We start from the raw sequence: 60,922 nt of genomic DNA on the forward strand, positions 1-60,922 counted from the left end.
GGGTGAACACAGTCCCTTCCAGAGGCTGTTGCAGTAACAATCTCTGGAACTCAATGAATGGTCTATTGTAGTGATATTCAATTTACGGCCTGCGGACCAAATCTGGCTCTTGATAGGGCACCATCTGGCCCTAAAACCATTTTCTAGTTCTCAGTAAAAATAAAATCTTTTGTATTGGTGAATCCAAATTAAGCCTTTAACCTTTTGTGCTGGAGTTTGTAAACAGATGTTTGGAGATAGTTTTGCAGTTGTTGAATGCGTATCAGTGTGACTTTAATTCATCAATCCTCTCAGTTTTCAGATTCTTCATTCAACGTGGAGGCATGTGAGAAAAAGAAAGTTTTCTTCAAGAATCCAGGGCAACAGTGGGTGAGTTATCAAAATACAAATGGTCATTTGGGGGATGAAGTTTGCTTTCAGTGGAAAGCATTATGACATACATAAACATACACAATACACCGCTGAGTTGGAGGTTTGGCTGGGCCTTGTTTGTTTAGTCGTTACACCAATAGGAACAGGATTATCAAGCATCTCAAATTACATTAAGGACATGTGCCAAAGGGCTTGCCCCTGATACCACCACTTTGCAGGTATCCTTACCAACCAGTCACAGTTTGTGCACTTACCACATATGAACATGTCTATTTGAGTTTGATGGACACAAAGCAAGCTTGGTCGCTGCAGCAATGGACAAAGATCTGTATTAACTCAGTCATTTATATTCTGTAAGAATTATCAGTTATTAGAGTCTGACTCCCTCTGGTGTTCACAGTGTGCCCCTGCTCCTCAGACAAACCATTCACTCTGTGGACGACATCTTAGTATTTACATACACCTTGAAAAGCTAAATGGAAAAGAGTAAAGGCAATAGGGAGTTACACACACACACTCACACAAGATGAATAGATAACTTAAAATCAGAGAACTGAAATCAAAATAGATAAATAAGTAAACAGAAGAATGTGGTACACGAAATAAAAGCAATCATGTCATCATACTCATATTTGTGGAGCCTAAAGTGATATATAGTGACGTATGTAATATAATAAAATATATTATATTAAACTTTTTTTTTTTTTTTTAAAAAAAGGAATCATCATTATCCACATTATAATCAGTACTAACTTTATCATCAGCAAGATTTAAGATCAGCACTGTGAAAAAAATTGGATCAGTCATTTTAATCTTGACTGTTGTGCAGAGGACAGAAAAAGTTCCTCCTACTCTCTTGTGTTTTTCTTTTTTTTTCCAAAATTGTTTGTAGTTTCAGTAGTTAACTACACACACAAAGCAATTTACCTACTGAAGTCATTATGCAAATATGCTACAAAATGTACTTAATTAATTAGAAATCTTGCGTACCACCATGAACCATAAACCATAACCCAGGGATACTCAACTTGCGTTGCATGGGGCCCCTTATACAAAATGACAGGAGGTCAGGAGCCAGTTGCAGCAGCCCCATTTAAATGTGTCTTGAGTTTTAGGATGTTCCTAGGATTTCAGGTTGGTTCTAAGATTGTGGGACATTCACAGGAATTTAGGACATTTCCAAGGTTTTAGGATATTGCTCCAATTTTAGGAAGTTTGTGGATTTTAGGACATGTCAAGGATTTTAGAACAAGTCTAGGATTTTAGGACATTTCTAGGACTGTAGAGATGTCCTGTCCAAGCCCCCAATGTCCAACACTGGCATTCTTTTTTTTTTTTTTTTTAAATTAAATATACAAGCAAGCTCTATTTTGATACTGTTTTATGCATTCTGGCACCTTAAGCATTTTTAAACTTCTGGTTTACTATTTACATGTAGTTTACTGGCTACAAGGCTTATTATGACAATAAATACAAATCAGACTGTGTATGAACTAAACACAGTGGTGTGAGTCGTAAGTATGTTTAAATATGACCAAGCTCTAAATGTTGAATTAACTTAAACTGAAACATATTAGTCCTAGCATCTCTCAGTTCTCTACCAATGCTATCGCTTTAACGGGACGGGCGGTGACGTTGGGACGGGGACACGGAGCAGAGAGCTGCCGCAGCTGGACCGACTCCCGCCCGGGACCAGAACACCGCCGGCCTACAGACCGACCGTCTGTTATCACCGTCAATCTGACACTTCAGCTCCCCAATCCGCCATGAGAGACTACTCCGCCACTCCGAGCAACGGAGGCGCCTGCATGCCGTGCTGCCAAGTTTGCGTCTTCGCCTTTACCGCATTTCTCATCGTTGCAGAGAGGACGGCGCGTGAGTCTTACCTGGGACACACATGAGCGCGCGCGCACACACACACTTAACCGACCTTACATGCCCCGATCACAAATAACGAAAACGTGTGTATCGTCATTAACGGTGTGATGGATGATTGTATGGTAGCGGCATGTGCGCATCCCTGCTGTGTGTTTTTTTGACTTTATTGGCGTGCGCGTGCATGTGGGTGCGTGCTACAGTGATGTGTGTCAAGGCTACAGCGGCTGGATGAGAGATGCTCGCATATTGTGGATGGGATATAGGGTTTGGGATTATTATGTGGTCTAAAATCTACAGCAATCTAACATACAAAGTTGGACATTTGTTTGGACTTGAGCGGCTGTCTGTCGCTGTGCTGTCATGAATAATAGAGTCAGAGTCTGCAGTCAGCACCAGTGCGCCTCTTTCCTATTTTTATACGCTGCATGTTATGAAATCCTGTATGCAGCAAAACTGCAGACTCATTCCAGAGTTTTATATAGTTCGTCTTTTAAACAGCTGTGTCATTACAGGGAGGTCTGTCCTGAAGAAAAACAAAGCGGAGCCATGTTGTCATATTTCAGCGCCCTTTTTTTTGGAGGTGCATGAATGGACGAGGGGATGGGCGTACCCCATTATGGGGCCTAGTCTGCCCGGGCAGCCCGCCCGCTCGGCAGCTGAAACGGTTCAGATTACATGTGTGAAGGGAGGGAGGCAGAGCTGCAGAGCTCAGTCCAGCAAGTGTGTGAAGAGGGGTCTGTGTGAGTGAGGAGAGGAAGCAGCACTCATGTTGTCAACTGCATGGGCGGATTTTGAGACACTGGGTCCCTGGGCACAGACATGCAAAAGGCACCACTGCCTCTCCTACATGAAAGCAAGACACACAGACTCTGTGGTGGTTTTCCCTCTGTTTGTTGTTGTTTTGCATCTGTCTTAAGTTGCATCGTTTGTGATTTTGTGTCTCTTTGAGGTCATTTTTTTTGTCTCTCTGTGGTTGATTTGTGCATTTTTGTAGTTGTTTTGGGTCTGTTTGCAATTCCTTTGCATCTCTTTGTGGTCTTTCTGTGCCTCTTTGTGGACATTTTGAGTTTCACCCTGGTAGGTATTTGTGGATGAGGGCCCCTGACAATTTTGGCCCCTGGGCACTGTGCCCTGTAGGTCTGTTCAGTAACCCATGCATTGATGGGATGCAGGAGGTCATAAAAAAAGTGTGGGCACTCACAAAATGCAAAATGCTCTTTGTTCTGGCCGACTGATCAAATGCTGTTGGCCTGATGTAAACACTTCTATTATAAGCACTGCAGCATGAGCAGCATTGTACAAAATACTGCCAGTCTGCTGTTTACACTGGGCTACACACACAGTTATAGTCATGAGTTACAATATGAAGAGATGCTGGCCTCACCTTGCTGGCCACCAAGCGTATCCAGCGACTACAAGTCTGTGTGTATGCATAGTTCGAATTACGGGGGAGCTAAGGGGAGCCCGGCTCCCCTCCTGTAATACATCCATGTGCCACACATTTTATGCATGTGACATGTTTTAGGAGTGGTGTGCACTGGAAAATGGGGTTCCCCTGAGAGCCACCGTGTAAATCGAACCCTGTGCGTATGTGTGTGTTACGAAGAAACTGACGTCATGGCAGTGTCGCATGGCGTCGCTACGATGACCAGCTACAACGAGGCAATACTATCTTCTAATGGAAACCGACTCCCAGAAAAGTACCCAATACCAAAAGCGAGTAGAGTAGAGTAGAGTAGAGCCGGTACCCTGTAGTGGAAATGCGCCATTAGAGATGCAACAGTGACACTGCTAATGTGATGTATGAAGTTGATTTGTTTCATGGTCTTGCAATTTTGTGTGCAGATAAAAATTTTCCAAACATGCACAATGTGATTTATCTGTTTATCTCTATATTTTCATAATTCAAACCGTATTATGCTTTTCTGTTGCATCAGCAGCCACAGACTCAGCTGACAGCAACAGCTTACATCCACTGGCACATTATGAGACAGCGGTTCCCTGGGCACAGATATGAAAAAGTCCCCACCACCTCCCCTACACAGGAGCGAGACACCGACTTTGTGGTGGTTTTGTGTCTTTTTGGTCTTTATGAATCTTTTTTGTAGTTTTCGGATTCTTTTAGGCAATTTTATATCTCTGTTGGGTAACTTTGTGTAGTTTTTGGCCATTTTGTGTTTCTTGTGGTTAATGTGTGTCTAATTGAGAGCATTTTGGCTCTTTGAGGTAATTTTTATGTCTTTTTCAGTCATTATGTGTCACTTGGTATTCATTTTGTACCTCCTTATTGTTGTTGTTGGTCTCTTTGTGGTTGTTTTATTTAAGATTAAGGCAATTTTGGTTCTATTTTAGTTGTTTTGTGTCCCTTTGAGGCCATTTCGTGTCTTTTTTGGTCATTTTGTGTCTCTTTGTAGTCATATTATGTTTCTCTGCTGTGGTTTTGCACCTGCTTGTGGTCTTTTTGTGTCACTTTGTAGTAATTTGGTGTCTCCTTGTGGTAGTTTTCAGTCTCTTCCTGGTCAGTACTTGTTAATTTCAGTAACATCTTGCAGTTGAAGGCCAGAAGGGCCCTAGTCATTCTGGGCCCCTATGCCTGTGCCTGGTTGGCCCATTCAGTAATCCATTTATGCTTCCTTACTGATTACAAATAAAAGAACCACACAGTGTATCTGTTCCATTATAATGAATTTTAACCACTGCTCTGAGTGCTTTTATGAATCAGTATTGTGGCACTCCAGTCTAGTCTGGTCAATGTAAGCATTTGTTTGTGATTTTAGACTGACTATACATGAATGTTTCCCCTTCTTTCCCCAGTGATCTATTGCTTTGTGTACTATCTGTGGGTGGGTCACAACTACTGCTATGCCTATCTTGCTGGCTTCACTGCACTGTTCCTGCTGCCAGGTGAGACAATAACAACATATCAGCCTTAATTTACATTAGATTAGATATAGAAATGTTTCATTTATATTTGTTCTGTGTTTCCCAGGTTGGGCTCCTCAGTGGCTCAGTTATCTGTGGTACCTGTCAGATGGACGCATCCGCAGGAAGTCTCTCACCTGGACACACATACTGCACCTGGGGATCTTCAAAAGGTGAGCCAACCTTGCATATGCGCATCTCTTTGTGTGTGTGAATGACGCCAGTGTCAAATCGAAAACTTGTTGAACAGGGACAGTTCACAGTAAAAGTCAGACAAATTGAGCATTTGTTTGTTTGATGATTATGATGAAAATGGTGTTTATGTGTACTATGATGGCATTTCCTTTGTCTCTCTTGTTTCTTTCTCTATCAATTTATCCTTCGCATTGCCTCCCCTCCCTCCACCTCTGACCTCCGCAGGCTGTGGGAGTGCATGTGTCTGCCGGATGAGGATGTGTACGGTGAGATCATGCAGCAGGCTGATGTATCTGCCTTGCGTCTGTTCGAGGCGTTGGTGGTCACCCTCCCTGAGACGCTGCTGCAGACCTATGTGCTCATCTGCACTGATATAGGAATCAAATCTCCAGGTATGGAGAGACTGGAAATGTGAAAAGCATGTATGCAAAGTGGCATGTATAGTGTTGTGTGTGTGTTAGTGACAGTATGTACAGCGCGTGTTGAAACATTTAAATGTAAATGAATCATATCTGAAATAAACTGTGGCCCTGTAGACCATGGCTGCAGACAACTCCATGAGAGATCTACATAACATAATGATACGAAAATGCTGGCTAAAGGGTTATAACTTAAATATGAAATGAAAGGGGTTGCTCATAGAAATTAAACCTTACCACCTGAGTCTGTAGCTCCCCTTGGCTTTACACAGCTTTTTAGATGGTTTCAGCTGCTCGAACAGCAACTTTAATGTTTTGGTTCACTCTCACTGCTGGCATAGTGTCCTCTTCACTACTGACCCATTAGTGCGATGCTGGAAAATGTATTATTTAATCATGAGAGAGCTGGGTCTTCTAATGGCCTGTATTATCTTGCTGTAGAACAACTCAAGACTTTAAGTTGACTGTGAGTTGTGCTTTCAGCATAGACAGATCAAATATAAAAGTATAGTGTAATTTAAAAGATAAAAGATCAAATAATGTTGATGTTCACCAACTCTGCAGTTCCATTCAGTTAATATCAGTGTCTCTGATCATTATTTTAGTTTAACAGTCCACAAGTTTATTGTTTTTGTTCAGTCTGACTGCTCTTATAACTGTAAAGTTAACAACTAGCTGATGAACACAGTACCAGAAATTTCCCTCAGGAGATGAAGAGAGGTGGCCAGAAACACGACTCCAAATGAATGCTACTGTTGCTCTCTGTCTACTTGATGTGAGCAACAACTCTATTTGGTAATAATATGTTAAATATTATGTTTTCAGATAGTTCTGCTGCCCCCAAGTGGCCCAAAATAAAACAATAAGTGCTTTTTTAAATTTAGTCAATTTATCTACCATCTATGTCCAGTGTGCACGTGCAGACTTATATCTTTTGTAAGAAGTATTACAGTGTATAAGAGTGTTAGCATTTCTTCTCTATCTGTCTTCTCCCTCCCCCGTCCAGCCTCAGTGTGTTTTGTGGTGTGTTTGTTATCTCTGGCCTGGGCCTTGGTCCTCTACGCCAGAGCCTGTTCACTCATCAGACCAGGACACCTACAGATGACCCCCGCTGCCATTCTCTGTAGACTTCTGTGGAGGGTAGGCGAATTTCACCACTTAACTGCCAGAATAAATATAGCATCGCATGTTTCTGCAAACCGTGGATATGTTACATTTGTTTGTTTCATGTGTAGCAGATAAGTTGAAAATTAACATATCAGTAATCAATTTTAAGTTGTGACCACTCAGCGGTTAATAAATGACTAGGTAGTGCACAAAAAAAACTTGGTTAGAGTTACGAAAACATCATGTTTTGGCTAAATATCCTTCCTCTGTAGCTACAAATACATCTGGACATTTCCAGAACTGTGGTTACAAAATACACACTTTTGTTAGGTGTCACACAACCCATCTCCTCTCCTCAGGCATATTTATATGCCTGTGTTTGGCTTTGTTTGCGTGACAGCTATATTTTCTCTGTCTGCAGGTCAGTATGTTGGGATCTCGATTTGCTGTTCTCATGCTCTTCACACGCATCTTCAAGCAATGGATCCTGGGAGTCATGGGTAAGTCCTGACTTTTTTATCCTGACAACAGTCAGACACATTTTCTACATTTTCTTAGTGAGAACATCCTGTTATAGTTCACCTCCTCCAGTCTAGTGTGTTTATGTATTAAGGTTGAATATTAAATTGGTTTTGTGTGTGTGTGTGTGTGTGTGTGTGTGTGTGTGTGTGTGTGTGTGCGTGTGCGTGCGTGCATGTCTGTGTCTGTGTGTTTGTGTGCGTGCATCAGGTGTGCACTGGCTGGGTGCAACTTTCTGGATGGTGTCTCAGCAGACCGACATCATACGTTCAACTAGTCGATGGAGAATCTTTAACCTTGCTCTGGGAGCCATTCACATCTTCCTTTTCCTCAATGTGAAGTACGGTCAATCCAGATACCGCATGGCTGGATTCTACCTGGTATGTGTGTGTGCATGTGTGTGTTTGTGTGTACGTGTGTGCGCATGTGTGTGTGTTTGTGTGTACGTGTGTATGCCTGTGTGCCCTGTGACAGGGCCACTGACAACAACAGAAACACCTGCACACATCTGAGAACCTAAAAAAACCAAAACAAACAAACAAACAAACAAAACATTGATTTGGGCAAAACAACAGATTACGAGGTAAAGAATATATGCAATCTAACTTTAGAATTTCATGCATTCCCACTGCAAGTAAATTTGCGAGCAAAAATTTGAATAAAAGTGTCCACCAGATGGCATATGTTACATCCTGATAATGCAGCAGTTGAATTAATGTCAATAGATAGATATACAGTAAGATGAATAAAAAAAACTACAAGACTTAAAAGTTCAATGGGAGAAAAATATTAGTTTCAGATGCGTTAAAAAGGTAACAATCTTCCTGTGTTTCTGTTTATTCTTCTTCAGGCCATGTTCATAGAGAACGCTTTTCTTCTTTTGGCTTCCTCGTGGATGTTTTCCATCGTGTCCTGGGATACTGTGGGAATACCAGCTGCAGTGTTCTGTAGCTTCCTCATCGGTGAGACACACAGCGACCCTTTATAACAGTCTACAGACATGCTAGTGGCTCCATTAGGTTGTACTAAAGGCAGATATGGGCCATATTCTGCCACATTTGACGTACTGGAAATGAAAAAGGGTTGCAATGTCAGAATTTTTTTGTGGCAATCCATCAAGTAGATATTAAGATATATTCCAGGTCAAGTAAAAATGTCAAGCTGTTGGGGGTGTGACAGAAAAAGTCACGGGATCACCAAAGTCCACAGGATTCACCTCCAGGATTCACAACTTTACATGATATATGTATATAGAGTACATAGATATAAGTGCAACTGCAACTTTTTAGATCTTTAAACTTTTGGACACACTTGCACGTCTCCATTTCACATCCTCCCTGTTTCTCACCTATTTATTTGTTCCTCTCTCTCTCTCTCCAGGGGTGATAGCGTTGGTGCTCTACTATCGTTTCCTGCACCCTAAGTCCTTTGAGATTTTCCAGAGTATTCGCCACAGAGGGATAGGTGGGGCCTGCGCGGAGCGTGGATCAACATTGTCACTGGAGGAGAAAGTTACACCCACTTTCCATCGCCATGCAACATTGTCTGGTCTGGTTATTGTTTATTGTTTATTCAAAGATTCCCATTAGAAGCACATGAATGTGCCTCTAGTTTTCCTGGGCTTTTGCACATTGAAAAACAATACATACATAAAATTAGAGTGCAGACAAATTAAGATATAAAACCAATCTGAATGCTAGACAAGAAAAAAAGATCTAATAATAGTCTAAGCAATGCAATTAGACATATCAACAAAAAGAGTAAAACACCTACAGACATAAAGTGATAATAAAGCAATAATATGGCAAACAGACTAAACAGATAAATATATGACCAATTAATATTAAATACCTACCTACCTATTATTTTAATGTTTGTGGTTGTTAATTAAATCAGGAGGCGGGACTCTCATGGATCTACCTATCCAGTGGGAGGGCTGGAAACATCACCACTGGCTGCTGATTCGCTTGGCCATGAAGACAGGGGATGTGACTAAGATCTGGTCGTCATATGGCGAAGGGGGACTGGCCGGACTGATGGGTCTGTCCGAAGAAGTTCACTCCCCGGATGAGCCTCGTGTCCCTCTGGTTTGTTACATGCCTGTTTTTGAATGTCATGCTAAGAAGAGCTATGCTAAACTAAAGATTGAATGTCTGCTTCCAAACCCGTCCTTCCTGACATGCAGCCTAACATGTGATGTCTTTGAACATAAAAGGGTTTCTGTCTCTTATTTGTGCTGTGATTTGTCAGGCTCCACTTCAGCCGCAGATTCCTCAGATCTCACAGCCTCAACTAGCTCCTCAACCAGCTCCACCACAGGTGAGTGAGTCTCCACAGGCAGGATCTTTGATCTCAGATTTACAGCAGAGTTATACTTTAAGCCACTATGTGAAGGATTTGACAATGCAGACGTATGAGCGCATGTTTCTACAAACACATGCTATTAGATTATTTATAAAAGATTCTACTATAATCCCTTGAAATGTTACAGTGATTTTAAGATTCTTGTTCATGTGTAAAAAATTAATGCTCAGTCCCTCAGGTTTAACTGTCTGTCTGATCCACAGGTTAAAGAGGTGATCCAGCCTCCAAAGCCAGCTCCGTCCACTGTAATAGCCAGACCAGTGAGAAAAGCTCCGCCTGCAACAATCCAGGATATAAGAAGTTTCCCAGAGATCATCCCAGTCCAGGAGGTCATCCCTGAAGAAAGTGCAGAGGACGAGTCCAGCGCTGCGCCATCAGAAAAAGGTTGGATTCCCAATAAACACTGAACCCTGCAGGTCCACACACACACACAAACACAAACACAAACACAGACACATACACAATATCCACAGACACGGTTTGTTACACTGTTTGTTACACAAATGCTAACTTCTGTATTGCAGACCAGCAAACAGCTCATTTATTATGACCTGAGCCATCAGCATGAAGATGGAGTGAGCATTTTAAGGTTTCATTTATTATTGACCTTTGACAAGGCTTTGTTTGAATACTTTGACAGTAAAACAGCCTGTTTTGATTTTGCGTTATCTATGATCACACAGTGAGATCAGACTTTAAACCTGAAATAACTGTTTTTTTTGGCCACATTGTTGTAGCAAAAAAAAGCCATAAACATTGACATGGCATCACTATAAAGGTGATATAGCAAACTTATAAGTACATTTACCTATTTACACATCCAGCACATATGGAGAAACACCACCATTAATTTGAGTCCAATATTCACTCCCGCTCTATGTTCTTGTAGTCACCACCAACTCCTGAGGGAAATATCTGTCTCTTCAGCTGCAAAATGCTCCACTATGTTCCCCAGATAGACTAATTGTGCCTGTGAAGCATAGAGTTGGGTTTTAAAGAACCTTTTTTCATTGAAAACAGCAGTCTCCTCCAGCTGAAATTGTCAAAAGAGTGAAACAGAAGAGTGAAGTTGTGAGCCGCAGAGAAAAGCAAAAAGCTGAAAGAACTGTAAAGCTCTGAGAGGAACTATCTTGTGGGTTCAGCGCTAACTTTCACAATCAAGTAATTGTTATCCATTGTTAATGAAATTGATTATAGCTGTTTAAATTTGGTAATTTGAGACATTTATTCACATGCAAAGTGAGGAAATAGTATTGCTGCTGCACAAATATGTTTTTGGAGCGACACTCACAACTATGCACTTTTTGGTCACACATACATAGTTCATAACATTGCTGTTTTACCTAATCTTTTAATCTTAACAATTAAATGTGAATGCTAAATAGTGGCATAGGTGTTTGTTTTTCAGTCTTTGCTATAGGAAAACAAGCATAGATTTGTGGTAAGCATCCATTCACATGTATTTGTTGCCCTTTTAATTTCTGAACGTTATACTACAAATCCTTTGTAGCCATTGTACCTCATGCATGGTATTACCTGTAGGCGATGTGTACTGTTTTAAAAACACTTTTAAATTGATATAATTTCATCCTCAAAGGTGACGAGGAGTTTCAGAGTGCTGCCTATGGCTCGCCAACACCTTCATCTCAACCAGGCAGCCTCCGCCATGTCGACAGCAACGCTGCGTCCTTGACTGAAGCTTCGTCCTCCGTTGGTTCCCTGGACATCAAGACTCCTGGCTGGTCACCTGAACGACGCTCTCCTCTCCTGATTAGTTCCCCAGATAGAAAACCATCGCTCCCTGCCGAGTCTAGCACCACACTGTACTTCAGCGCAGATGCTCAGTCTCCGTCCAGTGGGAGCTATCTTGGCTGGGGCTCCGAGCTGTCGCCCATCTCCACCTACAGAAGTCCGTACCGGATCAGGGAGGCTCGATTTGTCACATCCACCCCACGGCTGGAGCCTCGATCTGAAAGTCCAGGTCCGTCCCCTGTTGTTATCATCCCCGCCACTCCTGGCACAACACCAGGCCCCACCCCAGGAGGCAGCCCTGGAGTGTCGACCCCTACCGCTTCAACTCCTGCTGCTTCAACACCTGCTGCTTCAACTCCTGCTGCTTCAACCGCTGCATCGACTCCTGGTGCCACTACACCCGTTACTCCAATCATTCCACTCACTCCAGTCATCTCCCACGCTCGCAAACAGCTGGTCCAGTTTGTGGACACCAGAGAGAGAATGGTGTAGGGAAGATGGGAGTTAAGGGGAACAATAACTGGGTGGGCAGTGGTGTCTTTTTTTAGTTTAGCGGGTAAAGATTGAAGATTCATGCATTAACTAACTCGGGGAAGGCTTCGTGTGGAGTTTAGGGGTCTTTTCAGATCAGCTTATTTAAATCAGTCATGGACGGTACACAATATGAATTATTATTCATCTTTTTACCCTGACATGCAGATGCAAGAGTCAAATTTGCAGAAATATAGGATAGCACAGGAAGCAGCACTACACTGTAAAATCTGACAAGTTGATCGTACTTAAAATAATCATGGAAACCAACTGCCTTGAAAAAGGATAGGAAATGCATCTATTCCTTTTTTTTATCTAACTATCAAGTTTACTCAAAATTTAGCTATATTTACTTAATTTTGTGAAGCAACTAAATAATGACAATTGCAATTACCTTGTTTTTTCTAAGTGTTAGCAACTTCAGTAAACCAGGTTATGCTGACTAAACTTGATCATGACAAAGAGGATTTTGCCAATGGTGAAAATAGACCTGCAGGTCCTGTTTTGTTAACAAGTTTAAGAATATACAAATATGACTGTCTAGTTTGCAGCCAGCAGAATACAGACATATAGCACAGTAAACTTGCTAAAACTTAGAAAGATTGATTTAATTAAACTAATTTTAAAATCATTTTTAAGTTGCAACAACATCTCAAGAACAATTTTAAATGTAACACTTTATGGTAGATATAAAGTAAACATACATTAACATTAATAGTTATGTTTTCTTACATTTTTCAAGGCAATTGGTCGCCTACATTTTCAAGTAAAATCAGCTTGTCAGATTTTACAGTCTTGCAGCATGTGGTTGGTTGGGGTGCTTGCAGGGAGGAGGCTGTGATAGTATGAGACTCCTCACATGCTGCTGAGAAAAAAAGCGAAAGGGAAGCATCAGGTGAGCATCAGGCCAGGCACGTAATTGTCTGATATCTACCAAGGCCACCAGAGGAGTTATCAGTAACAAAAACGGATCTACAAGGTAATCAGCCTTTTCAAACGGGGGACATTTTTTTATTTTCTTTAAAAGTATTTGATGAAAAGAAATATCACTATCCTCTTTAGAGAAGAAGTAAACACACATCAAACGAAAACACAGATACACAGGTGCTAATAAAGGTGGGGCATCACTTTCATTTATTCAGATAAACCCTCTCACTTGCTCATTTTTAATCATTAGAAATTTACCTCAGAAAACTTTATGCAGATTCGATTAGGTTTATGTCAGCCAATGTCATCAGCTGAAATTACTAATTGTTGAAAAAATAATCCTAATTATGATGATATTGGAATTATGAGTTGAAGTGAGCTGTTTAATTAAACTAGTTTACAAACACCAAACATGCTGAATCTCTTGTAACGCCACTCGCCAATGCCTCTAATCTTACATTGGTGAGTCAGATACAACGTAACCAATTTTCTGTCATGAATTATAAAAATACTGCAGACCTAATGTAAATCCAGTACCTTCAAAGGCTTTAATGCTTGCAAGAGCTGAACATTATTATTTATTTATTCTTTCTTACAAAACCCTTCAGATGATGTTAAACGTCTCATCCAGTTTTCAGGAAGCCAATCATTCATCCAGTCAGTCTCTTACTGTGTGTACAGCGCAGTGTATCATATTACGCACATTACTGACATAAACATGTAACAGAAGTTCTATTTGCAAGCTGTGAAATAGTCAAATCTGTCAATTGATGTTTTTTATTTTCTCTAAATTATCAGAAGAGTCAATGACTAAATGCGATGATTTGAGGGATTTTGTAAATTATATGCTCTGCTTTCTTTTGCTAATTGTAACTGCAATAATTCCAGTTGGCACTTTACAGCAGAAAAGGTTCAGTTTAAGTAGCATGAAATTCTGTAGACTACACTATGATCATAACAGGAGAACACGTCAAAGGAAATTAAGCAATATAGAACATGAAAGGAGAATCACATGATGTTTCTGTTGTTGTTTGTTCATGCATTTAATTTCATTTGTTGAATATTAGTTTAATTTGTTGATGGTAGTCTGATTTTTAATATCTAAACATTTATTTTATATGGGTTTTTTTTACTTTGTTTTTGATCTGCAGAAATGCTTTGTATCTCTACATAAGTAAAGTAAGATAAGTAAACAAATGTTTTGCAAAGTTCTCCATTTGGAACTTTCAAAGAAATTGCAAGCGATGAGATAAGAGATGAAAACATTTCTGCAGGACTTGGTTCATTTAGGTTGGATTTCTTTCAAACACATGGAAAAAACAAGCAACTTGGCAAGAAGTGCTCGCAAATTGCAAGAAATTTGTAGATTTGGAAAAATATTAAAAATAAGCTAGGGAAAAATGTTGAGGAAGTGATGTTTATAATTATCATTTTTGTGTATATTGATATAATGTCACAGAATTATTATTTTAAAACAGTTTTTCAAGTCTTTTTCAAAGTCGTTTGTTTTTTGTTTTTCACACCTATTATTTTTATTATTTTTTTGTGCAAATTTTCAGTAAATTTCCTTGCTGTATTTATTTATTTTTTTTTTTTTTACTAATTTCTCGCTAGATTTTTGGTTATTTCTTCTGAGGTTGCTGATTGCCTTCTTGCCAAGTTTTTGAAAGACAATTTGCTTAGATTTCAAAGGGTTAATGAGTGTGTGTTCTTGTCTCTAACAAAGGGGAGGTCACTTTTATGACACCTGTGACATTTTCATTTCCTTTTTTATTTGATAAAAGAAGGGAAGTGTATGAACGAGATGATAAGATACACTTCATCATTGACGAAAATGAACTGCAGCAGCAGCAGTTCTGTTTACCACTATTGTAAGTTGCCATGGCTACACACGCGTATGTGCAGGGAGGAAGTTTTCTGCTCATGGTGCTTTTTTTGAGTAAGTATTACATTTAAAAACTTTGTGCCCTGGATTCTTATCCGGAGGTGATTTACATTTTAATTTGGTATACTTCTTCACCACCTTTGTATTGCTGCTTGTCTGCGACTCTAGTTATTATCATTTGGCATTAATTTGGATTGTTGACCCCATTTACACACACGCAGCAAGCTGTTTTCAGCTTTTAGGCGCATGTAGAAACCTAAAAGAGTTAAAGAAATACTTCATCCACAACAAGACCATTTATAAATCATTTAGTCGTGCCATTTTATCTTGAATTGGTGAAGAAAGCTTTATTTTTCTCACACACAGAAAACAACAAACATTGATTTATTGATTGATTGTGAACAACTTTAACAATAGCAAAACTATTTAGAAATATCCCTTTTCAAAATCTCACACAACTCGCACAGTATAATCAAGGTCTTATTTATCCAGTCGTACGCTTAGCACTTTCCAAACACACACACACACACTCACAAAACTCTTTAGTAATAACTGAAAGTTAAAATTATGAACAATCTTTTCAAAGCAAGAAGGTTCCTCAGTGAAAATCCATGTGTTTGTGAAGTACTGAGCATACAACTGGATAATGAGACCTTGATTACTGCACAAGTTCTGTGACAGTTTAGAAAACGGATAAAACAAACAGAGAATTTGTAAATGGATGTTTTGTGGATCAATCAATAAATCCATATGTCACCATTTTTTGCATTGAGATGCAAGAAAAGCTGTTTTCTTTGCAAATTCAAGGTAACGCGACACAACCAGTCGATTAACGAATGGTTATTTGTGGGTGAAGTCACAAAAGATTATGTGCAAAAGTTTTGCCTAAAAACAGCTGTTTTTTTTTAAATTGACAACATCAAGGTCTATTTCAAATGTAGCAGTTCAGTTTGGTTGTGAACAACAAACACATTTCTCAGATGCAGACAATCTAGAAAACTTAAAAGGGGAAAGCAAATTTTAACATAGACTTAAAATAATATTTTTATCTTTAAATGTCAATAGTATTCTCTTGTAAAGCCCACTATACTTACAGATATTTTTCCATCCTCCACCTATTATTTTGTTAAACCTCCTACCTCAGTAAATCCGAATTTCCAAGTGACAAAACTGATTTTATTATCTTTTTCTTCTTTGCAGTGAGAATGTATAATTGCTCACTGTATGACTAAAACTGTATAAAACTTTTTTGATAATGTAGCTACCAGAGGGGGGATAAACAATGTGGGGCAGAAGTTTAGATTAGAAATATCCCGGGAATAATGCGCTGCTATAAGTTTTGAGTTTGGTCAGTGTCAGTATTATGCAATGTTGTGAATATTATTTATTTCAATGTGTGAAATTTGATTTTAATCATAGAATTAACAATATCAGTCTTCCATATGTATTTGTTTTCTACTTTTCTGCTTTTCTTTAGCTTTGCTGTGTTATTTTACTTCTTTTTTTATTTCTTTCTAAACTAATATAGTAACTATGAAGTAGATCTGTAATCTGTAAGCGGTTAAATGTTGTGATAAACAAGGGCAACACTTTGAGAATATGTAATGGTGTTTAGAGAACAAAGTACAGAGAAAAACAAGCTGTATGTTGCTGTTATCCATATACCCGCTGGTAGATAAAGGAGTCAGTGCATGTTACTCATCATCCAGAGAATTGTATCTATTGCTGTAGAGGAAGAAAGCACTCGCTGTAACTACACATGCACACACACGTTATAGTAGTTAACACACACATGCTAGAATGTATGTGCAACAGCAATAAGCCAGCTAATGAAATGTATAATAGTGCACTAATTAAAAAATATCTACGCACATGCTTTAGATGATGCCTTGGCTCGATCACCATGAATCAGTGCTTTGCCTTGTAGACAGACAGCTTCAGCTGCCATGCTTGTCTTATAGTGTGTATTGCTTTATATTAGAACAATATGCTTTGCTTTGTGTGCCTGGTGTGTGTAAAATATTTGCTTGTTTGTCTCATTTTGTATTTTTTTTTTTTTAAAAGTTCCTTCTTTTATATTTGGTCACATTTACTGTTATGAATTGTGTGGACAGCCACGGTGCAGTGTGTCATGGTTGTGTGCTGAAGTTTCACATGTGAAATTGTTTAGAGGCAGTATCATATTTTCATTGACGGACTGAAATTAGTTTGCTGATTGAGTGTAACGTCACTTTTTCATGGGGCGGCCTCCATTTATCAACATGTATCACCTCATCTCTACAAGGATTTCAACAGAGCATTTGTTGCTGGTGGTGGTGAGTCAGTTACTGTGCTTTTGATGTGACAAAATAAAGTCATTAGTCATGATTGAAGCTCAGAGTGCCACACTGTATTTTATCATCCTTCATTTATTTACAATCAGTGACACCTGGATATGTTTATGAGCTTTGGACACAGACAGGTGGAAATGCACAATGACAGTGTGAATGATGCAGTAATAAATGCATTGTGAGTTCAGTATTGTCACTGAAAAATGACCGGTGTAACATCACAATGAACTTTACTGTTGACATCATCACAGGGCTGATTAACCTGCTCGAGGGACCTGCAGCATTAACCTCTTCTGTACATCATGTTAAGTGTTCCTGTGCTGTCTATGTGGTCCCAGGTTTTCTGTACAGACATTTTCTGTACAAAATACAATATAAAATAGAATTTTGCACTGTCAGCACCATAATTTTGCTAGTAAGGCCCCTCTTTCCCCCTTCAACCTGGAACATGCTACATGCTATATTGTTTAAATCTTTGATGCTGGGGGCTGTTGTCTGATGCTAGTAATGTGGATATGCTTCTAAATGATACTTTTACTTAAAATATGAATGATAATACATAATTTATTTCTAAATGTTGGCTTAAAAGTTTTAGAATCCTGTACTAAATGCTTCACACATATTAGGTAACTTTTTTCAAACCGTGGGGGAAAAAGGTTCAGAACCATCCCTTCAGTGTGTTATTCTCTAAAAATATGCAATCTGTAGTCTATTTTAATGTAATATTTTTATTCTATCCTCAGTAAACTTGACTAAATTAAGCTGAAGAACCAGTCGAGAACCTCTAAGGAACCACACTGGGGCTTAATCTTTGTGTGGCAGTGGTGCTATATAGCACCTTAATGTACATGAAAGAATCCAGCCAGTGTTTTAATATGTATACGCCCAACCCTCCTACTTTCTCATCCGGGTTTGGGACCGGCCATGACGGAATTTAAATAAAGGTTAAATTGAAGACAAACAAAACATAAGCTGAAATGATGACGATCTTGATCCTTGAACCAAGATTAGGTAAAAAACATTACCCTAAGCCTCTTATTGGTTTAGTTATTATTGTGATTTAATTACGTAAATCCAATGCAACTTTATTAATCCCTACAAGGATAAATGTATGCGGTAGTTCATCACCCAGATCAACAAATAAACCCACAGTAAATGGGAGGAACAACAAATGCGAAAACATCATTGTTAATCACAAAGCTAAAACATTAAAAGGCCATAAGCTTTAAAACTATATGTGCAATTGGTCACACACACATTTATAAATGAATATAAAAAGTAATGAGAGTATAACGAGAGTATGGAGATGTACAAAAATTATGAAAAAAAGGTTTATGAAGTACGGAGACAGACAGTGGAGTAATGTAGTGTGTATTTCAATATTTCCAAGCAAGGTTGTTACAAAACATTTCCAACACAGTGAACTAATTTCATTGAGTTAAATAATAGTTTAAGAGTGTAATTTTGATTAGTTCACCTGCTGAAATAAAGGGTTGTTGGTTACTTGTGCTTTACTGCTCTTGTGCAACTTTCTTGGTAAAACAATGATTAAACTCTCTGTGCTGTGCTTACATTATTTTTCCCATCTCATCATTTTGAATGTCAGATGACAGACACATAAAGGGAAGAGAAAACAGCTGGACGATCAGCAAGTTCTCTGTGGTCAGTGATCCGCAGCACGGTACAGCAAGAAAAACTTGTCACCATCATTCACCAGTCACAAGTTACTTCACAAAAGAATACAATTTGAAAAAATAAAAGTCACAGATAACCAAAAAATTACCAAATACCAGCATACTGTGCTGTGTTTTTTTTCAGGTCCTCTTCATTATTTATTTATTTTATTTTACCAGAAAGTCCATTTTAGATAAAAAAAAAAATCTCTTTTAGAGAGGCCAAGGTAACAGAAAATTCACCTGCTCGAGTATTTGAATAAAATAAATATAACATGATGCACAAAAATTGCTTTGTGTCACTTTTAATTTCTTGATGGTTTAACATGTTCAACTTTACGTCAGAAAAACATCATTAGAACAGTATTTTGGCAAATGTTGTAACAGTGACATTTGGGCTTGAACTGTGCCAAGATATTTCAGAGACATTATAGCCCGGAAACAAATAAGAAGCACTTTAGAATGACAATAAAAAAATTATTGGACTTGTACGTGATTACCTTTTCTAATTAATTTAAAGGTATCAGTAATATTCAGTAAAACGATAATAATATATGTACATTTCTCATATTCCAAGATTTTGGACCACTTTTGTCATTGACTGTCATTGCTAAACAGGCCTATCATTTCACACTGAAAAGTCAAATGGCTCTGTCAAATGCATCTGTATCTCAGGTTTGCTGTCTCATAACTCATCCAATGACAACTGCAACAATTCACTGACACTTATTTTCCTGCATTTACAATTACACTTGCAGGGGTCAGTTATTGGGTGGAGGCGGGGTAAAGGATGCACCCTGGACACGTCACCAAGCAATCACAGGGCTGACACACAGACAGACAACCACGCTCTAATTTACAGTCAACAATCAACCTAAAGTGCTGTGGGACAAAACTGAAGAGCCTATGTAAAACCCATGCTTGTTTTGTCTCTTTCTGTAGCGGCTGTGAGTCTCTTTATATTTCTATGCAGCTGTTTTGCATCTTTAAGTCATTGTTTTGCATGTTTTGGTGGTCATTTTAAACCTCTACTCGGTCAGTATGTATCTCTACAAATGACATTTGCAGGTGATGGCCAGGGAGACCCCTGACGCTTGGGCCTGGTGGGCCCATAAAATAACCCATCCATGCGTGTTACTGATATCAGTTGTCATTTTCAATGACAGTACTAAAAATATAGTTCAGTGATGAGGATTTTTGAACAAAAAGTAAACATCAAAGACAGTTTTCCTGAGTTCATTGAGAGTAAATCAGAGACTTTATAAATTTGTATATAATTTATGTACAGTCTATGAGGTACAGTGGTGACAGAGAGGGTGAGTTTTAGCACCAACTAGCGGTCAGATGGAGGCGGTGCAGATCTGCTGCACCACTCCATTAAGTGTGTTTCACCGGCTAAATCCAGATTCAGGCGTTTGTACGTCTTTAAAGGAAACATATCTGATCTTATCAACCCAAACACCTACAGACTGGACCAAAAAGGGAAGGGTTGTGGTGACCGTGTGGTTTCGTTACAGATCACATGAGCTGCGTTCATGTGACCGGGCTCACGTGGTCCCGGTGATAAAAATGCACTGAGGACCGATTCTCAGTCACTCTGCTGGTCAACTAGTTTGGGAGACACACAGAGGAGGAAACTGGAGCTGAAGATATAAAGTTTACACTGACAACTGACCAACAAGCTTAAGGTAAATGATTTGCATTTACTGCTTTGTCCTCAGCCTTTTAGTTTCCGGTTTATCAGACGTTAGTCACAGATTGTTTACACGGTGAGTTAGCAGTTATCGGCTAATGTTAGCTAAATCTGTACGTAAACTACAAATAAATAGTATGTTCAGTTACTATTGATGGGCCGACTGACTCATTTAATACAAAAAAAGCAGTGAAAGTCCTCTTTGTTTTCATAGTTAAAATGGTGGTTGTTGTGGTTTGACCCATTTTGGACTTCATGGTCACAGGTGATAAGATAAACGTTGGAAAGCAGGTGTGGCAAATTTGACACAGCGACATGATGAGTTAAATCGTGTCAGGAGCACCACATTTAAAGAGAGAAAAGAACATAAAACCTGAAGTTTAAATTAATATGAAAGGTAATACTGAACAATCAGGCTTTTTTTTATATTGTGTGACGCCTACAACAATAGGGAAATGGAAAGTGAAACTAGTTTTTATGCCCCATTGAGGCAGAAACTCTGTCCTCTGCTATTATCAGACAAAAGAAAGGCGCTGAGTTATATACAGTTACAGTTATAAACGTGTCTGATTCAACAGAGCATCAGAGAAGAGCTTTTAATGAACTGATTTGTGTTTGTGTAAAATAACCATAGACTTCACTATAACACTATTTACAGTTCATACTGTGCAAAAGAAAGAGGATAAAACATGGCAACGGGAAGTTTGTACATTTATCAGCAGGCCCTCTGCATTGTTACAAGGAATGAGGAAATGAGCTTTATCTGTCAGAAGTAGAAGTTTATCGGCCTGGCTGATTATTGGGCCAGATATTTGGCATTTCGCTTATCTATTTGATTTATTTGTATGACTGCTGATAAAATTAATTAAAGTGCAAAGAAAGTGAGGAACTTTAACTTTGTAAAACCTCAGGGAGCTATTTTTATTCATTCATATTTATTCAAATTTTCACTTGACTTGATAAAAAAAGCTGCTGGGAATTTTTGTATATGATGTTGAAAGATTCAGTTTTGATTAAACATTTGCCAAAGGCATTAAACAAAGTTTTGAGTTTGTTAAATCCGGAATTCAATACAACTGTAAATTGTGAATGCATAGGCTATCGGTTCCAAATATCAGTTATCAGCCTTGTTTACTACTAATAACTGGTATTGGCTCTGAAAAACAATATTGGTTGACCCCTAGTGAGTAGACTAATAGAGAAAACTCACCAGATTTACAGTAAAGCATGACAGATGCATCAAACTGTGTGGATTCATATTTGCAGACAAGATGAAAGTTTTATGTGAGATACTTTTCATGTTTAAGAAATTCCTTTCTCGTTCAGTATCATGACACTTTTCCGGTCTTTGTGCTCAATACCCAGAGATTACAGCACGAGGGGAACATTGCAGAATATTGATTTGTTCCACCTATTTTATATTTAAATATCCAAGTTTTATCAGATACCATGTGTCTAAACTTATGTAATCCTACCCCATCTTCCTTATTAAAAAATTAACAAAATGTGTCTCTTCATGTATTATCTTCCTATACCAATTTATACATATGAAATGTATCATAGTTATCTACATATACACACAAACACATTCCCATTTCCATATTAATCTATATAACACCTGGTGTCTGAAAAAGCCCTTCCACGTCCATATACTTTGTGAAAATCATGTTTTTCAAATTGTTCTTTAACTGGATATTGTTTGCACATTCCTGTAGCTCCCTGTTCAGACTATTTAACAGTTTCAATCTATAAGTGGAAATACAAGTTTTCTTTGTTGCTTGAGCAGTAAGTAAGTAAATTAAAATTACCTTCTTGGTTAAAGAACCACAGTACATTATTTTTTTAAGATCCCACTCCTGCAGATTTGTTGTGCAAAACTTGATTTTAAAGTCTTTTTCTTCAGATGTAAACTAACTATACTCATAATGATCTGCGCTGTTTTATCAAGTGTAGAAAACATTGAGATAGAGAAGAGACAGAGTAGCTCAACACAATGTTTAAACATTTCCTCTAGTTGAACCCAGTGTTTTAGGACTTATGTGAAGGTCACTGGTTGTTAGAAAGGAGGTGATGTATTGTCTCTGTGGCTTTGGTGCTGACTCACCTGCTCCTGTCTTGATCTTATCTCCCACATAGTGGAACATTTTAACAACTCTGTTTTCAAAAATCTGTTGGTTAGCATTGACTAGGCACAAAAGTTTAAAGTGGGGCTGTTTTTTTTTCAGTGAATTTGACATTTTGAAGATACAAGAGTTGCAGAAGAAAGGCCTCGCAGTCCTCCACTATGACTCAGCAAGATAATGTAACCTTTGGGAGTCTTGCTCTATGATAACTGTGTTGAAAGTTATTGACAGACTGATTCCTTTCAGTCAGGTCAGCAGGCTGAAGGTTCACTTCCCCAAATTACATTTAAGTGAGTGTGATAGTGACAAGGCAGTTTGTGTGTGTGTGTGTGTTTGAACCACTAAAAAATAAATCTCTCTTGTAATTTGTTTTATTCTTGTGGTCTAAAGGGGCACTGATTGTCTAGTTGTTGTTTTTTTTTTTTTTAAGTTTCCATATTTTGCACACATTTGATAGCTTGCACATGATATAGATGTTTCACACTTACTGAAGTGATACAAGTTATTTACAGCACATGCAATAGAGCGAAAGCTAACCTACTCGCCCCCAACAGCTGAAGGACTCATTGAAGTCTCTCCACAACCATGGAAGACATGACAGTTTTCGCACATGACTAGACTATGATACACAATTTCCTGTGGCATTTAAGTTGAGCACTGGGCTCGATTTAAGGAGAAAAGTGGAGTATATCACGTGATACTTCAGTGTGATTTCAGGAAGCAGATGTTTTTCTGTAAAGGGGAATTTTTCTATTCCTACTTCCTGCTGTGTACTTTTTACTCGTGATATTTCATTGACCTCAGTCATGTGATATTATATCAGTTTCACTGGAACTCATATTTTCTCTCTCCCTCGCTCTCTCTCTGTAACGTTTTCTTTGGATTCTCTTCTGCTTTCCACATAATACAAACAGGACATGCCTACACGTGTGTGCTGATTTTACAGACTAACAAGACAGGCTCTTGTTTTCCAGAGAAACCTGTGTGGCAGAGTACGCACACGGGGTCTGTAAGTCTAATAAGCTCCTACTCAAGCCCGCGTAAAATTGTGTTTGGCAACAAAATGATTCAGATTTAGTGTTGGATAATCTTGAAACATAATTTGGCAAATAGTAACAGAATCTTTGTCTGTCAAAGAAAAAATCATTCATTAGCATTTCTTGTGTCTTTATATATCAAAAGGCATTTGTTTTCCTCTCCTACTGTTTAGGTCTTAAGCTAACATCATCTGTCGTCCCTCAATAAGAATTTGAAGCTGCATGTTGTTTCCTCTCATCACATTTATGAGGAGGCACAGTGTCTGCACTGCTATTGATTTTTCTGGACTGATGACGTCCTGCTTATCCGGAGCATGCTTCTATTTAATAGGTTTTATTATGGTCTCTCGTGGGTCGTTGTCTGGAGATGATATCAAGTTGCACCAGTGCATTTCACCTCTGATAAGGCGGTCTGATGTAGCATTTGAGGGCGGATTTGGGGTAGAGCTGCTCGATCATGGCACAAATAATAATCATGATTATTTTGCTCAATACTGGGATCATTATTACTTTACTCAGTTACTCATTGACTTTGGAAACATCATGCATTTTTGCACTTTGAAAAAACTTTTGTTTGTAAAAGTTCGTTCTCTCGAACTTAATATAATTCAACTGAAAAAGTAAAAGTTAGGGCTTTGTGGGAGGAGCAATAGTGCACAGCTGCAAGAGGAAAGGGTGCGCTGGACTTAATAAACAGGACAAAGTGGGATTGCAAAACTGAATGCAGCACAATAATCCTTTTAGCTCAATTGTCTTGTTTTCATAATCGTTTAAAGTCAAAATTGTAATTCACAATAAACTCGATGAATCCCCCAACCCTGACTTGGGGTTTGCTTTTATCTAGAAATTCAAAGAGTGCACATTTGCATTGTTGGAGGTGCTTTCTCTTGCTTGAAGAGTTATGAGGAAGTATTATTCTTGGTGCTTTTTTAACATGGGAACTGAAACCCAGTCCATCTAGTTAAAGTCTTGAGTCATTTTCTTGCGTGTACATGTACATGTACAATGTAGATTTAATGTAAAGTACTGGTTGAAAGCTCAGGACTGTTTATTGTACTCGTTTGCCTGCTGATGCAGCTGGTTTAACCACTGGAAAGATCTCTGATGAGCATGACTGAGGATAAGAGGTTTTTCTCTGCTCTCTGTATGCACGTTCCACTTGTAGCTGCAACCAGAATGACAATGTCTAGTCAGCTATGAACGTTTTCAGCCTAGTTTCAGGGCTCAAGATTAACAGGCGTATGTTAGTGTGTTTAAACACAGAATTGCATTGTCTCAGGCCTGTATTGCTTAATGTGGACCGAAGACTTTCTCCAGAGTTCATTAACTGTGCATTTATTCTAGATCCCCTCATTTTTATTCAGTGTTTTCAGTTAACTTCATGACCTAGACTACCGTATGAATGGTCACTTCTGGTTCAGTATCACATTTTTTTGTAGCTTTCTTGTGATACATTGTTAACCCTTAAGCCGTCACCACTTCCAGTGCATAGGATGTAGGGGGATATAATGGCAGACATATTCTTTAGTGTATAATAACCTGAAAATAAGAATAATTGTGTTATTTGTTACCTCAGAATGAGCCGTTTATGTCTACATAGGGAGTGGGTCGTTTCTGAAGATCACCACGTTCACCGCTATGTCTCTACAGTAGCCCAGAATGTACAAACCAAAAAAAGTGGCTCTAGATAGAGCTTTTTGTGTTTTTACTTCAGCCACTGTAGTTAGAAACCCATTTGCAAAGAGCAGCTTCAGAAAAACACTTTTACACTTTAGTGTTTTTAACATTTGAATTCACCAGGTGTAATTGTTTTGAAAAGGTGGCGACCTCTGTGGATAATTCCACTCCCGTAAAAAACCTCTTGAACGTCTGGATCTTAAATTATCAGAGAAAAAAGCTGAACACACATCAGCAGGTAGTGGGCGAGCTGCCTGTCTCCAACATGAGGAACAAAGTCGGAGAAACTGATTTGTAATGCAAAATGGCTTTATTCAGTGTTTTTATGGGTTTAAACCACCTGATCTATTTGTTTTGGAGATTTGTGGATAACTTGGCTCCTGGTTAAAACCTCCTGCACAATGAACACAGATGAATCTTAGCTGAGAGAACTGGTTGCAATCTGCAGTCGTCACTGCTAGATGCCTCTAAATCTCCCTAAATCTTACACACAGCTACTTTAAAGTTAAGGGAACTCAAAATCCATGTTTTGCCTGGAATTGATACACTTGGTGTTAGTTAGATTTAAGGTTTTGTAATCATGGTAAGGTTTAGCGATCAGAATAATGAATGTATTTATTCAATGAAATTTCCATGGCTCATATGTAATTTCGCAGTGTGAATAACGAGTAGACTTGTCCTCTTAATTCTTTTTATTTTTCAGGCAAAATGTGGCGTGCAGCCCTACTGTTATTGGCTGCCAGCTTGTCAGTGAGCCTGGCCAGACCCCACCTCAAACCACTGTCCAGTGAGATGGTCAACTACATCAATAAGTTGAACACTACCTGGAGGGTGAGTTTTTGATTTTTCAAAAATGTTTTTCTTACCTTGAACTTTTGTGTGCAGTTCTGTTTGATTTAATGCCTCGTCTTTCCTACAGGCTGGTCACAACTTCCATAATGTCGACTTCAGTTATGTCCAGAAACTCTGCGGTACGATGCTGAAGGGACCCAAATTGCCACTTATGTGAGTCTCATTTGTAAAACCTAGGAGATGCACTTCAGATTAGCAGTAGTTTCAGTATCATGGTCCAAAACTTTGTTCCCCAACTGTTGATTACAAAATAGAAAATTACATCAAGCTTGCTTACTCTGTAGCTGTAAGTCGTAGTAACGCACAGTAATACTTGAGTCTCTTACACTGTTTTCCTTTACAGGGTTCAGTATTCTGGAGACATCAAGCTGCCTAAAAACTTTGACTCCAGAGAGCAGTGGCCCAACTGTCCCACTCTGAAGGAGATCAGAGACCAGGGCTCCTGTGGATCTTGCTGGGTGAGATAAAAACTCACTACTCAAAAGATGTGACTACATTTAACGAGTGTTCAACTTTCATTTTTTTATTTTTTTTTAAAGAACAGATTATTGAGGAAAATTTCTTTTTGATTGTGGCATGTGTTGAAGGATCACAAATGCTAAAATTTGGCATTCACCTTTACCACTGAAAATTAAGTCCATTTTCTTTACACTGTACACACACCCAAATCACAAACTTGCTTTGAACAGACAACACCCTCTGTCCTTTTAATTCTTAAGGGAATACTTCGCCTACAAAATGTCCATTTGTAAATCAGACAGTCATGCCGTGTTACCTTCAATTCATGAAGAAAGCTATCATTACAAACCGTATTCTGCAATCCTCCATAGAAACGGCAAACATATTGAGTCATTGATTGATTGGAGACCAAGTTTAACAAAAGCGAAAAAACAACAAGAAAAACAAACAAACAAAAAAAACCTCTCACACAACTTGTGAAGTATAATCCAAGTGTCATATATCCACCACCCACACAAATGTCTTTTTTGCTGAAAACCATCTTTGGACTCTGGCTTTCAAGAGAGATATATAGGTTTCACTTTAAGTTCAATTTAAAATACTTAGGTTTTAGTGAAAATACACATGTTTGGGAAGTACTGAGCTGAACTGCACTCTTTGCATGAGAGTTGGTAAACTGATGTTTTGATATAGTTTTGCTGTTGTTTAACTGCATACCCAGCAAATCGATGTTTGCCGCTTTCTATTAGGTTTTCAGAGAAGGAAAAAAAACCCAAACTTTATTTCACACATTTAAGGTAACACAGCACGACTAATCCATTTACAAATGGTCATTTTGGGGATGAAGCATTCATTTAATTCAGATTAGGAAGAACCAGTCCCAAACCTTACATATATGTCTGAGGCTTGTTGTTGTTTTTCTGTCTGCAGGCGTTTGGCGCTACAGAGGCCATGTCCGACCGGTTGTGTATCCATAGCAATGCCAAGGTCAGCGTGGAGATCTCTGCAGAGGACCTGCTGTCCTGCTGTGACAGCTGTGGCATGGGGTGAGAGACAGTAATGTGTGAAAATTTTCACTACTTCAGATTCCCACAGTAGATAACTTCAGTGACCTACTGTATGAGTACCTTTAAATCAGAGCTCAGTAGCAAACCATAAGGTTTGAAATTTTGATCACTGGGCATTAAATGGGAGAGCAAATGAACTGACTCAACACAAGCTCTCCAGTGAATGATCTGATAAGAAGATGGCCCAGAAATGTATAGGAATGCACTGATCCAATGCGCAGAATTGGCATCTGTGGTGAAACTGACCACTTTGAGCAGATCAGGTGTCTGCCGTCACATGAGTGATCCACAGGAAATACAGTGGCCTCAGTGCAACCATACATAAGTTGATTCTGGTCAGACCCATGCAATAAGGTGTGCATATTTTAAAGCAAGGACTGTTAATGGATTCTTTCTTGGTGTCAGCAGACGCAGCATTAAGAGGTGGGATTCAGAGTTGGTATAGGGAGAGAAAAAAGGCTGGGTCTCTCTGATGTTGCACAGTGTGAACATTTGGAGTTTAAGTCAGGGAATGCATAGTGATTTTCTGTCAAACTGGATATATTTTATAAAACTTTTCTGTTTTTTTTTCTCTCTTTTTAGATGTAACGGTGGTTACCCATCAGCTGCCTGGGAGTACTGGACCAACGAGGGACTGGTCTCTGGAGGTCTCTATGACTCCCACATCGGTGAGTTTTGTGTGTGAGACTCTCACAGTAATTTGCATGTATGGTATTTATGGTCCTTATTTTTTGTCTCTCTATCTTTGTGTCTACAGGTTGCCGGCCGTACACTATCCCTCCCTGTGAACACCATGTGAATGGCAGCAGACCCCCCTGCACTGGCGAGGGTGGAGACACACCTGAGTGCGTCAGCAAATGTGAACCTGGTTTCACACCCAGCTACAAGCAGGACAAACACTATGGTAAGAAAAGGCATAAATGAATGTTTTGGACGTATCCAGAGTTAAGCATGCTAATATTAGCTCTGTCTTTGCACACGCAAGAATATTTAGTATGTAAAATAAGAAATTAAATTTAAAATTTGAACTGTGTTTCTCTTTGGCCCTGAGATTTTCCAGGGAAGAGGTTTCTCACTTCAGCTAGTTGTATTATAATAAAGATATACAAAGCAAGAAATGTCAGCTTGTTGGTAAACATTATCATCCACAAAATCCAAACCCAGCTTTCTCCACTTAGCATTTTGCTTTGCTATGTTTACATTTTTTTAGGCGCTGTGTCTAAGATTTTTGTAGCTTCCTCTTGAATACCTGCTGCTTGCAGTCCTGAACTTACTCACTACCTTTAAAAAAAGTTCTGACCTCACCTGCTTTGCCCGTAAATGTGCCAAACATAAAAATAAGATGAAAATACAGGCAGAGGGCAGGGTCTCTACGGATAAATACACCACCACACACTTCTAGTAGGTCATAGGTGATAATTGAGAGTGTTTACTTTTTTATATACTTTTATATATTTTAAAAATTCTGGTTAATCAGCAAGTTACAGTTTTAAGTATCATTATATCTAGAATCACTCGTCAAAATGTTATTAATCCATCACTAGCATGCAACCTTTACACTGAGAGAGACACATGCATAGTATTTGTTGATCTTTAACAAAGACAAACCGTTTATGTATGTATTCAGTCATGCCCCATCAATCACTCTTGTAACTGCCGTGTGCATCATGTCGATGTCCTAAGATGAGCCTGATCTTGGTAAATACAGCTGTGTATGCACAGGGTCCTAACTCGAAGTGTGTTGCAGGTAAAACGTCTTACAGCGTGCCGTCAGATGAAGAGCAGATCCAGAGTGAGATATACAAGAATGGCCCAGTAGAGGGAGCCTTTACCGTCTATGAAGACTTTGTGCTGTACAAGACTGGTAAGAACAGAAGCACTATTAACAGATGAATGCAGTATAAACACACACAGTACTGAGTACTTGTGCACTCACGACCTGTTGAGCAGCACAGGGTAAACGCTGACTGGACGTTTTGCTCAGTGGTTCTTTAAAATGTTGTTTCTGACATCCTCTCACACACTCGAACTAAAACTCTCGCTGCCCCTCCTCTCTGTTGTGTTCCTGACCTTGTCTTATTCGTCTTGTCTCCAGGTGTGTATCAGCATGTGTCTGGATCTGCTGTTGGGGGCCACGCCATCAAGATCCTGGGCTGGGGAGAGGAAGATGGCGTTCCCTACTGGCTCTGTGCCAACTCCTGGAACACTGACTGGGGCGATAACGGTGAGAAAATCGCATATTTTACTACTTTTAACCAACATTTATATGAAAGTCACTCTTGATTATAAATGGTAGCGCCCCTATTTACATGTATGAAGGAAATGGAATATTACAGACTCTTCAGTGTCAAACAGTCATACATCACACTGAAGCCTCAGATGACCACATTGTTGAATCAACATCCTGAATCGTGTCAACTTTTCATACCCATCCTTAACATGGATATACAACTACATTTTAGACAATACTGTTTTTGCTTGTGGTATAGCTATGTTGAATAAAATGATATGAATACTTGTCTGCATCGGGTTAAATACCAGTAAATCAACGATCTATCATGCTCTGCCATCTAAAACTCCTTGAACTGCAGTGCTAATCAGTTACAAATTCAGTTGGGCATGATTTTAAATTCAAATTTTTAAGGGGTGTCTGCATGTCCAAAAAAAAAGTGTTTTTAAATAGTCTTAAATTTAAATTTGTGAGATCTTAATTTCCACAAACCTTTTACTCACTATAATAACCACATTGCTACATAAACCTACCTTTGCGATGGAGCACTTATATATGTTTACCTTTATACTTACGTGTGCTTGAATAAGAAAAAGACAATTTGTCCAAAAATCTGTCTTAAATTTGGTTATAATAATCTTGAAAAGGTCTTGCAAGCATTAAAATTATGTGTCTGATGCCTGCAGACACTTTGTTTTGGTTCTGCCAAATTTTAAATGAATGCAAATTAATGTAGTAAAAAAAAGCTTTTTGTTTGTTGTTTAACTTTTGAAATAAAAAAAAATGGTCACACATCTAACTCAGGCACATCACAATGTGATGAAAAAGAATTAAAAAATAGCTATCAATGCACAGAACCATAACCAGTGGCAATAAAAGTAACCAAAACACACTCTATTTTTCTTCCTCACCACACACACACACACACACACACACACACACACACACGTCACCTAATGACGTTTTCCATTGAGGTCAAGTGTAAGTGTTTAGGGAAAGACACGAGATGTATCGTTTGACTGCATTTCCGATTTTTTTTTGAAAAGCTGCTTAGTATGTTTGGAACAACTTCACGTGAGAAAATGTCACATGAAAGATATGATTAGCAGCATCACCATACCGATCTGTACATGCTACCCAACCGGTACTTAACAACAGAGAAGAGAGGGAATCAAGATGGCTCACTGGTTAGCTATTGTCAAACATAACATGTAGTCTACACAGTTTGTCATACTGGTGTGTGAGATTTATGCCAGCTGGGCCACTTGTCAGTTGGTTCTGGGCCGTGGTCTGACAATCTGATTGGCCTGTTGTACTGTGTATACTTGGCAGTTGTTCTAAATATGAGACACAAATGCACATACTTTATGTTCTCACACTTCACATATCAAGATATTTTATACTCTTAAATATGCAGTTACTGGTGTTGAGTCAAAGCTGTTGTTTTCAGTGTGTAAACTATCCTCTGGTTTATTTCTGGTCTTCAGGGTTCTTTAAGTTCCTGCGTGGATCGGATCACTGTGGTATTGAGTCTGAGGTTGTGGCTGGGATCCCCAAATAAACGGTTAAGGTGAGACAACAAAACAACATATAATGGCTAATAATTGCATAACAAAAAGCTGTTTACTGTGTCCCTGTACATTACAACTCGGCCATTCTGTTGAAACCTCCCAAATAAAATAATATGGCACGCTGGAGTACATACATTAGTTTTTGTGCACAAGCCTCATGGCTCTAAATTAACTGTCAACTCTGTGCCACCCTGGAAGCTCTGAGAGTCTAGTGTTTTTCGGAAATCCTGAAAAAAGTTTAAAATTATGAATGTAACTTGAAGTTTGTGCCTTAATGACTGTTTTTCTCTTTTAGGTTTTGAGCTGCAGTGACAATTACATAATCACTAGAGGGAGACACACTCAACTTTCTGCTCGAGAACTCGTTTGACAGCTTTTAGTCCTCCTTTGTTCAAGCCCACTGATCACTTTGCACTCATGGCATGTGGTTTTAGTTTGACAGCAGACAGAAAGAAACTCAAGAGCAACCTTCAGCTCATTCAGATGGATTAGCAGATGGAGTATGTGCCTGAGCTCTAATCCCCCCATTGTAGAATGGAAAGGTGTTTTTTTTTGTGTGTGTGTGTGTGTGTGTGTGTGTGTGTGTGTGTGTGTGTGTGTGTGAGAGAATGAGCTGTCGCAAGGTCTTCTTCCTTCACCTCTTACAGGACAGTCAATCAAAAAGTTGCACAGAAGACACAGGTGTACATTTAATTTTACCCAAGGTGACTTTAAGCAGAGAGTCACTGCTGTAGAATTTAATTTATCCCCCATCATCACTTTTTTCTGCATTGGTGCAAAGTGTGGGCCGTCTTAGAGCAACACCGCCCATTACTGAGAGAAATTATGAGACTCTTCCCAACACAGCAGAGAGGGTCAGTTTCTTTAAAAGTCAAATTTTCAATGACCACAGCTTTTATATCTGATATTCTTATTAAATATGATTTCTCAGTGCCACAAATGCCACTCCATAATGTCAGTATGTAGTCCCTGAGATTGGTGTCTGTTAGTGTTTTGAATTGTGAGTGTCAGATGAGAACTTGAACTTTTTTTAATATGGTTGATATGGGGATGTTTTTATTGTCTGCCTTTATTGATCAAAAATATTGACACAGCTGTTATGTTCTGAATTAAATAAAACAATATTTGGTATCCAACACTGCGTTGTTATTTTTGAATATGCATGCTGACATGTCTGGATGGGATTGACTCTCTCAAGAAGTTGTGGGTCAAGATTTGACAGATGAATGGATACATAGATGTGAGTCATAGCTATTAAGATAACATAAAACTTTATACAAATAGAAATGGCTGTGCAGCAGTTGAAATATAAAATAAGAGGAGTGCAGATACAAAGTGTAGAATATACAATGACTAAAATAACTGAAAAGAGCAAATGTATAGCAAATATACAATAGGTATATAGCATGTCTTAATTTAACACTTGATAACAAAATATAACAAAAAATAGCTAACAGCAAGGTGCAAAATTGAGATAATTGATAAATGTTGAGGGATTTTGCTGCATCTAGATTTTTAATCCCAAAGGAGTGATAATGTAAGACTGACTTACAGTTAATAGGCAGTACTTCTGTGACAAATATTCATTGTAAAGTATTTACTGTAGTGGCCATTTGTTGGCCAAAATCAAATTTAAATCAAACAAAGAACCACTGATGCACCATGGGCATGTGACGTATACAGGCAAAAGAAATCCACTGTCTATTTAAAGTTACTGTGGTTCTTCTTTTTATTTATTTAGCCAAAAACAAGAAAGCAAAACCAGGTGCATGCTGGCCCTACCTGTCTACCTATCTTTATAACTGTGTTTTTTATTGCTCAATTTACCAACAAAACAAAAAACACAACAAAATACTAATTATGAAAAAAAGATAACAATTGAACTAAACATGTAACCAGCAAAATAAAGCACTATTAAAATCTAATCCAAATAATGCAAACATCTAAAGTAATCAAAGCAATATTACTTATATTTAGCAAACAATTAAGTACTACCATGAAATAGCTCCCACTGTTATTTCTTCATTAATGTGAGCAGTATCAACCAGATATATTGTTTCCACTGGAGACAAACTGCAGGGATAATGGGAAGCAAAGCTTTGCGTGAAACTCAAACCTTTTAACTTTACAGTTAATATTTGAAAAGCGCTTCAAGATCTCCTACTTCCGCCTTGTTGTCAGCAAAAACAAACACCCCCCTTTATGCTCCCTCCCCCTTCGTAGTAGAGTTTAAGTTGTTTGATTTGAGCACAGGCGTACCCCTGTCATCCAAACTAGACCGCGGTGTCTGGGTAAAACTAAAAACCCGCTGAAAACGGCTACTTAACAAATACAATATAAAGTGTTTTATAAGCTGAAACATAGTTAACGGTGGGATGTTGTGAGTCAATTGCTGATTCAAGAGAGGAATAAAGCGCAGCCAACCCCACGGTTCTTTGTCCAGTTTAAAGTACGTCCGGGACACTCCGGTTTTAAAGACAAACGCTCTTCTCAGAGCTCGGCTTTTCACTGGTGGAGCGGGCGGAGAGTGCTTATTCATCACCGGCAGCGTGAGCGTGAACCGCCGGAGCTAGTGTAGCGAGAGATGGACGGAGGAGGCAGGGCTTCGTGGATAAAATATGGGCCTGTTGTGTCCCTTTTCGTGGTTCTTTTAGCCGTGTGGTTCCGGTCACCCCAGACTGCAGTGCTGGACGACCGGCTCGACACCGTGCTGTCCTCCCTGCTCCGTGCCGAGAGCAAAGTCGGTTTGAATGGCGTCGCCAGACCCAAAGTAGCCATTGGTAAGTGCAAGTGGGACGAGCTAGCTAACTTTGACAAGCCCGTAACTCTAATTTCAGGAGCCGTGTGGGGTTTTTGGGATAATAAATGACGGAATAAGAAATTAATGCCAGCCACAGTTGCTAGCATTGGAGTTAGCAAGCTGCTATTGGTTAAATTACGTTAGGAAAACACACAGTAAAGTTGACTGCTAACGTAAAGTGACTAAATGCATCTAAAACACATTTCTAAAAGTACAGAGGAAACTGCTGTAAGGTTACTTTGTGTTAACTGATAGTGAAGTTAGCTAGCTTACTATAGCTGCACATTTTTTTTCCTGTGAGAATCAGGAGATTTGTGAGCAAAAGACTGACCAAGTAAAAGATAGTGTTATAATGTTACATGAAACTAACTCAAATAAAGGTGAGATTCTTGGTCCCGTTGCATTTTTTCAGTAGTGCAGATACGAAAATGTACAGGGTATTATAATCTTCAATTTTTAATGCCATGGCTTGCTTAGAGACTGGTATATCGCTGCAACTTTTGCAGGAGCTGCATTTAGGGCAAAGTGTGTCACAAGATCCCATTAAAAATTGATCACTGTGGTGCTACAATCCAAAACTGCCCCGGTATACAAATAACATTTTCGACATAGGGGAACAAGCTTGTTCAGTGCAGACCCCAGCAAAAATCACCACCATTTTAGTATTATTAGTATTAGGTTGTTCAGTAAAAAAATGCAATGCAAAAATTGCCATTCACACCTAAACTGCGACTCCTATCATAATATATTTCAGAGTAATTGCAATATCATTTTGTTTGCATACTATGCAGCTCTAAAACAAGTTCTCACAGAAACCTAGAATACAAGTCCAAACCTGAAAATGACCATAATAGGTCCTCTTTGAGCGTGTTATTTCTGCATGGTAAGTCTCATGTAAAAACTTTGTGCCGTCAAAATAATTGCAGTGTCATTTTTTTTTTTTTTTTTTGCACATCGTGCAGTCTTATTTAATAAGGGGTGACCATGTATGATTTGCACAATCATCAGGTTTCTGCCCACAGTTCAGCTCTGAGACCTCCACCAACAATCAGAGCACCACAGAGAACTGATGAGGGGCCAACACAAGTAGTGTATGGAAAAGGCAAGGTGATGCCGATATTTGTATTGAATGTGGGTAAACTTTAACATAGTAACTCATTTTTGCCTCATGTTACCATCAGAGATGGTAGCCTCGGTTTAACATAAGAGCAGGTGGTGAATTGTAGGGATTCGTGAACCACTGTTGATGTAGCTAAAAACAGTCTATAAGGTTTCAGGCCCTGGTTGGCTTGTTGACAGCAAGTTAACATCAACAGTTTACCAAAAGTGAAAAGGACAATTGGCAGTTTGAGGTCCCTCCTTGTTTTGTAACTTCCCCGCCTGATAAACTACTTCGGACAGGTTTCAGCAAACAGTATCATTAGCATGATTGACCAGTGTCTTGACTTTCATGATCTAATCCTAAAATCTTGTCCTTTGAGCTCTGTTGCAATCGAAGCAGCAGAAGTGATCACTTAATCTGTCCAACCTTTACCCAGTTCAACGACAGGCTCAGCCATGCAGTCAGACCTGTTACATTGTTATTATCCTTAATCATATATAATAGCATTGAATGTCAGCCTAGTTACATGATGTCAAAGTTTGATCTAATCCTTATGTATCGCCATTCGGTGCTTCTGATGGTGTTATGGAGATAACACTACAACAGTATGACCAACTTTGGCCTGCCGACTTACAGCCAAAAGTACAATAAATAAGCACCAGTGCTGCTGACCAAATACATACAACTTTCTTTTCTTTTAACAAATTATGGTTTGAAGTCAGGCTTTTGTCTGACAAAGTTAAATATTCAAAACTAATTCAAATTTAAATTCAAATCTGAAACCGACTTGCCTTTTGGCTTCACTTACTCGTTGCGTACACAGGTAGACCAGCTTGGCTTCTTACAAAGCATGTTGGCCTTCGTTCAGACTTGACAGAAAATGTATCTAGCTGAAAGCAATACGTTAAGGATGTTTGACCCTGCAGCTGAAACTGTATCGAGGTGTCAGATCATTTGAGCCACGGTGGCAGATAAATTACACTGCATGCTCAGCAGCTGCATATTGTGTTGATTTCTCTGCTTAGTTTAGTAAAGCTGCACACTGAAATGACCTTTTTCTTTGCTCTATTCGTACTGTTCAGCTTAACTCCAGTAGACAATGGTTGATTATTTCCTGGAGCCCTAGAGGCTCCTTCTTGTTAGTCCCAGATTTTAAGTCTCATAGCTGCTTCCAGCTATGACTGTAATCACATATTTATCTCTCTGTGTTGTCTTTCTCTGTTGCTCCGCCTCGTCCACAGGTTTTGGAGGTTGTGTTGACCTGATTGTGGATGGGGTATCATTGCTGAATAAGATTGGCCTCCCTCCCACAGACCAGCCCCTACATCATGACTACATAGAAAATGAAGTGCAGCTGGCTCAGAGCTTTGCCTATTTCTTTGCACCAGGAGCTGCTGCAGAGTAAGTGTTATGTCTCTGTGTTTTTGTGTGAATACGAGCTGGCCATTAGATAGTTGTGGGCTAGTTAATTAATCCTAAATTCACAGTGTGGTAATGTGTGTGCGTGAGCAGGTGCATTTATGAATATTTTAATATTTGTCTTTTTCTGTCCTCTGATTGGTTAGCTGAGTTTTTTTCGTTTACTCTGTGGGCGTCACCGGGTCATGAAAAATCAGGAAAAACCATGAATTTTTACTATCACATTTTCTAGGCCTGGAAAAGTCATAGAATTTAACTAAATCATGTAAATTTTCTCCCAAGTGAACAAAACAACAGTTTTCTCCAGCTGTTGACTTAGCATAGCTTAAATATGCTTCAGTGTGTGACAACATGTTTGTTTACCACTGTGTGTGTTTTGTGATTTTTCTCTGTGGTTTTGTCTCTCTTTATGTAAGCCAGCTAGCTGAAATTATGTTTAAAAAGAATTTTAATCGAATCTGATATATTTTGAAAAACACTAGGCAAGTGGGGCAAGAAAAATAAAGTTCTTCATTATGAGTCCTTAAAAATTCATGGAAAAGTTTGGAAATGTGGAAACCCTGAAGTCAGTTATTCTATTTATGTGCAATGTTTGTCAAAGTATGTTTTTGTGATTGAAAAAGAACAGAAACGCGAAGTTGATAGTTTATGAGGCTTGAGCGCAGTCAAAAGCAAATATAAAATGGTGTCTTTGTTTAACCTTTGAATTACAGTGCTCCAGGCTCATGCTGCCCCCCCTCACATGCTCTTTCATAAACTCCCTAATAAACTCAAGTAAAAGCAATACGTTAAAAACACCCTAGATTTGGTCAGTGCTTATCTGGATTTTTTTTTGTTTTTGCTGTTTTTTATCAGTTACTAAAGTGTTTTTATTGTCCCTCCTCTTTTCTCATTCAGTGGTAACTGCTCTTGTTTTGGCTTTGGTGCCTGGCTGTGAGCCCGTTGTTCGTTGTCTGGAACTAACACCTAAAGGCAACGTGCTTACAAAACCAGCATAGACGGAAATGGCAAGGGAATGTGTCTGAGAGAGTGAAAAAGAACAGCAAATTTTACTTAAAAATGTCAATTAGACACAGAAAGCAGGTCTTTTTCAGCTGAGCTTTTAGAGTTACTGGTTTGGGATTTGGGATTGTAAAGACTGTAATTCTGAAGCACCTCAGCCAAAAAAGATGAAAACAGCTAAGTGATACGGTGAAGAACAGATGAGATGACTGGGTGTCTCTGCCAAATGTCAACCATGTCAAACCATTTCCATAGTAAGTTTGTGCTCTGCTTCAGTTTTTCTTTGATCCTTGTCCAGACCAATCCCATGAAATGACATACAGCACACAACTGTGGCGTCTTTTATCTTTATTGTCTATGTGATGGCTTTACTTGCAGCACTCAGAATGACAAGAATGTGAAGTCAGAAATATTTTAACTTTCATCAGTAGAGTCCCACTGTTAAAATGAGTACAGGTGTCTTAAAACACAATTACCTGTATCTCCTGAGCTAAGTTTTGAAAAAGAAATCAACTTTCATCATATTTTCCTCTTGAGTACGATTTGCTCTTCCTCTCTATTTTAGTTTCTGTTCTTGCCCTCTCTTTCCTTACTCTTAAAACTTTGATAGTCTTGATATGCTCGACAAACGTTTTTTTTTTTTTCCAACAAACTCAGAGAAGGAAAACTCACTGTTTCACAGTATTTCAGGTTTGCACTTTAATATTTGCAAACAGACCAGCTGAACCAGTCTCTCGGGTTTAACTACGTTGCTTTATGCCAAAGGTAAACTACACAACTTTAGCCCTGGTTGCCTGTTTGTCAGTAGGTTTTGATGCCCTCAGACAAATGCTGCAGATAAGCGGCAGATCAGCTTTGGCTTGCAAATCAATTCTCAGTTGCTATTTGTGAACTGTTCAGAGACGTGAGCTGAGAGGCTCTCTGATGGATCACAGGAGCTCCCCAGATACCTATGAGGCTAAATATCTGGACCATGGATGTTTAAAGAAAACTGGATACAGCATTGGAGACAGGCCCCATTCATTCCTGTGGCACATGAAACCAAAAAAATCTGACTTTCTAGTTGTAAAATTGCCTAGATCTTCTGCATCATTTGGCCCATATAGCATGCATCTTAGAGACTCAGCTGGCCGAGTGGCTAACTTCTGCCGGCGGAGCTGGCTACTTGCAGTTTGACTGGGGTTGTGACACTTAAAAGAAATGTATCCACTGATTTACAGGCGTCTCCTTTGTAATATAAGTTTAACGGCAAAAGGCTTTTTGGGCTCAATCGCATCACGTGACAGACCCCAAAGTTGTAGTTATATGATTTGGCCATTATGCTTGACCCGCACATCACATGACATAAAAGATCTTATAGTGCGTGGCCTCCTTTTGTTGGTCAGTCATGTAGCGTGGAAGTAAAAGTAATCAAGTATTGTGAAAATGACAGCGATCTGATGACTTTCAATCTGTGTAGTTAGCTTAAACCTTTGAAACATCAGCAAACTGGCTGTATTTCTTTCTAAAATGTGGGAGGAATGCAGAGCAACAGAAGAAGAAATGACCCAAAAAATTAGCAATAAGTTATTAAAAAGTACAAGAAAATTCCCTGAAAATTAGTAAGAAAAACAAGCAAACAAGGAAATTACCTGTAAAAAGTGCTTAAAAATGTAATAATTTCGTAATCTAATTTTAGTTGTGCAATTATTATTATTTTTTTGACTTTTTTTCTAGCTTTTTTCTTTTTGCCCCAGATTTGTTTTCCTAGCTTTTATACAATAATTTTCTAACACTATTTATTTATTGCAATTTGTGGAACATTTCTTACCAAGTTGCTTGTTGCCTTTTTTCCATACTTTTGAAAGAAATCAAACCAATTTGCTCATAGTTCTAAGGTCTAAATACTTAAAAAGCAGCACAAGAAAAGCTGCTCCAGGTTTCAAAGAGTTAGGAAACGGCAAATCGAATTCATTTGTAAGAATCGTTTCATACAAAGTAGCAATTCTTATTGCATAAAAGAACTACAACACGACAAGACAAAAAAGAAGAGGTGTTGATGGGAAATGAAGGTGGTATTTTCAAGGTTGAACATTGTTTCTCTCTGTCCTGCAGGCGTTTTATGCTCAATGATACTCTGTTCAGCGAACTGGTCGAAGCGTCCCGTGACTTACCTGGAAACAGATGGGCAGTAGGTGGCAATGCCCCTACAATGGCTGGTCGCATGGCCACCGAGGGATGTGATATATTGCTAGGGGGGAGTTTCAGCCCCGATTTTACTGATGTCCTGTCCCAGCGCATTACAGGTACACACACGACACACACATTCAACTCCACCTCCTCTGCCTTCTCTGTGTTTTCTCACCCGTGTCCTCTTCACTGTCACGCCCCTGCGCTAACCAGCCTCTGTCTCTCCAGTGGCAGGTAACATAGTTGATGAGCCAGACATTCATCTCATCCTGGAGTATCCAGCCGGTGCTAACTGGGGTCACTATACCGCACGTAGAGCCAACAGGTATGTGTTAATTAAGCATTTGGTGAATATTTTAAGAATCTTTAGAGATCATTACAGTGAACTGTGATAAAGCTTTAGCCAGAAGCTTGTTTTTCCACCATGCACCAGTAGCCTGGATTTAATTAATATTGTGAGTAATATAACCATGTGTTGTGTTGTGTTGTGTTGTGTTGTGTTGTGTATAAATTCAAGCCTCCACTGTATTTGAATCTGACTGTGCTGGGCTCTGTAGGTATATCATCCACAGCGATGACCATAACCCCTACCTGGACTCCATGGAGGACTTTGCAGAGAAACTTATAGACTTCAATCCAGATCTGCTGGTGGTGGGTGGGCTGCAAATGATGGATAACTTCCCCTTCCAGTCAGGTAACAGGAAATTGATGACAACCTTTTTATTAGTTGCTGATTTGGGATCTCCTGCAGCAGTGCCCGCTGCTTTGTGTCTCAAAGCAGAAATGGGATCTTGCTGAACATTTTTTGGTTGACAGTTTTTTACTCAACCCGAGTTTGCTGAAATAAAAGGTAGGTTTTAGAAAATCATGTGATTTAAAGAAAGCTAACTTTTGAAACAATTATAAAGGGCGATTTTACTTTTCGTTAAAGGAAATGGTCTATTCTAAATTACACTTACCTAGTAGAAAAATGAACCTTCAATGCAAACAAGATAAAAGAGTGCTGAAGTCAGACTATCACAGTTTGACATTATTTCACTTACTTCATTCCTTGTCTGGCTACTTTTGTCCTCTTTTCACCTCTTCCCTTCATCATTTCAGGGGAACGAGAAGCTCTCCTCTCCCGCTTGGCAGAAATCCTGTCCTCCTCATCTCCGCAGATTGGAGTCCATTTTGAGATGGCCAGTTTTGTAGAAGAGAGTATAATGGAAGACCTTCTTCACTATGTCATTCCACATGTATGTATGATTGAACAGTTATATTAATCAACACATTAATTAATATGAAGTGAAAAGGTACAAGATGTCTGACAAATCATACCAGGAAGTTTGAAACTAGATCTGTTTATGTAAATGTGCTGAATGCATTTCTAACCAAATCAGTTGTGACTGTATTTGTTGCCCTGTTTTTGAAGAGTTAGATTATTTTTTACATCTGTTTTGTATTCACATGTTTATATAAGAATATTTTTTTATGTCTTGCTGTATTAAAAAATCGCACATGTTTAGTAGATAAAATTGAGAACATACTGCAAAAACCACCCGATGTAGCAAATATTCTGCCACAGATATCCATTGTTGTCCAGTAATGTCCATTAAAACCACACTGTTGTATTGGTGTCCTCGAATTGCCGTCAAAGGCCCTGATACACCAAGCGGACAGTTGTACTATTGCTCAATGTTAGGCCGTCTATGAGCGTCTGTCGCTGTGGTCTTTGCAGTTTGTCCTACTCTGTTGGCCCTCGTTGGCCCTCGTCAGCTCTTGCTGCTGTTTTTTCAGCCGATTAAGCATAATGAACCGACATCTAAGACCGCGAAACCCATCAGTGATTAAAATCACTCTGATTATCAGTTCAGCTCAGCACATGAGTAGAGACACAGAAGTGAGGAAAGTAAACATAAAGCTAAAGTCAAGAGGGTGTGAAATTAAACAAATTTTTTATATGAAGTAAGATTATTTTTCTTAAGCCACTGAGCTCTTCAGCAGAAATGTTTCATGATGGTTTGTGTTAACACTGGATGGTGCTGTTATCACAGAAGTGCCAACCTGACATCTGCCTGACAGAGCTATGTTCAGAGGTCAAAGTGTAGTTGATTCCTTTTTTCCATATAAACCACACTTGCTGTGTTGATCACAGAAGAAGGATTTGTCATTCAGTACGACGTTAAAGCTTCTGTTTGTTTTTCTGAAAATGCAAAGCTCAGATTAAGGCAGGTCCTCAGTTTAATCACTATCCTGATTCTGCTTTCTCAGGCGGACTCTTTAGGAATGAATGAACAGGAGCTCCCGAACCTGCTCAGCCTGCTTAAAGGCTCCAACATCAAAGTGTTGTCGGACCCAAATCCTCGTGTAGCGACTGTCCTAGACCAGATGAGGGAAGTCTATCGCATTTTGAACCAGCGCTTCAAGGATGCCAGTGTAGAAAGTGACACAGACAGTCCTAAAACTAAGCCACTGACTCGGCTCCATGTCCACACGCTGGCCTTTCAGGCCATGATCGTGACACGCGGCTCCCAGTGGAAGAACACCATGTCAGCCACCGCCAAGGCCTCTCTCACAGCAAACCGCCATGTCTGTGGCTCTAATGACATTGACCCCAGCAAGGCGAGGCTCATCATGGACGACTCCTTCTCTGTTAGCCGGCAGGAAGGCAGCCAACGTATCCCTCTGCAGGAGACCAGGCCCGTCAGCTGCTGGGATGAGGAGGACTACGAGATCTGCGTAGCGCCAGTGCTGGTGTGCACTGAGGTTTTCCAGACTGCTGGTGGAGGGGACAACATCTCAGCCGCTGGTCTGGTGCTGCAGATCTAGAGAAGGACACTATGGTCTATCTGTGTCTAGTGCTCAGTACATATTTCTAAATGATGTGACTCTGGAAACTTGATCTAGATGTGATGCAAAGTACCTGATTGTGAATCGTATCAGGCTGATGCTGTCGCCCTGGTGCCTCATGGCCCAGGTGAACCGCAAGGAAAACTGATTATCATTTGTAGGAGTCAGATGATGGGGTGCTGTGGTTATTAATCAGGTTAGATGACCAGATTTAAATATATGAGCCCATTTTTGATTTTGGAGGAGGATGCAGTGAAAAACTGAAGCAGTCCAACTTTATAGTTTTGTTAATGGAGTGAAGTCTATCTTAAACAGACTTTCTGCAGTTAATTCTCAGTTAGGTGTGTGTGTGTTTACATTGGGATGGAGGCTACGATCACTGATTTCATCCCTGTTTCATTAACTTTAGCATCGTGTTTTATTTACTTTCGTGAAGGAGAACATTGTAAGAGGCACTGCCCAGCTCTGTCCTACTTGTTGCCAATCATCTGACTCCTGTTCTCTTCTTCTCCAAGGCCTTACGAGACTTTGCCTTCAGTCGGGATTAGATGGAGAGGGATGAGGTCTTGATAAAGCCCATACAAAAAATAGTTTTGTTTAGGGTATTTGCAGACAAAGCTGCACTATTTCAGCTGTAGGGTAAATTCTCTTTGTGACTTTGTGACTCCACTATGCAGCAAACCTATCCAGAGTTCACCTACTTAAAAAAATCTTCGCTTCCCACTAGAAAACAGGACTTAGACCACCCCCGTCTTGCATTATATGCAGCTTCAACCTAAGGCTATAAAGATAACAACCTGGCAGTTTTAAAAGGTTACACTTGAATCCTTCTCAGGGCTTTATCCGGCCTCCTCCCTCTCCTATCTTATTCTTAAAGGCAAAGAAAGATTTAAAGTAGAAGGCTAGTAAGGTTATTGCCTCCGTTCTTCCTAATGTGAAAAATGTGCATACTGTTTGGGTGTGTTTGATTAGTTTTAAAATCGTCATTCCTCTGTGTGTCTGTCGCAGTGCAATAATGCAAAAACAATATTAAGAGACCACTGTTGGTAGCTGGATATGATGTCAAACTTCCTCTCTACCTCCATGCTCTTTCTCCACCTTTTTCCCTTTACCTGTTACTTTGTTCCTTTGTCCCGCTTTTCTATTATCTGTTATATCTTTTCTAGTGCTTGTTTATGGCTCTTTGGGGACCAAATAACCAGTGTGGACTGCCCATTGCTGCAAAGAAGAAGTTAGGGGGCTGGATACAGTGGAACACAAGCTCATCTCTGGATTTAAGGGGTAAGGCTTGACCTGAATCTATTGTGTTACTCACCGTGAATCCCTTAAATTTGTGAAACAGTGGACCACACAATAAATATCGGTCTTCATTGTAAGACTAAAAGCCAGATATCTCTGCCTTGAATTGGCCATCAACTCCCATTTCACTCTTTTTAGGGTTGAAATCACTTTTGTTTAAACTGAATGGGAACAAACCATTTTTCTCATAATCAGACATTCCACCACAGAGACAGCTTTAGTTATATTTTCGATACAACATACAAGTATGTTCAGCAAGTATACTTCATCATCCGAGAGGAGTGTATTATTTTCTTGATTACACAATAAAATTTCTGTTAGTTTCTCAAAAATGCTCACAAAATCCCTTTTCTCTGAGGAACATGCATTCATGTTAAAATGCAACAAGTATGAGCTAAAGAAATCCCTTTAACTCTTTATTCTGTGTGTCAGACTGTACCGATTAGATGCTGTTGTTCAATTATGCTAAAGGTAAATGAGCCTTATTTTGTTCAGACTTGTGGTGTTTAGTGAAAAGGGAATCTTTAATACAGACTTTTTCTATCACTGTAGCTTTCTGTTTTAGTTTCTGATGTCTTACGCAGTGGTCAGACAACAAGAGTCACGGGTCATGTATATACTGTGAAATTAAGTTTGTTTAAAGCAGAACTTGCATTCATGTTCGGATACAGAGCTGCTTGTGTTTGCATCCATATCATGTACTTATCTAAACTTTAGATAAATCACGTCATCCATGCTCCAACTCTGTTTAACTGTTTCATGCATGCTAACTATTCAATGCAAAATTACCTAAGATAAAATGTTGCGCTGATTCAGCAGTCATTGCTTTGTTATTTTCTCATACTTTGAGTCATTTATTGTAAAGGTTCTCCAGTGGTGATGCTAGGCCCGGGCAAAGCAGCCCGGCGAGGCCCTTATGGTTTCCAGCTGTTATATGGTAGCTAAAAGGGGCCCCACATAGGAGTTTCTTAGAGCAAATGCACTGTATAGTGCTTTTAAAGGACGTTTAAGGGGGGTTATTGTTGTCATTACGAGATATTCCAATTGGAGTCGCCATCAGGGGCATATGTTTTTCCACAGGTTTTATGAGAGGTGTGCGTAAACATTTGCCTGGTTCCCCTCTTCTAAGGTTTACGACCATCATAGCTTCAAACTGCAGTTGTTTAAAAGCTAATACTTTGAAGATGTAAGGATTTTTTTCTTGAATTAGCCCTGAACCCATGAATTCTTCTGAGTACTGTGCGATTGTCACATCTTGCCATCTTTGTCACATCATAAATCGGCATTATTGAGGTTGTTTCTATCTTCACACTCCCAACATTGAACACATTGCTTTTTTGCTGTTTTCCCTGTTTGTCCATTAGCTGCATGAACTATCTGACTTTTCGAATAATTAACCAGGTTACCTTCTGTTTATGATACTACCACTGGACCCAGATATAATCGTCAAACAAAAAATATTCTCAGGAGAGTTACAGTGTTTCTGTCATGATCCCATTTGTATGACTCAGATATCTTTTAATATTGAGATTTTATATTGGCAGGCTAATACCCTGCAGCTTGGAAGGGGTTTGCACCAACACATGACATAAAACCTTTAATTTATTTCTGCTGCCTGTCATCTGTGCACTGTTTGCAAGAATCCTTGCCTGCCTTAATTATTTCTAGAAATTTTATTAAAAAGCCATCTCTTTGATGTCTATCTTCACTTGCACAACAGTGCTCTGCAGTTTTTGGGCATTCGTTCCACAGTAGATCTGTAGCACTGGAGATTTGTCTCGGCCTCAAGGACACTTTGTGAAGGTCTTGATTGGATTTACTTGGTAAAGATGATTAGTTGATCTAATATATATTCTAATATATATTTTTTCAGTCATGCCTTTTATTGTTTTCATAAGAAAGCAGTGTAAACAATCTAAACCATGACAAGTAGAATTACATGAACATATGATGACAGATGAAAAAGTAAAAGTATATAAAAGAACAAATTATTCATGAAAAAAGAGAAAATTAAAATAAAAAATATATAACTAAATTAATTCACATAAATTCACACAATAGGTCAAAGTGTCAAAATCAATCATGAAATAATAAAATAATAATAGTAAAGATGTATACTAGTAGTAGTAAATATTTAACAATATGTCAATATATAGTAAAAAACTATTTAGGAGACAATACTTGTATTTAGCTCCTCCCCCAAACTTGAACATATACCACCTGTCTGAACTACAGAGCTGTGACTCAGTATGTAAATAGCTGGAAACGTAAAACTACTGAATGTTTACCAAAAAATATTGGACTGCTCCCACATTGATACATTACCCAAATCTGCCGATTTAAGCAAACAGTATTTCACCTGAACTGAAAGGCAATTCTGCAACCATTATTAAAAAAATATATATATTGACCGTTATCATATACTATATCAGAACAACAAGCCCACAATAAAACATGAGCAACAGACATGAAGGGAAACAGCAGACACACTGTGACACCGTCTACACGTCGGGGTCGATAGTCAGCTGGCTGATTAAGTCTCTGTAATAGATGAGGCTCTTCTCGTTGTCAGCGAGTGCTGTCAGCATCTCATCCATCTCCTCTTGAGTGAAGAGCTCACCTGAGTCAAACACAACACAGCCATGGTTAAAAAAAACAAAACAGTTTGTGTAATATTGGTTGTTTTGCAGAAGTAGTTCCCACACATATTTACCAATGAACATTTGTGGTTAAGCAGAGGGCTTGTGCTTGCTAACTTTACCTGCTTGTTAGACATTCCTGACATCAACTAGCTGCAAAAACTAAAAAAAACAAAAAAAAACCCAAAAAATAAAATTTAAAATAGACGACAAATAAATCTCTCTTCACATCACAAAGTAAAAACTGACAGCCTGGTTTTTACCTTCCTGTGTCATGTACTTTGTTAGCTCCTCAGGCTCCAGGTACCCTTTCTTGTCTTTGTCCAAAACCTGTAAACACAGCAAACAGTGTTTTTGCCTTCATACTTTACCAAGTACCAGTAGCTAACGCTGTGACGATGATAGCAAACTGCTGACAATAAGTAATTCAGAGGCTCAAACTTAATTTAGATACTGTGCTGGCACTGCTACAGTACTGAAGTAGATGAGATAACAGAAGATCATCTCACCTCAAAGGCCTGAAGCAGAACGTCCTCAGGGATGGGAGGGAACCTAACACACACACACACACACACACACACACACACACACACATACACACACACACAAACACCATGCTATTTGTGTTTGGTGCTTACAGTATGCCAGAACCACCCTAGTTGTATTGACATGACATACCACTATGATTGAAACATGATGGCATTACCATAGATAGCTTCTTTTAGTAACTTCCAAACTCAGTTTATGCTTCAGACTGAACTATACTGTGATCATTTAACCCTTTAGAATCTGGACTGATATGAGTTTTGTTGTGCTGCGTTCAGATGCCTTTCACAAGCATTCTGACCTCTGGGACCTAAGAAAATTGGTTTGATTTTGTTTTAAAATGTGGTAAAAAAAGGCAATGAGCAACTTGGCAAGGAATGTCTAGCAAATAAGTGAAATATTAGAAAATAAATTAGTAAAAGGTGTCAAGAAAGTGACTTGAAAATTACCTGTGAGGAGATTATTAGATATTATCAAAAAAGGGAAATGTCCAGAAATAAATAGTTTTTATAATTATATCATCATATAGTTGTACAAAAAAAAACCCCATTTTATTTTATTTTATTTTATTTTATTTCAGCACTTTCTGATGGTCATTTGCTCATTTCTTTTGGTTTTTACCTAACTTTTTTTTCTTATTTTCAAGTTATTTACTTGTAACTTTTTACTATATTGTAATTTTTTTTGCCATTTATTGTTAAGTTGCTAATTGCCTTAATCCTTTGATTTTGAAAGAAGTCAGGCTAATTTGTTCAGGTTTTAGAGGGTTACTTGGGAAGATGCTAAGGTTGTCATTAAAATGATTACCATAAATGATTTGCTAAAACATAAAGACCTATTTGCATCACGATATATAATACAACATGATGCGTATCAGTCGAGAGTAAACACTGGCGATACCAGAGCAGTCTTACTTGTGCTCCAGCAGCATTTTGGTCATGACTGGGAGGAACTTGTCCAAATGGATATATCCTGCATGGTCGTCTTGAACCTGGTTGAACAAGACAAGGCTGCTATGTTTTGATCTTGTAACCAGAAAACTGAGAACTTAAAAACAAAACATATTTACATATATACAACAACATAAACATATAGAAACATATTATTTTATAATATGTAGTTGCAATTTCAAGCTGATGGTAATACATTATTTGCCCTACAACAAAACAAAAACATTAAATGCATTTTTCACATTTTAATAGTGACTCATTTGAAAAGTGTAAATCCCTTTTCATGACTGCACACTTGAGGAGAGCCACATTCAACAAGACATTTTATTCATCCAGAATAAAAGCAAAATGTTGATAAACACTGTTCTGACCTCAGCTATTAGGTCACGTAGGTCTGCTTGAGTAGGGAAGCAACCCAGTGAATAGATGATGGTGCCAATCTCCCTGGAAAACAAGCATCATGTTAGATAACTATCCTTGATGGTGTGATGGAGGCGTGTGTAGGATTTGAGGACATTGGGGGCTCATGTGTAGGGGAACAAAAGGTTTGGAAGGCATGTTTTCTTGAAAAAAAAAAAGCATACATGGGGGGGTGATTTCTAACAATTTTTTGGCTACTTTTATTTCTTTATTTTTTATGTATGCTTTTTTTTTTCCTTTAAATTTTTGGTATTTTTTTAAAACCCTTGGAAGATTTTTTTTCCCTTTAAAAGTTTTTGGTGATTTTTCTCTTTAAAAACTTTTTGTTGATTTTTTCTTTTTCTTTACATTTTTTTGTGATTTTTCTCTTTAAATGTATTTGTGATTTTATTTCTTTGGCAATTTTCTTTTTTTTTTTTAACATTTTTGGCATTATTTCTCTCTCTTTTAAATTTTTGGTGATTATTTTAAAGAAAACGTGCCTTCAAAACAGGCTAAAATTACTATTACTCACTACTATATTACTATAAAAATATTTGTAGCTTAAGTGAGGATCAAAACAAACAAACAAAACAGCCACCCGGGGGCTATTGCACAAAAGTACACCACTGTGGTTTGAGATAATGACGACTATAAGACTGACAAAATATATTAAGACAAGCCAGTAGATTGTTTGATGTAGTGTTAGTTTTAATTTATCATCCTGGGACAAGTCAAGCCAATTTTATTTAAAAAGCCCGTTATCACAAAACACAGTTTACCTCAGAGGGCTTTACAGCATTCGACATCCTTCTGTCCTTAAACCCTCACATTGTCCAAGGAAAAACTTCCCCCAAAAAACCCTGTAACGGGGTAAAAAAGTGACAGCAGTGGGAGCCATCATCACCCCACTCTGCTGCTGGAGCTCACCCGACATCCACTGTGTTGTTAGACTCGTAGTCAAACGCTTCAAAAGCCGCTTTAATTTTCTTGTGGACATCTGACACGATAGCCTCTGATCAAGAAAGAGGAAAATAAGAGACAGAACCAAGAGGCAACCTAAAGTCTTTCAAGCAAATAACTTTTAACCACCGATCCATAATTTTAAAAGGTAATTTTTTATGGCGCATTTATTGTTAAACACGAGAGTTAAAACGGGTAGATAGACGCTACAATGGTAAATAGCTTAGTTAGTACTATGGTACCAACCTGAACTTTGCATGCCCTCCGCCATGTTCGCCTGATTGTTATTCTGTTGCCTAGAAACCGACGGGTCCTGCCGGTGTCAAAATAAAACAAACTAATAAAGCTATCCAGCTAAACTAGCAAGATGGCAAGAACATTTTACTTAAGACACCTGGTTTATTGATCACATTCAAAAATCCAAATTTCTCCAAGACTGAACAGTATAGCCTATAATTAATTTGTTCATTATTTTGGCTATTTTTGTCATTCATAAAATCTAATTTTTAAAGACACTGCCCTCAAATAGGCCTACAATTTAATAATAAAAAAAAAAAAAACAGATCTCAATTAATCTGTTAAAGCAATATTAAGCTTAATATGTCATTGAAAAATTTAACCAAAACTAACCAAAAACTTAATTTATGCAAATCGTCCAGCTTTATTAACTAATTAGGTAAACCCCTGTGTTCATACTTGTATCTATTTTATTTTATTCTATTTTTGTCCATCTGGTTTGTCTCATTTATTTTCATTTGTAAATTTTCATACTGACCATGCGAATGTATTGTTTTCAAAGCTGTTCATAAAAAAGTAAAAACAAAAAAAAAAAACCCTGAAAGTGTCGGAGTAAACAGACTTAATAAAAACCCAAAGCCATATCTAATGAACCCAACTACATTTTAAAATTCTGCATTGTAAGACATGTCAATCTCTGTACTTAGAACAGTATACAGTGTAAGCCCTAACTTCTTATCTTTTTTTTCTTCTTACAGATCTTTTGGCAAGAGACTGCTACCATGAGCGGATTTTGAGACAATGGACCCCTGGGCACAAGTAAGCAAAGGCCCCCACCACCTCTCTTACACAGGAGCAAGACATACACCAACTGAGCAATTTAACGTTGAAAAGACGTTCAATTACTATTGTACATCTATTGTTAAGGTTTAAAGGGAAAGTTTAGTACATGTCTAGTTTAAGCCTAGATGAAAGAGAAAACAGAATCTGTGCATATGACAAAAATAACCCCCCAAAAGCCATTCATAATGTAAATGTCAGACTGTGCAGTACTATTGTTAATTATTTACAGGTTTTTATGTATTTTTAATATATTTAATAATTATTTTAAAATATGGTCTAAAATCAGGCTATATGTAGGCTAACTGATAAATCCTAGTCTATAGTAGTCTCTTCTGAGGTCATTGACTTTTTACTTTTTTTTTATTTATTTTTTTTAAGTGATCTTATTGCATTGTGAATATGTTGTGTATGGTACTTCTATGTGTCCGTTTATATCTTTTGTATGTATTGTCTTGCTCTTATCTGGACCATTGAGTCTGTAATAAAGTTTATTATTATATTATTATTATTATAACAAGGCTAAAACTTGGAGATGAGGTTTAAATCATGTGTATCGCTCTATGTGAGAGTTTTTTTTGTTGGTGTTTTGTTGGTAGCGCTCTGACAAAATGCTAGTTGGCAGTGGGGCAGACTTTGTGGTGGTTTCGTATCTCTTTGTAGTCCCTATGCTTCTCTTGTTGGCTTTTTGTCTCTTTGTAGTAATTTTCTTTCCTTGTGGTTGTTTTGTGTCTTGTTGTAGCCATTTTGGTTTCTTTGAGGTAATTTTGTGCTTTTTTCTTTGTTTTGTGACGCTTTGTAGTCATTTTGAGCCCCATGTGGTTGTTTTGCCAGTTTTACTTACATTGTGTTACTCGTTAGTTCCTTTGCATCTCTTTGTCAGTTTGAGTCCCTTCGTGGTCGTTGCGTGTTAATTTGATGTAACATTTTGCACGTGTAGGCCTGGGTCTGTTCAGCCTTGATGACCGCTTCTAGTAGGCTATAACTTACCTGCTGAGAACAACATCTGGGTTACACACATCTGTAGCAAGACATAATAAGTATACATTGCCTTGTTCTGACAAACCAACAAATTGTCAATGCATGAGACAGAATTAAAAACATAGGGTCAAAAAATGTTTGCTTTATTTTCTCCAGATGTATAAACCAGAAATGGTTTAAAAAGGGCAAACAAACAAACAAACAAACAAACAAAATGATAACAAACAGTAAACCCTTTCATACTGTAAACACATTCAAGTTTGCAAGTAAAGACTGAATTTAATGTTATATTAAATTACATGTTTAACATTTCAGTCAGGGCTTTCTGGCCCTAATTATGAAGCTGAACATTTTTAAGCCTGTAGCCTAAAAAACGGTAGAGGGCTATAACGCATTAGGTACTCATTTAGGGCACAATGTGTTCTGCATTCAGTGGTTCCCAACTCATTTAGGCACAACAAAATCCTTACTGAAATTCAGTAAATGAAATACTGAATGAAATTACTGAAATTTATTCAGTAAATGAATCAAATCATTCTCTAGGGCAAGGAAATACTTGAGGAAGACCAAATGTAATCTTTTGGGTAAACTGTCTTGTCTCTAAAAGAGACTAGTGTAACTAAACAACAGTATATATAACATAACTGCTAGGTGTGTATATCCTCAGCCAGTCAGACACAAAAAGACCAATCAATGTGTACATGAAACAACAGCCTCTTCACAGAAAAATAATAAAAAGGCCAAATAAATACAATAAAAGCAAAAAAACAAATTTAAATGATTTAGGTGATTTACTTTTTTATGTGCTGGGAAAAGGAAAAAAAATATTTAAAAGTACTCATTCGTATTAAAGGTGCAATTTGTAAGATCTGGGCAAAATTTTAGTTAAAAACATTCCAAAAATGAACTAACTTTATCAACAGAGTGGGAAGAAGTCACACTTTTGTTGTTGTATATATATATATATATATGTATATATATATATATATATGTTGTCAATTACTGCTGTATTTAGCCTTCACATGATATGCACCAAACACACACAAAGGGAATTTCAGCATTTGTATTTATCTAATGTTTCCTTGTAATAAATGGCAAAACATGAAAGGTTTTTTGTGTTGACAATAACTGAAATGAAAAAACCCAACCTGCTGGAAAGTCCACAGGAATCTCAGTTTTAACACTGAGAATGGGTGAAATATTGGCCCCCATTCAGTTGGACTGGGTGCATGGAAATTACAAATTGCACCTCTAAGGATGGCTTATTTTTTATAACTAATATTGCATTTTGAATTCAGGACTTTTGTCCCTTCTGCAGCTCAAGAAATCTTCGCATTTGTAATAATAACCAATAGTTACTAGTTGTAGAAAAGTTTTCAAATACAGTGACAGGAATACTTTGAATACATTCATCTTCTCATTAATCAGCGTGTTTAACAGTCAAATTAAATAGACAGTATAGTCTCAGAAATCAAGAGGAAGATTATTTGTGGGGTGGAAAATTAAGAAGTCCCCTTAGTGGTATTGTGTGAACCATCATGTGAGCTGGTTTCACATCTCCGGCTGTCCCTGATGAACAGGGGCATCGTGGTCCTGCTGTTGATCTGCATCTGGGGCTTCTGGTATTTGCTGTTCATGTGTTTGTTTAATGAGCTCCTCTTCTTCTGTCTTTACTTCCAGTTGAGGTTGCTCTTCATCTTGAGGCTGCTGCTCCTGGTGAGCCTCCTCTCTCTGCTCTGCTGCTCCTGCCTTCTCCTCCTGCTCCTGGTGAGGTGCATTGTTGTTGCTGGAGTCCTGTGGTGGGAAAGGTGAGTTAATATTACTACAGGCAACCATAAATGAAACATCAAATATATTTTCAGTATTATCACTTACATGTATCTAATGACAGAAACAAAGCACAACATTTGACAAAACATTTGCAAATTCAAGGAACACATACTAAAGAGATGTGCGTGATTAGTCGACTAGTTGATTAAATGTTGCTTCCCTTGCTAGTCAGCACCAGAAATACTAGTCGGTTTAACTTATAAAAATTATCAAGATTTTATCCAATTGCATTTACCCAGTGAAAATAGTTGTTAATAATCAGGCACATTTCCTATTTTTAAAATACATATAATTTTTAAAAACATTTATTAAGTGGGTCTTGTTTTGTAAGATAATGTTCAGTGTTCATAGTGCAGTCATTTCAGCGGCTTGAAATATGATTTGGTTATTGGAAAATGTACTCAAAGATATCAAGTGGCTCCGATAATATACAGACTATTTTTTTCATAATGTTTAGCTTTATAGATTTAATCGTTCTCAATTTTTTAACGTTTTTTTTTTTTTTTTCGTGCTTTCTTACTTTCAGACTGGTCAACTACTCTAAACGTCGGTTTAAACACCTGATAAATTCATCGTTAGGCATAATGCATACTCGTTTGTTATTTTTTATATCATATATTTGATGCCTTAATATTTTGTAATGATTTTATACATTTGCAAGTAAATGCTTGCAAGTGGACCTTGGGCTGAGATATACAGTACATATTTATCCATCAAAATGTACCACTTATTTATAACTGTATTTCCTGAAGACAAATTCTCAACAGTGATAACATCACAGATTTTTCATACAATTATTTCATCAATCATACTGCAGGACTGCCCTGCATTTTAATTAAGTGCACTGATTTTTTTTCTGCTTTGGCTTGAAGGCAGTTATTATAAGAAAGGGAGGTGTAAATGTACAGTACCTGTGTGTGAGGTAAAGACGGCGACAGCAGCTCAGATGGGGCCAACAGGCCATCCTGGTTTAGATCCTGAGACTGGAGTAAAAAATCCACCATAGACACCACCTGGAGTCAGAGCACACCACGCGCACACACAGATACACACACATACTCGTCAGGTCAGATAAACAGGCCAAAAAGTGTTGCAAAGTGTTAGGTATACACAAGTAGACAGCCACTGCTCCTCACCAGCTCGTTGGCCTGTGCACCAGGTGTATGATGGGTGTTATAGTCTGAAAGCAGCTTCATCATTTCCAAGCCATCCAGGAGCCCACTGCGATCATAGTCGTATAGACCAAACAGGAAGAACACCTCTGACACAAAGCAGGAGAGGACTGTCATGTTTAACACCATTTGATTCTCTGCAATGCTATAACTGCAGAGAATGTACTGTATAAAACTCCTGTACTGTAAATACACAAACACAGTAACAGTAATGTTAGATGAATCTCTGGTCATTAGATGTAAAGCAAAACTAGAATTATGCCTCTTCGAACCATCAAGTTGCAGTTTACATCCATGTCTGTCCAGACTCAAATGTAGCCATGAAAGCTGATGACACTTCAAATACGGTTGTTGCTTCAAAGAAACAACCATTTCTAAAATGTGGATGTTTCACACACACCACACAAAAGACCTATACAATCAGGGCAGAAAAATGGGCATGATTAGAGTCACCAATTCAATATCTGACCAAATGTCTCCCCTTCTGTCCCTGAGATTTGGTGTGGAATAATAGCCAGAAAACATTATAAAGTCACAGTGAGGTTGGCCATTGACTTTTAGGATGTAAAATATCCAAATCTTAACATTTTTTATTACTTACTCTTGTGAAATTTTGTCACAATTAGTGTATACATTCTTGAGTTATGGTCAAAAAGGTCAGTTGTGAGGTCAGTGACCTTTGACAACCAAATTTTATTGATTCTTGAGGCCAAGTGGACATTTGTGCCAAATTTTGAACTGAAGAGGTAACTTCTTGCGGTATCCTTTTTACAAGAATGACAGATGCAAGGCCAGATTTACCTTGACCTTTGACCCATGACCACCAAAATTTAATTAGTTCATCGCTGAGTCAAAGTGGACATTTGTGCCTAATTTGAAGAAATTCCCTCCAAGTGTTCCTAAATTATTTAAGTTCCTGAGAACGAGATGGACGGACAACCCAAAAACATAAAGCCTCTAGCCACAGCTGTCACCGGTGCAGAGGCAAAAATATTCAACATGCCAAAAAATTGGATTGGATTTGGATTTTCATTAGAGCCTCAGACATTGTTTAGTATTTCAGTAAATAGCTGTAGTATGCTGAGTATGTATAACTGGTAATGGTGATTGAAGGGACGGCCCTGTGAAGGTGGAGGTGTCTACCTTGCTCCCAGGTGCTGATTTCTGGTCCTTGTTGGCCATCCTTCAAACTGGATTGAATGAAACTTTGCCGCAATCTGTGTATACACAGAACAAAATAGGTATCAAATTAATCAGTAATACATTTAGAGCCAAGAATGAACACTGAAGGATCAGATTTTTTCAAGCCTGCAGTGGCTTAGTAATGGTTTCACCATTGCTTGCGGTTACAATCAGACTCTGAATCTTTCTCTGTCATACTCTTGATTTTTATTCAGGCTGACTGCAGGCACAGTAGTAATACTGTGTAACACTGTGTTATTTTTTTAGTCACAGGAGGGCAGCATTCGTTGCCACTGAGTATAGCTTGTATCTAACTAATATGGCTCCAGGAGGAGGTGCCACCTCAGCAAAAAGCTCTGTGCTCAAAGGAAAGTTATACCAGTATTTGCTGATTTTCCAGTTTCCCTTATTGTTTTGGGAAGCTAGAGTCACATCTCACAGGAAGCAGATAGAAGGACGACACACCTGGGGCAGCAGTAATACTTGTTAAACCTGTGAGCTGCCCTGTTGTTCTGTGTTAATAATGTGTTAAATGATGGGGCTTGTTTTAGACCACTCTGTTGCCCAAAGTTTACATAAGGAGCTTTCGGGTTTTTTTTTTCATCTAATCTGTCTGATTTGATCTTAAGATGCAATTTAGTTCAATGCACAGGCCTTACATTAAGTAATGCTCACACCCTGGCATCACTACTGCAACACTCATCTTACAGTTGAAAAAGTTTATATTAGCTGTAGTTGCCACTGAGTCTTAACCTCGGCCTCCTGTGAATCAGTGTGCGTTGTTTGTGTAGGGAGGAGCACAACACATTAGCTGACTAACATTTTTGTGGTTATAAAGTAGACTTAAGCTAACACAATGATAGAGTAGTGTACACATCATATCTTATGAGCCAGGGGAAAGAAAGAAGCTGCGGCCATGTTGTCACCATCAGCATGACACTAAGTCCACAAAGTCGTTGTGATCTAATTTTGTGTCCTAAATAAATTAAACCTAAGATTCAGTGATATGGGCCAGTTCAAACTGCTGCATAGAGTGAGCTGAGATACCAAGGGTGAGCTATATATTTGCATTATTTATAAGGACAATCTATATTTTGATTTCACATTTCATAATTGCAGCATAAAGCTATGTATTGCACATGTAATCTTATCAGTTTATGGTGCATGCAATTAGCACAACACAGCAGCCAAAGTCCACAGAGTTGCTAGACAGCAGCTGCTGAGTCCACTAAAACAGACTACAGGTTGACAGTAAATGTAATACCTCTTATGTCATACTCTGAGATGGCTTTCAAGCTGCATTTTGAGTGCTATGTTTAGTGAAAACAGACAGACTGCACCAATCCCTCTTTTTTTGAGAAAGTAATTATGAGCAAAGTCGTAGTTAAAAATGAGCTGCATGTATAACAGCATCACATTATCATCATGTGTCACTCACCCGCGGTCCTCCTCTCCAGAGCCAAAGGGATTGGCTAGTGCTACTACATTGGGGCGGGCATTAAACGATTCCTCCCTAGAAAATAAACAAATAAGGATAGAAATTAGGAAGTTATACTATTTCATATTTTTTAAAATGTATTTTCTTTTTTTCTGATAAGTGACAGAGGTGAAAGAAAAGGCGCTACTTCTGCTGGCCATAACAACAGAACTATGTCCTCCATGCACGAAGCATACTTAATTTGCCATGTTTTGCAAAAGATCTGCTGAAAATATCCATTTTATATCTTGTCCATTCTGATATTGCAGCCATTGGTTACATGCTCATTGTGCAAATTAATTATAAGTTATAAAAAGCATCAAGTATGCCCCAAAATCTTGCAGTATATTTAGTTTAAAATGTTATGGTTTTATATGTGTGAAAAAGAGACTGAAACTTGGGAAAAGGGAGGAGGGGTTACCTTTGTGTCCCGGGTTGACCTGGTGCAGCCTGGCACAGTTGCATGAACAGGTATAGGGACAGAACACATGGGACTAACCTGCCCAGGTGAGACTCCATGAACACACCTGCAAACACAGCTACGTTATAGCCTCACATCACATATACACAAAACACTGTGACAGGATGATACCATGAATTTATCTGCCCAAATGTCATAGAAAAGAAGCACACTATAAAGCGCTAAATGGCCTCAGGACTGAAGACAATTGTGATTGTCTTGTAGGATACAAAGTTTTTATGCTCCCCACCTGTGGAACAAGCTTCCTGACTATGTGAGGTCTACTAAAGCTGTTAACGCATTTTAGTCAGGGTTTAAAACATTATGGTTCACTGTGGCTTTCAGGTTAACTCGGTACATAACTTTTTCTTCTTTTTCTTGTACCTCTTTTTCCCCCCAAACATTTATTTATTGTTTTTTAAAGAAACAGTGTGTAGGATTTAGTGTCATCCAGTGGTGAGAACTGCAGATTGCAGTCAGCTGAAACTTCTTCCATGTGCCAGGTGTTAGGATTCTGTCAGTGGGAGCCGAATTATCCGCAGAGGTCCCAGTCATTGGTTTGTCTGTTCTGGGCTACGTAGAAACATGGCGGTGCAATATGGCAGCCTCCATAGATTAGGACCCGCTCTTTATGTGTATATAAAAGGCTCATTCTTAGGTAATGAAAATACAACAGCGGACAACGAACAACAGCACAATGATAAATAACAGAAACAGTAACAGTTAGCCCAGTCTTCCTGTTCAGCTCCAAAACAGTTCCTCTGGTGAACCAGTATCTTGAAAATCTCATCATCATCATAAAAGTCAAGTGGGTTGATTCTGTCTCTCACCTTTCTTTGGGGCACTTCATTTTTTTGCTCAATCCAGTCATTGTAAAAGTTAAATCTCCTCAACTGTAGGTTGAAAGTGAAACCTGAATCACAGTATCAATTGTGAGTTTAAAGTTCTGGTGCAACCAAATTATATTTAGAGTAGAAACTTAACTGAGATATTAAGAGAGGTTTAAATTGAATATTTCTTAATTTTAAGCTATAGTTATAAAGTTTGGTGCAAGACCATTTAAATTTCAACCTATGATTTAATCAGGTTAAGAAGTTAATCATTGTTTGTGCAATCCAGCATAAGTCCTACACACTGGACCTTATATGTGATTTTAATGATTTCTTATTGTCTCATATTGTAGGCCTATATCAAAAAAATATAATGTACATTATGCCCCAGTAAAGCATTTTGAATTGCCTTGTGTCAGAATAGTGCAAAATAAACTTGCCTTACCTTATTGAGAAATTATGACCATCATGTATCTTTTGATGGTTATAAAATGATAAAACAACGCTAAAATATAGAAATACACCCTCTCTGGGACATTGCTGATCTGGCCCATATGACAAAGTCTATTACAACCTTTACATCTATTTATGGCTCAGCACAGTCAGTCATTGAATATATACACTTGTCTCCATTGCTAGAGGCAGATGTTCCACACACTGTATATTTAGATGCAGGACTGGGATGTGCACAGCATACCCGGAATAACTAACTACCAAACGTTTCTGTAGCTTTCCCATATGGAATAGCAGCGACGCTAACACACACGCACACACACACACACACACACACACACACACACACACACACACACACACACGATTACGGCTCACACCAACTGACTGTAGCATTATTACAGCGCACAAACCTATGCTTTCTGATAAAGTCATATTGTCCTCGAGCTCTTACAATGGAAGAGAAACAAAACATAAAACCGAAATAAAACAAAATAACCGGAAGGATGATTAGCAGTAGCCTGAACTAGTTTAGCCAATTGACTGTACGCATTTATTAAGATGTAGATTAAATATGTATGTGAACGGAAGTAACATATGGACACTAAAACACGCAATAATATCCAAATAAATACACGCCATCATCCCGTATCTCTCCACTTTAAATGATAATGGACCTACCTGTGTGCATAGTTGATGTGTGGACAGTAAAGAGGTTTAGTTTTGCGTTTTAAGTTTCACATCTGGAGGACACCTCTGCTACGCACCGCCCTGCTCGCGCCTCCCGGTCTGCACTGCGCAACGGCGGCGGCACGCGCGCTCCCCGCCTGCCACGGAGACCGGAGTGTTTTGGTCAATGACAGAGTCCACGTGGAAGAGCAGAGCAGCGCAGTATGCGCAGGCGAGGCAGTCAGCCTTTGTGCTCCTCTCCACGGGTTTTCCGCCACGTCCGCACCAACAGACGGATTCCGGTAGTGCGCGAGGAATCTGCCACATTTCATATTCAGTCTCACTGAGCTTGATATCAGCTACACCATAGGCAGTGTTGGTGTATAGACATTCAGAGCACCTCCTCAATATGTGTTTAAATTTTTATTATTATTATTATTAGTATACTCTTAGTTGACCCCCAAAAGAGATCCACTGTCTAGAAAACTTTCACATCTGGGTCCTGACATTAAATCAGGAGTAACATGCCTCCGCACGTTCTTGACTCAGATTTAAGTTTCATTCAACACATAAAAAAAGGTGACCAAAACAGCTTTCTTTGATTTAAGAAATATTGCAAAACGCTGAAAAACATATTCGTGCTTTTATTTCACACCGATTAGATTGTTGTAATGAACATTTTTAAACTACATCTGACAGCCTATTTATTTAGTCTGGCTTTTAATTAACCTAACTCTTTTATTTATTATAATATAACAATTCTGCTATTTGCACTGTTTTAACTGGTCTCTGCGCGTTTTACTTTGACATTTTTATCTTCTTTCTCACCACATGTATTTAATTCAGTCAACATTGGTCTTCTGCTACTTTTAATTTTTTATTGAGGGAGGCAAATGCACATGTCCCTATCATTTTATTATGAAGACAATATTTACAGCAATGCCATTTTAGATAACAGCACACAGTGTGCAAAATGATGCTGCTAACACAAGGAGACAGTCCACACAATAATCTGCTTTTAACAACAGACAACAACATGGCATTACTGTGTTTAAGTATTTGCATCATAATTTTACAGCCATGCACCA

The 60,922-nt window shown here is 38.5% G+C and overlaps 5 protein-coding genes across 5 annotated transcripts; 3 read left to right on the forward strand and 2 right to left on the reverse strand.

Annotated features, from left to right (window-relative positions):
* Positions 1-2,035: 2,035 nt before the first annotated feature.
* Positions 2,036-12,020, forward strand: xkr5b (XK related 5b). The gene is made up of 13 exons (XM_042490261.1): positions 2,036-2,247; positions 5,065-5,154; positions 5,240-5,345; positions 5,593-5,759; positions 6,793-6,926; positions 7,315-7,393; positions 7,623-7,792; positions 8,263-8,374; positions 8,793-8,960; positions 9,309-9,499; positions 9,663-9,731; positions 9,980-10,160; positions 11,374-12,020. Exons 1-13 carry the CDS (start codon positions 2,139-2,141, stop codon positions 12,018-12,020), a joined length of 2,223 nt encoding a protein of 740 aa, XP_042346195.1. The 5' UTR covers positions 2,036-2,138.
* Positions 12,021-20,444: 8,424 nt separating this feature from the next.
* On the forward strand, positions 20,445-32,719 carry ctsba (cathepsin Ba). The gene is made up of 11 exons (XM_042496843.1): positions 20,445-20,562; positions 26,108-26,235; positions 26,324-26,409; positions 26,600-26,714; positions 27,646-27,761; positions 28,365-28,450; positions 28,540-28,686; positions 29,530-29,646; positions 29,878-30,006; positions 31,500-31,582; positions 31,879-32,719. Exons 2-10 carry the CDS (start codon positions 26,113-26,115, stop codon positions 31,571-31,573), a joined length of 993 nt encoding a protein of 330 aa, XP_042352777.1. The 5' UTR covers positions 20,445-20,562; positions 26,108-26,112; the 3' UTR covers positions 31,574-31,582; positions 31,879-32,719.
* A 1,419-nt stretch (positions 32,720-34,138) lies between these two features.
* Positions 34,139-45,017, forward strand: adpgk2 (ADP-dependent glucokinase 2). The gene is made up of 7 exons (XM_042496940.1): positions 34,139-34,363; positions 36,727-36,886; positions 40,001-40,191; positions 40,304-40,400; positions 40,633-40,769; positions 41,177-41,313; positions 42,329-45,017. Exons 1-7 carry the CDS (start codon positions 34,168-34,170, stop codon positions 42,884-42,886), a joined length of 1,476 nt encoding a protein of 491 aa, XP_042352874.1. The 5' UTR covers positions 34,139-34,167; the 3' UTR covers positions 42,887-45,017.
* Positions 45,018-46,707: 1,690 nt separating this feature from the next.
* On the reverse strand, positions 46,708-49,974 carry efcab2 (EF-hand calcium binding domain 2). Its single transcript, XM_042484593.1, has 7 exons — positions 49,950-49,974; positions 49,671-49,755; positions 48,713-48,785; positions 48,306-48,382; positions 47,355-47,397; positions 47,109-47,175; positions 46,708-46,826 (listed from the first exon to the last, which is right to left on the reverse strand). Exons 1-7 carry the CDS (start codon positions 49,972-49,974, stop codon positions 46,708-46,710), a joined length of 489 nt encoding a protein of 162 aa, XP_042340527.1.
* A 2,450-nt stretch (positions 49,975-52,424) lies between these two features.
* On the reverse strand, positions 52,425-59,924 carry cgref1 (cell growth regulator with EF-hand domain 1). Its single transcript, XM_042489591.1, has 7 exons — positions 59,847-59,924; positions 57,844-57,949; positions 57,384-57,458; positions 55,907-55,980; positions 54,728-54,852; positions 54,503-54,604; positions 52,425-53,555 (listed from the first exon to the last, which is right to left on the reverse strand). Exons 1-7 carry the CDS (start codon positions 59,854-59,856, stop codon positions 53,313-53,315), a joined length of 735 nt encoding a protein of 244 aa, XP_042345525.1. The 5' UTR covers positions 59,857-59,924; the 3' UTR covers positions 52,425-53,312.
* Between the last annotated feature and the right edge of the window lie 998 nt (positions 59,925-60,922).

The sequence above is a fragment of the Plectropomus leopardus genome, chromosome 1, assembly GCF_008729295.1.
Source record: "Plectropomus leopardus isolate mb chromosome 1, YSFRI_Pleo_2.0, whole genome shotgun sequence".
NCBI classification, from domain to species: Eukaryota; Metazoa; Chordata; class Actinopteri; order Perciformes; family Serranidae; genus Plectropomus; species Plectropomus leopardus.

Excerpts from the sequence above, each read along its gene's own strand:
- ctsba (XM_042496843.1), top strand. The coding sequence starts at position 26,113 with ATGTGGCGTGCAGCCCTACTGTTATTGGCTGCCAGCTTGTCAGTGAGC. Across the intron at positions 26,236-26,323 it reads AGTTGAACACTACCTGGAGG|GCTGGTCACAACTTCCATAA; the intron begins GTGAGTTTTTGA and ends TCTTTCCTACAG. Across the intron at positions 28,451-28,539 it reads TCTCTATGACTCCCACATCG|GTTGCCGGCCGTACACTATC; the intron begins GTGAGTTTTGTG and ends TTGTGTCTACAG.
- adpgk2 (XM_042496940.1), top strand. The coding sequence starts at position 34,168 with ATGGACGGAGGAGGCAGGGCTTCGTGGATAAAATATGGGCCTGTTGTG. Across the intron at positions 36,887-40,000 it reads GCACCAGGAGCTGCTGCAGA|GCGTTTTATGCTCAATGATA; the intron begins GTAAGTGTTATG and ends TCTGTCCTGCAG. Across the intron at positions 40,401-40,632 it reads ACCGCACGTAGAGCCAACAG|GTATATCATCCACAGCGATG; the intron begins GTATGTGTTAAT and ends TGGGCTCTGTAG.
- xkr5b (XM_042490261.1), top strand. The coding sequence starts at position 2,139 with ATGAGAGACTACTCCGCCACTCCGAGCAACGGAGGCGCCTGCATGCCG. Across the intron at positions 8,375-8,792 it reads GTTCTGTAGCTTCCTCATCG|GGGTGATAGCGTTGGTGCTC; the intron begins GTGAGACACACA and ends CTCTCTCTCCAG. Across the intron at positions 9,732-9,979 it reads CTCAACCAGCTCCACCACAG|GTTAAAGAGGTGATCCAGCC; the intron begins GTGAGTGAGTCT and ends TCTGATCCACAG.
- efcab2 (XM_042484593.1), bottom strand. The coding sequence starts at position 49,974 with ATGGCGGAGGGCATGCAAAGTTCAG. Across the intron at positions 49,756-49,949 it reads GGAGGGCATGCAAAGTTCAG|AGGCTATCGTGTCAGATGTC; the intron begins GTTGGTACCATA and ends TTTCTTGATCAG. Across the intron at positions 46,827-47,108 it reads AAAGTACATGACACAGGAAG|GTGAGCTCTTCACTCAAGAG; the intron begins GTAAAAACCAGG and ends TGTTTGACTCAG.
- cgref1 (XM_042489591.1), bottom strand. Across the intron at positions 55,981-57,383 it reads TCTGGAGAGGAGGACCGCGG|ATTGCGGCAAAGTTTCATTC; the intron begins GTGAGTGACACA and ends GTGTATACACAG. Across the intron at positions 54,853-55,906 it reads AATCAGCACCTGGGAGCAAG|AGGTGTTCTTCCTGTTTGGT; the intron begins GTAGACACCTCC and ends GCTTTGTGTCAG.